The 72089-nt window shown below is 42.5% G+C and overlaps 1 protein-coding gene across 1 annotated transcript; it reads right to left on the reverse strand.

Moving 5' to 3' along the window:
• Positions 1–20839: 20839 nt before the first annotated feature.
• SLCO4C1 (solute carrier organic anion transporter family member 4C1) lies at positions 20840–55922 on the reverse strand. Its single transcript, XM_053408166.1, has 13 exons — positions 54677–55922; positions 49094–49357; positions 40078–40275; positions 39421–39517; positions 38799–38920; positions 36510–36619; positions 35549–35693; positions 32849–33044; positions 29708–29864; positions 27589–27770; positions 24562–24626; positions 22649–22786; positions 20840–21140 (listed from the first exon to the last, which is right to left on the reverse strand). Exons 1-13 carry the CDS (start codon positions 54912–54914, stop codon positions 21016–21018), a joined length of 2037 nt encoding a protein of 678 aa, XP_053264141.1. The 5' UTR covers positions 54915–55922; the 3' UTR covers positions 20840–21015.
• Positions 55923–72089: the final 16167 nt, after the last annotated feature.

Here is a 72089-nt window from a genome sequence, read left to right on the forward strand (position 1 = left end):
TCTTGGAGTGTGCACACAATAGTTTGATTGCACACTTAGAGAGATCATAGGAGTCTGCTCCCTCAAGGGTAAATCACATAGGAAGGCTTCCAGGGTAAATAATTGCAACTCTAAATCCATGTTCTTTGCAGATAGCTAGGCTTGAGAATCCTTTGTTTTGGGGAAACTTGCTCCAGTCGAAGAAGAAAACACAAAAGAAGTTCAATGCAATAAACATTCCCAACCTCACTCCCCACCCACAGACACACAAGTATAAAGAGCATAACCCAGGAAAATGGAGGACAAAATGCATGCAAATGACTCCTGGGCCATGAACATCTGCATCTAGCATATATAGAGACCTATCCTGATTTAGAGCTCAGAAAAATCAGATCCTTGGGTTCTGCAGAACAACCTCCACCCCTGACTCACAACTTAGGGGGCAAATTTCTGTGTCAAATATTTCAGATTTGACTTCAAGAGCTGGATTGCAGTCAGTAAGCCAGAGCTTTCCAAACTGTATCGCGACACGTTAGTGTCGACTGCAGTGTGTAGGTGTGTTACGCGAACGCTCCTCCCAGGGCTGGAAAGGGGTTGGTTTAACCTCCAGTTTGCTAGTAAAACTGAATTACTGTGTCGCAAAATGATGCATGTCTAAAAAGTGTCTCACCAGCATGAAAAGTCTGGAAAGCCTTGCTTGAAAGGCTAAGACTTGGTGAATCTGTCTGAGCTTCCTTGCATGCTCTACACAAGGTTTCCTCCACCCACAAAGCCAAAGCATCTCCCATTATGACATTCACAGCCAGCTGTACCCAAAGCTAATCCTACTCAGAGTAGACCCACTGAAATTAATTGGCATGGCTAACAGGAACAGCATGTGGGCTGGACCTGGGATCAGCCAGTGGATGGGCTGCCTGACAGGAAAATCCTTGTCTCATACCATACCAAAATTGTTATGTCTGTAAGCATTAAAAGAATGGTTTAGGGTATGTTTAGCCTGGAGAGTATTCGCTTATACTCCTCCAAGCTAGATAGCTCAGAAGGATATCATGCAGGGTAGCCCACCAGAGCCATTGATCAGCATCTTCCACTGCCTGACCAATGCATTATTTTTGTGGGAAGCCCTTGGAATTGACTGATTATTGAATGTTAACATTTATATTATTATTGTTTGATTGTTGCTGTTTTCACTTTGCTTTTATGTTGGTGTTAGTTACTTCCTTGTCTTAGAAGACAGGCAGAATATTAAATAAATAAGGTCTAAGGTAGACAAATACCTTTGTGTTGGGTTTTCCCTACATAACTTTTTATTTTTTGAAGTTAGGAAGTGCATATTTTAAGCAGAAGAAACAATTGAATTAAAATGTACAATAAACAGCACTGAATATTTAAGATTTTCTGGAGATTACTTCCTGATTCAATGACCAGCTGGGAGGAGTTGATGGCCTTCAAATGAATCTTGGACTATTCCAGTTATTCAGAGGAATTCTGCCACCAGCAATTGCTGTGTGCAAAGATCAGTTATGATTGTAATAGCAAAAGTTACCGTATTTTTCTTTGTATAAGGCTAGGTTTTTTTCCTAAAAAAATAATGTCAAAAATTTGGGGGCGTCTTATACACAGATACTAAAAATATATACGATTTCTTTCTTAAATTGGAGTCCCCCAAAATAGTGGGCATCTTATACATGGGGCATCTTATAGATGGAAAAATGTAATAATTCATTGAATAACTTCCATATATATATATATATATATATATATATATATATATATATATATTTTCCCCCCCTCAATGGAGCTTGTCCATCTCATGGTATAATGTTCATCTGTCACATTGTGTCTGCTTCTTCTCACATCACCATGCTGGTCAGGACAGAATTACAGAACTGAAAGCTACCTTGGTGGTGGTTGAGTACAACAACTTAGTGCAATGCCTGCAATGTAAGCTACAACTACAACCTCCCGAGCAGACGCCTCTCCAGCCTCTGCTTAAATATCTCCAGCCTGAAATATCTCCAGTCTAATATTTGCAGGACATGAGCCTCCCTGGGCAAAGTATCCCACAGAAAAAGTCCATTGCCCCAAAGGGCTACTCTGGGGACCCATCTGCACTATGCATTTAAAGTAGTATAAGAATAAGAATTTATTTATACCCCGCCCATCTGGCCGGGCCTTTCCAGCCACTCTGGGCGGCTCCCAACAGAATATTTAAAACACGATAAAACATCAAACAGTAAAAACTTCCCTAAACAGGGCTGCCTTCAGATGTCTTCTAAAAGTCAGATAGTTGTTTATTTCCTTGACATCTGATGGGAGGGCGTTCCACAGGGTGGGTGCCACTACCGAGAAGGCCCTCTGCCTGGTTCCCTGTAACCTTGCTTCTCACAGTGAGGGAACCACCAGAAGGCCCTCAGAGCTGGACCTCAGTGTCTGGGCTGAACAATGGATCTAGTATCATACCTAGATTAATTTCTTTTGTAATATAGTATGAAAAGGCTTAATAAAATTTTATTTTTAAAAAGTAGTATCCTACCACTTTAAATAGTCATGCCTTCCCTCAAAGCACTCTGCTGAGAGTTGTTAGGAAACCCTAATTCCCCTCAGAGAGCTACAATTCCCAGAGTTCCTTGGGAAGAGAAATTTATTGTTAAACCACCCTGGGAATTGTAGCTGAGAGGGGCCCGGCTCTATACCAGAGGAGACTGTAACTCTGAAGGTTATATAACTACTTCTGAACACCCAGTTACAACTATATAATCACAACACGTGGTGCCACACAATCCCAACTGCCAATAAATAACCAATCAGCACTGGTAGCAGACACAAATGCCAACCTTGCATTCAAAGTGGCCTTCAAGGCCACAATAAACAGAAACTGTCACAGCCAAACAGTTACATTATCCTTGTTGGGCTGTAAATGAAGATATTCCCAAACAGAACATGTCCACCCATGGGCACACACTCTGTATGTACGTTGGAATCAATAGATAACAGGCACAAGTAAACACCCGGCTGAAATGATGTGGGGGAAACGTTTGGCTCCCCAGATGTTGTTGAACCACAACTCCCATCATCCCTGGCCCTTGACCATGCCTTCTGGGACGAATGGGAATTGTAGTTCAGCAACATTTGGAGGAAAACCAAGGTTCCCTGCACCTGATCTCTGTAGCCATGAGTTCCACAGTATTCTTCTATTAACACTTTTCAGATTCATAGAATGTCACCTTGCTCTTTATTGGATAAAGGAAAGTGGAAGTGCCAGCCTGACCTTCTCAATATTCTTCATGGTTTTATATATCTGTTTAATGGCCTCTCTTATTAGCCTCCATCCAGAGGTCTTCCCATTTTTCTTATTTTTACTCTGTTCCTATGTAGCTCTTCTGTTTCTGTTAGCTGTTTTATGAGATAGACTGGCAAAAAGTGGAGTATTAAGTGCCCTATTGATCCGTTCTTGTAATAAGTTCAGCCTGACGCCATTCTTTATACAGAAACAGAACATTCTAGATTTGTTTTCCATTCTAACTGCCATTTTGGATCATCAGTTGTATTAATTTGTCAAATAGAGTATATTTGCTGATATGTGTCCAGTTTTAAAATGTCAAGGATGAAAGTAGCTACTATGGACATTAAAGGTAAAGGTACCCCTGCCCGTACGGGCCAGTCTTGACAGACTCTGGGGTTGTGCGCCCATCTCACTCAAGAGGCCGGGGGCCAGCACTGTCCGCAGACACTTCCGGGTCAAGTGGCCAGCGTGACATTGCTGCTCTGGCGAGCCAGAGCCGCACACGGAAACGCCGTTTACCTTCCCGCTGGTAAGCGGTCCCTATTTATCTACTTGCACCCGGGGGTGCTTTCGAACTGCTAGGTTGGCAGGCACTGGGACCGAGCAGCGGGAGCGCACCCCACCGCGGGGATTCGAACCGCCGACCTTTTGATCGGCAAGCCCTAGGCGCTGAGGCTTTTACTATGGACATTATGTGGAATTTAATGCTGCATTCCCATGCACATTTACCTAGGAGTAGGGCCCGTTGAACTCAGTGGGGCTTCTTTCTGTTGCTTCATTGTAATTTTCCTTTCTGAAGATGTAATATATTTGAACTAAATGCACTTCATTAACACCACTAATTCCTGATTACATTCTAATTTCTTTTGATTGCCAGTCACCTTCTTAATATGTCTATGGCATTTCAGTACCACTGTTTTCAATGAAATATATTTTGTGATCATTATATTCAGGATTTCACTTGTTTTGCTGCAGTAGTTGTTCAGAGGCATCACAGTAAAAAAGGAGAAGATGCAAAGCAAGAATTTGAAAGGCTCCATTAAATATATCGGGAGCTGTTCGTGGGAAGCTTCTCTCACACATAAAGGTGAACAACCGAACTGTGTAAATTGCATTGCAAGTCACAACTGGTTATTTCGTATGCAATCATGTTATGTATTTTAAAACAGCAGCCGATCATACTATACCAGTTCCAGTTAGCAATGGCACACTGGCAGAAAATAGGAAAAAATAGAGAGCGCAGCTCATTCTACAAGTAATTATATGCTGCTAAAAACAACAACACTTGAACCTCATGGCCTTGCTGTGGTGATTCAGTTTCAGATATATTTTCTCTCGTGGAAATGTATCATTTCTAGAGCTGAGTTTAATGTTTCTTGTTTGCTGGATTTTTATGGTTACCAACGCCCCCCAAATTCTCTATGCACCTAGCTGCAAATCTGAATCAAAAATATAATATTGCCAGACACTCAGGACAAATGTGAGCAATTACCTTTGGGTAGGATGTATGTAGGCAGGCGGCATTCAGAAATCAGAAAGGATGAAGCCCAGTGGTCTGGTGACATGGCAGGAAGACTTGGTAGACTCTTTCAGCTACAAGTTTCCCAGTGTAGGAGGAAGGGAGCAAATCTGGGAGTCTTATAGCAGCCAGCCAGGTCACCAGATTGGTCCTCTTATTTCCCAAGCCAGAAGGATATGGGCTGTGATGTGCAGCTGAAATTATATGTAATTGCGTCCTTTGAGCAACAGTCACAATAGCCAAGGAAGCCAGTATCTGATCCACAGTATTCCCTGGTTTAAGACCACTCATCAGCTGATAAGTGGAGACTTCATTCCTTCTCTCTGCTTCTCCAACATGTTCTCTGTGGTGGCAAAGCAGTACCCAGAATGATTGAACTCTCTACTCATCAGCTGATGAGAAGGGAGTGAAATCCTGCTCCTTTGTCATTGTACCAGCTCCCAGCAGGAACCCAGTGGTGTCAGCTGATTCACAGGTAGGTGTGGCCTTGGGGAAATTGCCTAATTGGCCAAATTGGACCCCCTGGTTGGAAGTCCCATACCCCTGGGGTGGGCAATATTGAACCAGTCAGATGGTTAGTCTGGTACTGAGTACAGCAGCTTTTGCTTATACTCCAATAAATGTCGTCAACGTACCATTAGGGGGCCGGCTAAAATAACACAAGGAATGCGTGACTTAGAAAATTATCTGCTGAAGGCTTTCTTTTTGTGTTAAATGCCTCTTCCTTTATAGCTAATGCCAAAGCCGAATTTCAGGAGTCTGTATACACCACTGAAGGTTTCAAATGCATTGATATTGCAATCAGGATTCACACCTGGGAATATATATATATATATATATATATATATATATATATATATATACACAACTCATTAGATGGAAGAAAAAGTTCATTAAGCTGGCCTTGTCCATCTAGTTTTTGAGTTCTTTAAACAGTGTGAGGAATGAGGGGTGGGACTTGTGTATACCAAATGTAATGTTGCAATCCTTGTATAAAAAGGACATTTCATAGTGACTAGTAGCAATTTCATTACTGAGTGCAACCATGCCATAAGGCAATGAATAAAACTCAATATTCCCTGAAACACTGCAGCAAAAAGATAAAGTGTGAGTTTCATAATTGCACCCGTTATGCATATAATCTGGAATGTATTGCACAGTATATCAACAATTCAAACCACTGTACTCCTAGATTCCACAGATTGCTTCCTAAAACAGTTCTATCTCATTTTCCTAGAATGAATTAGTAATGAGATTTCACTTTTGTTCTCTCACTGGAGTAGGCAGATGTTGTTCAATTCCACCTCCCATCAATCCCTGTCAGCATGGCCAATGGGCGGGGGGTGATGGAAGTTGTCACTCATCAACATCTGGCGAGACACAGGTTCTCCACCCCTGTTTTGTGCTATAGAATAAAAGAAATCCACTTTTTTAAAAAAGATAGAATAAGGCTTTCTCAAAAAGAACAAAACAATTGAATTAATTTGAATCCACAATTTACATAAATTATCCATACAGTTTGTACCTCTCTGCAGTGTAATGTTTCTTTGTTTTGAAAAAGCAAAATCACATCTTAATTTGATTAGTGCATGGATCGTACTTTATCTGCTATCTTAAAGGCTTAGGACATTAACATTTGTATGCTGCTATTCTATACATATTCTACGCTACATACAATTTATCTTGTGCTAGCTATCCACGCACATTTAGTCAGAACAGATTACCTTTGTTCACATTATCATTGAGTAATTATCCACAATATCCTTAAGTAACTTTAGTCCTTGAGAAAGATACCATTTCTCCAATGAAAATAGAGACATCCTAAAGAAAAGCAGGACATTCTGGGATCAAATCAGAAACTGGGACAGCTTCTGTAGATCCAGGACTGTCCCTAAAAAATAGGGACACTTGGAGGGTCTGGAACAGGGTTTGCTCATTTATTATTTTATTTATTAAATTTCTATGCCGCTTTTCATCTGAGGATCACAGGGCAGTTTGCAATATAAAAAACCCAAAAATGCTTAACAGTAACAAACAAAAACAATATCCCCCCAATTAAGTCTGGGGAGTGTGCTGAGGGCCAGATAGAAAGGTTTGGAAGCCATTTTTGGCCCCCAAGCCTGAGGTTTCTTCCCCCTGTTTTAAAGTAGGTGAATGAAAGCAGAAAAGCTAGTCATGGATTTCCAACTGGGTATCTTTATTTGGAACCATAATATGAAACCTTCAGTCCTGCTGAATGCAAAAATAGCTAAGCTCTTTCTTCTTGATCTGAATGCTTCTGTCTTCTGTTTCTTTTGTATTAGGAAGAGATGATATATACTGCAATGGGGGGTCTCCACCTGTCATCAGTTACCTTGCAGGAGAAAGGAGGAGAAACATCAAAGGACCCTTCCATTGGCCAACTTTTAGCAATTTGTATTCTATGCCTGAAGCCTGGATTTTTTTTTCAACATTGAAAAATAAACTTGGAACATAAATATATTTATTTAAAATAGTATAATAAATATCCATCTCTTGGGTACTCTGTAACCTATCCAGAATCACTCCACTTTTCTCCCAAGCTCAGAATATTCTTGTTCTTTGGTGAAACTTGCCAGCTTGACAGTGGTGACAAATAATATATACTGCGAAGAATACATTCTCTCCAATGTGGAATAAATCTTGAAATGACGTCTCAGTATCCAGGGGAAGATTTTATACAACTACCAAATTCCATATTAGACAGTGAAGAACTTGCGCAAGCGTCATCTTGACCATATCTTGCAGAATGCAGAAAAAGACCCTGCAGATAATCGGGTTGAATTCTCACACCTAAAGAGTATATAGGTTGTTTTCTTTTCCTGATGCGTGTCCAGGTTTCTAGAGCCAAGAAAATGTAAGAGGGGATATCCTTTCTAGCAAAAAAAAGCAGGTCACAGATGCTGAAATGCAGCAGATTTCTGGTGAGATATGAAGCAAATTTGTATCCTGCCCTTCCATCGAAATGTTCAAGGTGGGATAGTTATAGGGTTATCTCATTTTATAATTGTAACAAGACTGAACGGAGACTACAAACAAGAGTTGCCACATATCCTTTTCTATTGTGAATGTGAAGGAGAGTCCACACTGTGCGAGATGACCTTCCAATTTGCCTGCCCTAAGACCAAAAAACCAGCAGAAGTCAAGCCTGTTCATGCATTTGCCTGAACATGTGAGCTCTTACTGTGTCCAAGGACGGGGGCAGGGGGTACAAATGCAAGCTCTGTCCCCAATGCAAGCTCTTTGTGCACAATCCCAGACCTTCCTCATGTTGAATGCAGAAGATCTGCACAGGCCGTTACTCATTTTCACTTGATGTGAACCCACAGCGTGATTAGAAAACAATCTTTATCAGGATACCCAACTGTATGAGACACTATTGCATATGAGATTCTGCTCCACTTCTCATTTTTCTCTGACCCCAAAATGGTACAGAATTCAGGACTGATCTTCCAGGCATTTGTAATTCCTACCATCCTCTAGTATCAACAAAGTGTTGCACAATAGCTTGGGGGGTTCTGTGGGCACATCAGATCATCTTTCTTTATGATGCACCATTTGCAACCCAGCTGTGACACTGCCAGAAATTTTTCAATCCGCGAGCGCAGAAGTTGCTTGTTGTAACAATATCAAAGAACCACAAGATGCAACCTGGGTGTGTTGAGCTTCCTGGGATGAACCAGGAACTAATTGCGTGTTGAGTCCCACAATTGCCACCCCCTAAAAAATTCACACTTCACACATCAATTTTTGTTTAAGGTTTTTGGCATAATTTTTGGCCACAACTTTATTCAAATACAAAAAAAAAAAAAAAATGTGAGTGGTTGCTTAGGCATTGGTTATGACTATCTGTCCTTGCCCTCAGGGACAGAGCTGGCCTTCCGGACACCAACGGAAGCCAGCGTGGGAAACAAGTATTGGGTGAGAAAATGAAGCTGGGCATCAGTCCCTCACTTCTCACCCTCATATTCCTGTGGGGCTTGCACGGCCCAAGTCCGGCTCCACGGACAAGGACGAAAAGAATGGCAAGCCCCTGGATTCCTTTAACGGAATTCCCTTTCGCATCATTTGGAGGGGTAGGCACTTACCCCTCCAGGCACCAATTTAACCAATGCCTAACCGCCAACCTTACAAGTTGTGACGATTTGCTACGCAGTAGGCAAAAACCAAATGGCACCAGCCAATCAGCCAAATGGCAAAATTCCTACCAGGCCCCCGCTCCAAGGCGGACGACCCCATGACAGGCATAGCAAGGTCAAGCGAGCAAAAAACCACCCTATGAAAGGGAGGGAGGGCGGGTGATCCGGTGCAAAACGGCCAAGAGGACATCCAGTGCCTGGCCTCTGTATTTAAAGACTCTGACCCCTCCTCCAAATTGGCAACAATCAAAACTCCCCAGCAACCCAGTTTTAACCACTTAAAGGCTTGGGTTCCTCACCAAATCTGCCTAGTCATGGCATGGTGACTTGTTCCCCCAACCGCAACACATGCTCTCTGTTAGGGAGAACACACTTTAAGAGCAACACTCACTTCCTCTGGCTTGAGGCGAGAGGAAGAGATCACAGACTGAGCCCTGCAAAACTTAAATAAAGTTGGTTTGATGCTATAAACAATTCCATATTCATAAAACACTTTACTGTTTTCTGCACTCGTGTTTTCTGAGGCATAAAAGAAAGTTGAAAGAAAAGTCTCCCATTGTCTGTTACAATATAATTAAAGAAGGGGGACAAAAGAAAAGGAATCCCCCTCCAAATATGTAGATGTTGTCTATTGTGGGCAGTGGCATAGCGTGCGTTGCCAGTGCCTGGGGCTGTGCAGAGGGGATGGGGTGAAAGGGAGGGAAATGGATAGAGTACACATCCACATTCAACTGCCTAACGGGCATCTGAATCACCCAGGAGGTTGCAATTGCAGAGCTAAGAAAAGAAGAGTTGTTCCATTGTCTGGAAAGGCCACTTCCTGGTTTGCATGGAGAAGCCATTTTCAATGGAGCCCAGCGATGGAAGCGCACAGCTGTATTGAGGCAGCACCAGGTGTTGAAATTTTGTGCCCTAAAATTGTGCCCGGGGCAACTGCCCCTGTGGGCTCTCTCCATGCTGCACCACTGATTGTGGGCCCAGGTGCAGTACAGCTAAGGGCAGAAGGAAGCTGAAAACAACACAGGTGGGTTTTGTTCATTTATTATTATAAGACACATGGCAGCGTTGGCATCCAATGGATGGAGGATTGTGCCATCAGTGATAAAATGAAACCACTGGTAAGTTACAGCACCTGCTGTGGCTGTACAGACCAATATGGGAGAGACATGTTTTGTTACAGCTGGGGCAGATGAAAGTGTCCACTTTGCACCATGGCAATTCTTCTCTCTGTGCTCCTCCCAGTGATCATTTCTTCTCTGGTCACTGCTGTGGATACACAACCTGACTGTCTGTCTAGGCACTGTGGTCATCTGCAAGGGATTCCCACACAGTGGGATTAATGTTGCCAGCCTTCATGTCATGTTTGCAGGCATCTTTATAATGCCGAGTTGATCCACCAACAGGCCTGGTGCCTAAAACCACATACAGCACATCCTTGGGGATCCTGCCATGACAGCAGTATGGGATTATCCAGCCACAGCTTTATTGATTACAGGTGTTGGCAGGTTTTGTGGTAGGTATTGGGTATGTATCCTGAAATCAACCACCACACTGGAAATAATAAATTAACATAAGAATATGTTCCACATAGGATGAATAATCCACACCTCTCTGCCCATCAAAAATACAAAGCTGTTTACAAACTCAAAATTCCCTGGAATTCCTGTACAAGCGGGGTGGGTAACATTTTGGGGCCTAAGGGCCACTTTCACCATTCACCAACCCTCTGGGGGCCACATGCAGAAATAGGTGTCGCCAGAAGTGGGTGTTGCCACCCAAACTTCAAGCAGAAGGATTGCACCACACAGACACACAGCCCGCTGCTTCTCATCTCTGCAGATCAGCTAAGGAAGAGTGTATCACACTAAGAGCATTCACTCAGTGTTTGCTTTTATGACCTGGGGGGTAGAGAGATTGGCATCTCTATTAGGTCTTTGGGGCTTGGCAAGGTTCAAACCTCTCCAAAACACACTGTGGTCTGTCTGCTTTTAGAAATTGGTTTCCTTTTCCTGTTTCCTGCCAAAATCAGTGGGGTGGAGGTGAGCTAGAAAAAAGCAAAGCTGATTGTGCTCTGAAATCAATGCTGAAGGGAAAAGCGGGGAAAGCACCAAACAAATATACAAATGCAATCAAAAGAACAGGCAAAGCTGCTAAATGGTACTGAAAAGCAAGTCTTTATCAAATAATAACAGCCCTTGTGAAACCATAAAATTCCCAGCACTGTTCAGCTGATGACAACCTTCCTCAGGGATGCAAGATGAAGGTTCTTCTGTCAAAGGAACATCTCATTTCTTTTTCAATACCTGTTCTGAGGCTCTTCTTTTGCTTCCTCTGGAATACATCTGAAGCAAATGTTTTGATCAATTGTCCCAAAAGGTCAGTCTAACAATACAATCTCGTGAGCTACGCGATCATTGTGCATTATCAGCAGAAGTGATGGCAACTGTGAGTTGAGCTCAGCACTCCTCATGCTATACATGGAGAAAACTCCTAAGTACAGAATACAAAATACGATCAGGCAGAATTATGAAATGAAATCCTGGAGATATGGTAAAGCAAACTGCATGCTTGGTGTCACAGGATCTTGGCTACTTGTACTTTGGGACTGAGGAATATGGGAAGGTAGAGCATATGGTAGAGCAGCCCAACCAAGGGCCAGCTCCTAGTTTGGGGCAGCCCTTGGCAAAATGTCACCCCTTGAGGACTTTCTGCTAGCCACCAACTTGGGTGGCTTTTAAAGAAGATAATACAAATTCATAGAAGACAAAGCTACCAATGGCTAATAGCCACAATAGATATGTCCTTCTTCCAGTTTGCACGGAATCACAGGTGGGCAGAGTACTGATGCGCTCAGGCCCTGCGTTTGGGCTTCCCATAGGCATCTGGTTAGCCACTGGTTAGCCACTGGTCCAATCTTTACTCAATTCCTCATGGATCTCTAGGACTTTAAGCAGGACCACATCCCCTAGAACCCCCGAAACAGATTTAAGTGTGTGTGAAAGGAGGACAGGATGGAAAGTCCCATTGCATTTGCAGTAATCCTTGTACTAACAAGACGTTGAATTCACACTACGTTGAATACAACCTACCATGTCTACACAACACCCGTAGAATCACAGTGATGTTGCATGCATCGAAATGGTGAGCGATGCTAAGAGAATATACACAACTCTAAGAACGTAATTGGCTAATTTTTGTGTAAGCTGAATGGAGCAGGCATTCAGTTGGGATCCAGTACAGCCTGGAAGATGGGAGAAAATTAAGAGTGACGAAGAACAATTTGGAGTACTGTGGTTGTCTATAAGCGGTGTCTCAGACTGATAGCAAGGAAATATAACTAACAAACTAGGGGCATGGCAGGAAAATGAGACATGAGCAATTAGGCAAAATACATGATATTAACATAAATTCACATAACACAAACTTACAATGTGAACTTATCTGAATATTAGTTCCGTTTCTTCGGGGATGTCTCTGAAAGGTTGTGATCTGCTGAGGTGGTTGATTTCTGCTGCAATTCCTCCCAACTTTTAAACACTTCCCCAGGAATGGAGTTGAATCTGTGTGCAACCAACTTTGATATGTGCCCATGCTCTTAGAGCATAAAGAACTGACTTACAAAACATTTCAGATGAAGGTCACCCACTTTGACTAGACCGAAACACAATAGTAATGTCCTTTTCTTAATCTTCTTGAAGCCTTTCCTTCCAAGCATTACAGTTTCATCCCTCATTTCTTTTGTCTCATTTCACGTCTCCTCTTATGGCTGCTTTAATATGCTTATTCGCCAATATCTCACTTGAACAGCTCCAATTCACTTACTGTAGGTAATTAGCTCGGAGTTCCTGAGCCCCTGTCATCTGCACTGCGGGCTGCTCTAGCTTGCTGAATTTTTTTAAAAAAAATCCTCCTTGGTTAGAAACAAAAAGAGACTCTGGATAGAGTAATAGGATTATGTGGCCTGATCTTTTTGTCAGTTCCTGTTCAGACTTAAGTCTATGTCTTCTTTTCTTGTGTTTGTTGTATGCCTGTAGGCATGGGGGCCAACTCCTAGGGACCAAGGTCCCTTCAGCTCACCCAATAAAATATTTCAGGGGGCTAGACCCCCCAAAAGTTGATGGACATTGTCATTCAAATGGTTTGTGTGTGCCATATCTTATGATAGATTATGTCCCATCCCCAATATTTTTATTCAAGTTGGCACCCCTGCCTGTAGGCGAAGTGGAGTTCATTTGTGATATGTTGATATGTGTGGCTGTCTTTATGAAATTAAAGGTCCTCGAAATAAAAGATGTTCTATAAATGGAATTCGTGTGGGCTTTTTTTTACTTTTTTACTTTACAGAAAAGGACATTGCTTTTGACAAAGCATACTACAATCTCAAGAGGAATAGCATAAAAAGTGTAAAGTCATGGTCACTGAAGGTATAATGAGAAACAAACCATACACAGAAGATACTGCAGAGGAGTGTTCATACCCACTGGGATTACTAACTTGTACAATGCGGACTACCAGAGCCGTCTTTCGCTTCGGACTTAGTGGTGCATTGCGCCAGGGCGCCAGCCTCTCAGGGGCGCCCCAGTGAGTGGGGGAGCTGCGCGGCTTTGCCGGCGGCCTCCCCTTTCCCTGCACACCTGCGAGCTGTACCCTATCTTTTTTTTTTATTAAATATTTATTAGCATTTTCAAATAACACACAACAAACAAAAACAAAAAATAAACAAAACAAAAAACACAAAAATACATAACATTCAAAACTAAACAAAAAAGAAAAAATAGAAAAAACACATAAAGTTTCTAATACTTATTATTCTTAACCTTATTTCTCAGACTTCCTCACACCTCCCCTTCTTGTATTCCAATTTAAATTGTCAGTTCAGCAAGTCCTTAACTTATTTCTTTACCTTCTTTACCTTAGCTTAAACATTTGTTCTAACATACTATTGCTTTACTTTACTTCTTTTTTCCATTTCTTCAATTTATTTTTAACAGCCTTATTTTCAATTAATTTAAAAAGAAAAGAAACCAATTTTACCTTATTAAAATTACACATCAATACTTATACCTCATTGATTATTCTTAAACCTTTTTCCTAAAGTCGACCAAAATTTCCCTTCCACGATTTACCCAATTTCCTTACCACTAACAAAAAATATAAAAAGCAAATTATCCTTATGTACCCTTTGGATTCCCAACCTCCACCCACCCTTTTCCCGGTTCCAGTCCCCAACCAATATCCATCAGTCTTTATATTATTTAATTAGCCTGGAGATCTCACATCCGAGGCCCTTATATCTCTCTCAGTTCCTTTCTGCCGGTCTCTTTGATAGTCCTTGATGTTAAACCCCAAGTCTCGGAGGGGCTCCGGCCCAACAGAATCCATGTCGCTTCCAGCCAGTCCTCCATACTTAAAGGCAAAGCCTATGGGGTGCTCCAACTCTTGTTTCAAATTTCTTTCAAATCCAGATGTCCCCAAAGCTCCAGCTTTCACCAACAAATTTGTAATCCTCAGGTCTTCAGATCTCCTCCAAAAGGGATCTCTCCATTTTCCAGACTCCCATTCAGACCAGGCTTTCCACATCCAATTTTTATTGTCCTTTTTTATCATCATGTCAGGCCTCATATTGTAACTCTCCTTTGACTCCTGCAAATCTCCTGCTCCTCCTTTATTTTCTTCAAAAACAACATATTGCTCCATCGTATCTACACTTTCAGTTTCATTTATTTGTTCAGTTGAATGGGCTTCCTGTTTCAAGTCCTTATCAGGCTCAAAACTGTTGTTTACTGTCCAGTGTAGTAGTGATACCTTTGTAGACAAAGCATTGTACTCATCTTGCAAGTTTCCCAAGAGAACGAGTGCTCTGTCCAATTCTGCTTGGATTTTACATACTCCAGCCATTTTTGTGATGTAATGTCCCTATTACCCCTCTAGAGGGATTTTAGTTCCTTGTTGTTCCTTTCAGCTCAAAACCAAAAGTCCAGTTATTTTGTATCAGCCCTCCTTATTTTCAACAAGTTATACCAAGTAAACCAGCAAAAACAGCAGAAACAATGTTCTCTTTTTCCAGCTGACAACTAGCTGACTAGCAGCTCACTTGACAGCTGTCAAAATCTTCAATGCAACAGGCTTTCTCATAGGACGTTCCCGGGTCTCGGGGGGGGGTGAAATTTCAGCTCCCAAAATTCTTTTTATCCTCCAGTAAATCTTCTTATAGTATCAAAACCGTGAAGTCAGGATCTTTCATTAAAAAACAAAAACAGATTCTCTCGACCTTAGCTGCCCAGTCCTTTGCTTTAGATTGTTTACAAAGAGGGGGGGGGTGAACTTCCTTTTTAGCCCCTTCCCGCTCGTTCCAAATCCAAAATTAAAAATTTTTAAAGTTCCAATCTCCGTATTACTCACGGGTTTATATTTTAGAGTCCAATCGGTCTTGGAAGAAGTTGGCGCTCTCTGTCAATGGCTTGCGGCTTCACTCCGTAGGCGAGGGAGTACTCTCAGCACCACGCCTCACCCTGCCTCCGTTCCGAAGCCTTTAAAAAGGCTCCGTCGCGGATTGGGGGGGCGCAAATGGTGCCCGCCGAGTCTCTGTGTTCACAGGCATCCGCGCCTGTGATTTTAAGGGTCCCCGCTTCGCCGCAGCGGCCAGACCCAGACGCTACGGAGCCGATTCCTTCCGGAGCTCGGAGGGAATCCGCCATTAAACAATGGCGCCAACCCGGAAGTCCGAGCTGTACCCTATCAACCATATGGCTGGTGGGTGTGCAGCTTCCTTCCCAAGCCTCCGGGGGATTGATCTCCTGCAGCGGCATGGGGGAGAGTTGTACAACCCCCTCCCCATGGCTGGCAGTACACAGCTTCACACACACACACACACACACAATCTGTGGTAAGAGCCAGTGTGGTGTAGCGGTTAAGAGCAACAGACTCGTAATCTGGGGAACTGGGTTTGCATCTCCACTCCTCCACATGCAGCTGCTGGGTGACCTTGGGCCAGTCACACTTCTCTGAAGTCTCTCAGCCCCACTCACCTCACAGAGTTTGTTGTGGGGGATGAAGGGAAAGGAGAATGTTAGCTGCTTTGAGACTCCTTCGGGTAGTGATAAAAGCGGGATATCAAATCCAAACTCTTCTTCTACTAGTACTACTTAAACTCAAATGAAAGCTCAAACGTATACACAAGTGGGGTTTAACTCCAAGAAGATTGCCACTCATTTCCAGTGAACCCACAACAATCTGTTAGAGGAGCTGCCCCAAGATGTGTTCTTAGCACCGTATGTAGTGTCCTCCAAAGGTGGAAACTTTTTGGACTATGATATTGTTAGAGGTGGAAGCCATTACAAAGCAAACCATAGTTATGCTACTGTTTGATGTAACATTATGGACTTTGTTTGATGTGGGCAATGAAGGTCCATAGAGCAGAGGATTGATCAGCCACTTTTCAGTGGCAGCACAAGTAGCAATAGTTCTGACATGGAAAACGCTAGGGGAAGTCTCTGCAGCTAGGTGGCACAGACAGGTGTGGCAAATTGTCCTTTTGGAATGGTTGATCCAAGTTATGAAGGTGTCTAGAGGACAAAGTAAACAGGTCAAAATATGGATGTTTCATTTTATCATGCACAAAAATAATAAGAAACAAGGGTGACCAATACCATTATATATAAACCTTTGGACACCCTAATCGTAAGGCATTTTTACTTCTCTGCTGTTCTTTCTGTTTAGGAGGGAAGTCATTATTAGAAAGACACCTTAACAAAAAAAGTAAGACTAAAAAAACGAGTTAAGAAAATGCAGTGATCTAACTACAGCATAAACCTACAAATCCAACCTTATTTGATTGTGCCTGCTGGAAGAGAAAGGTAAAACCATTAGTTTTTTCAAACAGAAATATTCTATGTGCTTTTATATAGAGAAATCATTTTCTGTCCAATATGAGTTACTATATGAATTGTCAATACTCATAGTTCCATAGTTTAGTTTACTTTAACTGTGAAGTCAAAATATCTTAGGTTTGTTTTCCTTGTATTACGTGCTGTCAAATTTTCAGTAAATATTACAGTATATAAATATTTTAAAGACAATACATATTATCTCTTCCCTATTGCATGTACAGGAAGATGTACAGGAAGAGTCAATGTCTCCAGTCCACCCTCCAAGATTGACTTGTCATTACCCCCATTAGAAGTCAATAATAATAATAATAATAACCACTCCACCCTTTTAAATGGTGGTTGCATTTCGTGTAATAAAGGATTGAATCTGTTGCAGCTTCTTTACTCTGATCTTTTAAAAACTAAGCAAAGCCTAAAAACCTTATTCAGCTTCCGAGAGAGGTGGTGTTGCAAGAAACAACAGCACCATCTGTTGGCGGAATAACGCTAAAAAGTTTGGTCCTCTTTTTCTCATGGCCCAATATGAGCCACTTCTTCACACAACGCAAGCTTTTCATAGATGTAAGCAAAAAGATGTTATATGCACTCATAAAACTGTGGAAGTGGCACTAGTGTGGTTGTTCCAGCAACATGACTCAAAACAGGTAAGTGAACCTAGAAGCTGGGAAATAGCCCTGACAGCAGCTTTAAATTCTTCCTGATAACAGGTTTTGCATAAGTCTTGCCTTATATTTGGAATGCAACATTTGGTTTAAAACTTTTAAGCTAATAAGCAAATGCAACAACATTATTAAATCATTCAGAAAGAAAGCAGAATCCACAACATTAATACATTTGAAATAAAACTTTATTTCAAGTCAAATATTTAAAAATAATCTGTTTGAACAAAATAAAAATTGTAAGGCATTTACCTCTTGGTGTGATGCTCTAAAATAAATACTCTTTCATTCAAAATATTATGTGAAACTGTTCAACACGAGTACAGTCTGTTCAGGATCTTTGCATAGAGTTGTGTGATATGCATATATGTACACACAAATACATTTATTGATACAACAAAATAGTGCAATTATCTGGCACTCAGTGGCAATATAAAAGAGCATTCTGTTAGCTTGCAAACAGCAAAATCATAATGTTCACAGAGCCTGAGCATACCTAACTCTGTTAGATGGTTTCCATTGGAAAATACTATTTGACACTAAAAAAAACCAAAAACAAATCTTGATAAGGTCTTCGCACTGTAATTGAAAGAGAATTTATATACAATCCTGCACCCAAATAGTAGTATGTATAGAAAGGCATCTGAAAGAAAGCACAGTGATTTCTGCAGGAAAATTACACATAAATGGGTCCAGGACCATAGCCTACTCGCCAAAATTTAGAGAAATGTGTTTGCCAATGTTATGTAAGTAGCTCTGTGCAAGCAACTTCATTTTGTCTAAATGCAATAAAGTACTCCCCACAATTCACAAGGGGGAGCTGCAAAAAGCAACCTGACAGAACCAGATTTCTATGGAGGAAAAGAAAAGAAAATCTTTCCATTGCCTTGATCACCCACATTTTGGATTGTGGCTGAACTCTTTAAGGCATTTGGTTTAAGAAAACTTCTGGCAGTCATAATAAGGCTGGCTTAAAATGGCAGAAAGTTAATTGGTTCGCCCCAACTATTTCTTTCGAAATGCATTTTAATGCTTCTAAAATGATCAGCCCTTTAACATAATAATACAACATACACATAAAACCAAAGGTGTTTTCTAACCCTATGGATGTATTTGCATTATATAAAAAAAGACACAAACAGTACTGTTGAAAACTTTGTCCAGATCACTGCAAGATTATGATTCACATTGCTTGTGAATCAAAATACTGAGACAAAACTTTTTTAAAATGTAGAACTGAAAAAGCTTGAAAAGCAGGAAGAGTAAAGTATATTACTTGCTTGTGCTGCGGAGATCCTAACTTGTGCAGGCTTCTTCTTCTTTTTTTGGTGATCTATTACAGAACCATTTTGCTGTCAATGATCCCAAGGACCACTTTTCTGATACCCTTATGAAAACAGACAAGTCATGTTGTGAATCACTGAAGCTGCACCATTCTCTCTGCTCCATACTCAAATGGCAATATTTTTATGACTGCTGGGGGCATAAGATGCTGTAAATGCATCCTAAATTACCCCTCCTCGCCATTATTTTGGAATTAATGGGAAAACATGTGATAGAAAATAAGGTGGGAAATGATAACATCCCCACATATCCTAGCGTTTATGAAGACGTTTAAGATTCAACGCACTCCATTTTATGGCACTAATATTGAGAACGCATGAGAATGTTTAACTTGACGTAGGAATGACAAGAATCACAAATTAATTTTATGAATGTCTAAATATAGGCATATTGTTTCTGCACTTCTCAGATACACTTCAGTGAAATTTGTGTATCTGAGTGCTCAGACATACAAAAAAAAATTCATCTGAGATTTCCACTATTCATAAATGAATGGTGACATACACCTAATGGCACTGTAAGGTACATAAAAATGTGTAAGGTTATTGGTTTAACTAGTTTTCAGGTTTAAATAGTAGATAAAATACAAATGATTCTCTTGACTAAAATTAGTCTGTTTATAAACAGGCATAGCCCAAAGATTCAAGTAGTTACATCAAATGGGTTTGGAGACATGGCAGCAACCATTTTTCTTGAACATAAAGAGCTTAAAATAACCTTCTTGAATTGAGGGTTTTTTTTGAGTTAGTATTCCTATGGTTACACACACACACACACACACACACACAAACACACAATTAAACAATGGTACAATGGTACAATGGTACAATGGTCCTGCATGTGAAAATCTTTCTAGCAATTTTCTTGAATTCTTTTGTTGAGCCACACAAAGACAAAATGCTCCGGCAAATGCCTCTGTTGTATAACATTGTATATGCTTTCATATATATAAAAGCATATGTATAATTTCATATATATATGAACAACAGAGGCATTTGCCAGAGCATTTTGTCTTTGTGTAGCTTTGTAGGAAATCACTAGAAAGATTTTCACATCATGTACCGTTTCTGTCAAGTCAAAGCCTACAAGTCAAAGAAAGCCTACAAAACAGGCACTCGGTTTTGTCAACCTGGCAAGCTATGTAAACAATCCACATTTATCCTTTGAGAAACAGAGGTGCAAATAAATTTAAAGCACTTTGCATCTATGGTCAACTAGCCAACAGTATTGTTGCATAGTGTGCCTGGTTTGTGGAAAACATTACAAGAGCTTTAAACAAGTAAAATTAGCTCTTAGGTGGCTAATTCTCTGTAGTGCATCAAAGTTCACTTGACAGGTCAGGTCAGACGCTCAGGACTATACGGGCAACTGCTGGGCTTGTGGAGATGCCAACTTCATGAATAAGTGGGGTCTATGCATGTGGCTGTCATTATTTGCAAAACAGCAGTAGTTACATGTATCCGCTATTTCATACAGAAAGTGCTTCTGTGGGGTTCAGCAGTGTCATAAATCTGCTGGTGGCCCACAAGCTCCTAAAGCCAATTGCACATATAGCTGCTGATGACTGGAAAGAAACAACATAAAATTTAAATGTGCCTCTGATCTCTTCGACATAAGATTAAAACAAAGTGCTATTTTATATTCAGCAACATTCTAGGGGGTTGGATCCAGATTTGCCTTTTCTGTTTGCAGAACAGATTCCGATCCAGTGGTACCTCCCACTGGGGTTTATTTCAGGAGGCAATTTTTGTTGTTTTCCTCTTTCCTCTGCAACCCCCAACCCCTCTTCCTCCCAGGCTGATGCAAATTTGGGAGGTTGTCAGAGGAGGTTGAGGAAGGAATTGGGAAATCAGTACATACTTCCTCTTCTCCCCATCTTCTCATCTAGTGGAAGAATACTCTTAATGGAATTGCATTTCTGGAAAGTCTGGATCCAACCTCATGGCATTTTTCCTGAATGAAACATTGTTTGAGGTGACTGAAATAAACCTGACAGGCTGTGTTTATTTTATTTTTTATTTTTTTAAAAAAAAAACTTGAAACAGTTGCTCAAGATGTGCTCCAGTGCTGGCATGATTCATATTTAGCAGAGCCAGCTGCTATGACACATTCTTAGAAAGCCATCGCTTCAGTCTTAGTTTTTGCGTGAGAGTTTCTATGAAAAATTTAGGGGTTTGCTGTGTTAAAGTTGTACAGAAGTCACTGCTTCTTCTTTCTTCTCTGAAGACTCCAGTTGCTCTGGTGGAGGGTTATATATGAAAACTGCTGTAACAGTAAAAACGATGGAGATGACTTTGGCGATGACACCTGCGAAAGGGAAAGAAGGAAGATTTGCAGCATTTTATCAATTTCCCTTTTGCTAATTTAGCAATTAGTGATAGCTTTCGGTTTATCGTGTTGTAGATTTATTTCACAGCTCTTTGGAGATCTCAGCAACATAACCTATATTGAAGCTTTGATATTCCACACATTGATTGATTTATTGATAAGTTAAAAGGCAGCCAATTAAGATGCAGCCTACAAATGGCATTGGGACAGCTGAGGGTGCTATAGAAAGAGGCAGAAATAGAGCTCTGTGTAGAGGGAGGCCTGCCAGACTGCCATGTGGAAGACTGCAAGGCCAGTGGCAAAGCATATGCCCGCGCTGCCCAGGGCGGGCGTGTTCCTGAGGGGCACAGAGGGTTCCCTCCCAGGCGCGGGACAGTCGTGTCCACCAATCCCACTTCCTTCCTCTCTCCTTCCCACTTGCCTGCCTCCTTCCCATCATCTCCCCTGCCTACCTGTCTCCTCCAGCCAGGAGCATGGGGCAACGGCGCACTGCCCACAACAGCACACCGCCCGCCCATGACTCCCGGCTGGAGGAGAGGGCCGGAAAGAGGCAGGCGAGCTGGAAGAGGAGAGGAAGTAATCAGCAAAGCAGCGCAGCAGCACCCCCCGCCCCTTCCTCCAACGGCTCACGGTAGGCGTGGGAGTCCGGGTCTTGGGTGGGCGGAGCACCGAATGTCACCCCTGCTTAGGAATGACACCCGGAGCGCCCCCCTGCACCCAACTTCCTCCCCCAGTGTGCAAGGCTGAGGCTGTGTGACCATACCAACCAGGGCAGCTGATTGATTCCAACAGTGTGCCCACAAAGTGCGAGTCTCACCATTGGGTAGCCACCCGCCCCCCCATCTTGGTAAGCAGCAGTGACACCTCTGCTGGGAGGCTATTGCTGCAGCTCCACCCAACGAGGTGAGTCCGTCCTGACCAGGGATAACTTCCAGTTTCCTCTTTCATGTCTGTTGTCAGCCATTTATGGTCTCATCACTGCATTTGAAGGAAACTCACATCTGTCCATGTCTGTCACAATAACTTCCAGCAAGCATCAGGGCACGTTAGGTCGCCCCTCGCAAGCAATAAAAATCAGAAACTGCTGATCCTCAGACCATGTACAGTGGTACCTCGGGTTACATACGCTTCAGGTTACATACGCTTCAGATAACAGACTCTGCTTACCCAGAAATAGTACCTCGGGTTAAGAACTTTGCTTCAGGATGAGAACACAAATCGTGCTCCTGCGGCACGGCGGCAGCAGGAGGCCCCATTAGCTAAAGTGGTGCTTCAGGTTAAGAACAGTTTTAGGTTAAGAACGGACCTCTGGAATGAATTAAGTACGTAACCAGAGGTACCACTGTATTCAGTTTGCTTAGCATACCAGACAAATGAGAAATAAAACAGTTAATTCTAACTACGAGGTGCCTCCCCCATCCTATATCTTCACTGGAATTGTTCAGACTCAGACTATTTGGAGCACAAGGCTTTGGAGAGATACTTACTTATGCCCACTAGCATATAGGCCATTCTGTGGTTGTTATAGGTCCAACATGATCCTTTACGTCCACACTTATCTATATCCCAAAGTGTACAGGTACTGTCTATTGAAACACCAAAGAGGATTGGCCCAGGTATGCTGCCTGTAGAAAATGGAATGGTGAAAAACAACAACTGAAAATGCAAACTCAGATGCCGAAACCATGCTGTAAAATAGAGGTGTTGTGCCAATAGTGGACTTCTATAACCAATAAAGAAGGCTCTTCAAGCATTCCAGAATAATATAAATATATTTTTGCCTTTAACAAAATACATGATTGCAAGACTTGAAGACGTAGTTTATATGTCTAAAACTATGGAAAATGGAAAATGTTAAAATATTTCATATTTTAAGATTCAGATTATGATCCAGGTCCTCCTGTTCTCTGTTACCTCTGCAATGTGCTCTCTCAAACAAGAACATTTCTCTGTGCATTCATGCCTCCAGATCATGCCCTCTGAATGTACAGACTAGCCAGTGTCACCATATTGATGCTTTTCCTCAATCTCTAATAAGTTTTCGCTTGATAAATCATCAAAATGGAAATGAAACGTAGAACCTGGTAAAGTTCTTAACACAGAACTATCAGATAAATTTGGAACTGTTGAAGCAAGAGAGGGCAAATCCCCACACACACCAATTTTCAGTGACGGGAGACACTCTGAGGGACCCAATCCACTGGTCAGATTTGGCTGATAAGCAGTAGCGGAGTACAGATGGAAAGCCCTGGAAAAACCCAGAAAAAATGCGGGGGCACTTTCCCCCCCAGGTTGTTGTTGTTGTTGTTTTGCAAAGCTGTTCCCCCCCCCCAGAAAAAAATGGGGGAGGAGTCTGTGGAATATTCAAACTATATCAAACTGTTTTTTCATTTTTTCCAGAAAAAAAGGCTTTGGAAATAAAATGGGGGGGGGAGTATGGGAAAAACGGGGGGGTGGAAAAAAACCTGGGTTTTTCCCCAAGTTTTCCAGGTTTTATCCAGGCCTTCCCATCTCTATATGGGAGATAAGGATCTGTCTCACTAGTCTGTTCCATGTCTCCAACCCTGCTCCAGAGCTACAACAGAGTAACAAAGTGTGCTTCACAGCAAAACTCCATGAGTTATTATAAGGAATCAGGGAAATATGGCAAGATTGTACTGCTTGGAGCACTATATGTGGCAGTTTATATAGACGAGTTATGGGATGTAGAAGAATATTGCTTATTTAGAAATCAACAATATTCCAGAAGCCTATTCATTTACAAGTTATTTATTACTAAGTTTTGCTCAAAAGAAACCGTGGCTAGCAACATAGAATTTAATGAATTCTAAAAATATTCAATGAAATGAGCCTTTCAGGTGTATTTTAAATAAAAAATAAACACAAATCAGCAGCAATAAATTATCAGTAGTATCTCCTCCAGAGTCAATATCAACTTAAGAAAGATATGTTTTAAACTTCAGCCTGAATGGAGCTAATGATTGCGTACATCAGCCATGATCCAGTCACCTGTTACCTACATTTGTCCTGATCCTTCCTTTTCCATAGATACCGTATTTTTTGCTCTATAAGACTCACTTTTTCCCTCCTAAAAAGTAAGGGGAAATGTGTGTGTGTGTTATGGAGCGAATGCAGGCTGCGCAGCTATCACAGAAGCCAGAACAGCAAGAGGGATTGCTGCTTTCACTGCGCAGTGATCCCTCTTGCTGTTCTGGCTTCTGAGATTCAGAATATTTTTTTCTTGTTTTCCTCCTCCCAAAACTAGGTGCATCTTGTGGTCTGGTGCGTCTTATAGAGCGAAAAATACGGTAACTATGGAGCCTCAGGGCACTTGTGATTCTTAGAACTGTGACCATTGTTCCTAGTTCCTACTTAAGTATAGAGGTTTTAGAAAACATACCCAAAATTCGTAGAAAGAGCATGTGAACCCCCATAGCAAATGATCGGTGCCTTTCTGGTACACACCTGTAAACCAAAGTTTGATTTATTGTTTAATAGTGATTTATACCATCCTTCAGCAGAAATTATGAGGATGGTTGACAGTATAAAACATGCATAGCTATCTTAAAAAATACAAATGTTAAAATAGCAGTGGCAGTGAGGGAGAGCACCAAAATTGGTATGAAAACCTCATCCAATTTTAAAATACATTAAGATTTGAAGTTTAAGGAAATGGCAGCAGTGTAACTTTCAAATCTACTGCTTCTTCTGTTCATCTATATTTTCAAATCATGCTTCCATTTGTTACTTCTCATTTGGAAGTATGAAAACAGTTTTTGTTTTCATTCTGTAATTTTGTAGATACAATGCCTACTTAAAAAAAATGCAGTCTTTAAGAATAAACAAGAGAAAAAACATGATAAACAAGAAAATCAAATTCAACAATATATCTGTAAATTGTTCCATGCTGGCGTCTAGTTTTTAAGGAAAGGAAAGGCAAAATTATTATGTGATTCTACAACATCAAAGAACAGTTTTTGCATGTATGAGAATTCCAAAACACACATACAGCAAGGGATACTGTTATCCACAAAGAAGATGTTGTTATGCAATACATTGCCTACAAAATATCTTAACTGTTTTGGCTATCCTGGCTGCTGGTGTGAATTCTGGAATAGGCAAAAAAATTGACACCATAAGCTCCAACCAATACTGATTAGTGTCCGGCCTGATATCAGCACCCAGAATCATTGGACAGCTGCCAGGGCTCTGGAAAACCCACAGTGCCTACCACTGGTGCCTAACTTGGGTCCCTGTTAAATAAATGTCCTTTTCCCAGCACTGAGCTATAGTGCAGGAAATTAAAATGTTAGCTTCCAGTGGAGACCAAATGACTTCAAACTTGAGTCCTGTTGCTGCCCATGGATGAATAAATCAACTGTGGGGGAGTCCTAGTTTAGGCAAGGGCCCACCTATTCGCCAAGGGCCCTTCAAACCTGGGGAAAAGCCCTGCTTAAGTATACATTTTATATTCAGGTTACTATAGATTTTTTATTATTATTATTATTATTATTATTATTATTATTATTATTATTATTAGTCAGCCTCTCCGTCCCTCTATACATTCAAGCACAGATGGACAAATCAGTCAACTTTCTGTTATCTCTAATTTTTCCTATCTTAAATTTAACAGCAATTTGCATTGGGAAAACCTTACGAAAATGTGTCAGCCTTTTAGTGCAAGTTTCTTTTAATACATAATATGCAGTTTTGAAAATATATGCATGTTTGCAAGCAATTTTCCCTAGTAAATGCATTTCACATGCAATGTCCACTAATATATGCATTTATATACGCCCTTTACCCTAATACAGTCGTACCTTGGTTCTCGGATGTAACCCGTTCCGGGAGTCCGTTCAACTTCCGAAAAAGTTTGAAAATCAAGGCATGGCTTCCGATTGGCTGCAGGAGCTTCCTGCACTCATTCGGAAGCCGCAGCCACTCACAAACCACATACACTCACAAACCAAGGTACGACTGTATGTGCATTTTTGTACACATTGCTTGGCTAGAGAACAGCACTGCAAAATTTAGAAAATTGTGTATTTCAGGGGATGGCTGTATTTCAGTTCCCACCTTGTTTCAGAAAGTATGGGTTTGGGAAGTTTGACTTTAAATGCAAACTGAATTGGATTTCTCCCCTATAAGATTTTCCCCACCCATATTCAGCTTGCTTGTGTTATTGAACTTACAGGCAACTTTCAACTTAAGTAGGGGTTATGTTCCAGAGATAATGCCTAAAGCCAGAATCATATGTGGTCAGAACACGTTAGGTTTAATGGCAGGTAGAATAGCTAAAGTCTTTTTTTTTTCAGACACCCACGCCATTTCCACCCCCATTTACCGTGTGTGTGTGTGTGTGTGTGTGTGTAAAAGGTAAAGGACCCCTGGGCAACTATGGGGTTGTGGTGCTCATCTCACTTTCAGGCCAACCGTGACGGAAAACACAGAAACACCGTTTACCTTCCCGCCACAGTGGTACCTATTTATATACTTGCACTTGGCACACTTTCAAACTGCTAGGTTGGCAGGAACTGTGAAAGAGCAACAGGAGCACACTCCATTGCGGGGATTCGAACCACCAACCTTCTGATCAGCAAGCCCAAGAGGCTCAGTGGTTTAGACCACAGCGCCACCCGCGTCCCTTTTACCACACACACACACACACACACACACACACACACACACATATATATATATATATATATATATATATATATATATATATATATTCATAAATCTAAATCCACATAAGTTGCGTGTTACCTGTACTTCATCATCTATAGACATCAACTATACTGCTAGTTATATTCATAAACAATTTTACAGATGACCACTCCACTAAAACATCCATTAGTCATGTAATGTATGACACTTCCTCCCTCTTAACATCATTTAAAAGGAAGTTAAATAAAGTTACAACACAGTCAATATCCTTCACCTCTACCCAGAATATCTCTGGATTGTATCCAAAGTTAGTCATGCTCAGAGTAGACTTATTAGCACAGAGTAGCACTTTGTGCAAGTGGAAGTAATTCCACTTACACAACCAGGATTCCCCCCCCCCCAATGTTCTGGGGGGTTTCCCCAATGCTTCAGAATGGGTTTGTGGAGAATAGGAAGCACACATGAGAAGGAGAGCAGGGAAAGTCCCATTGGACAAGCAGAAGTCATTCTGTTCACACATTTATTCAGCTGAATACTGCCCATTGAAATGAATGGGCATGTCTAACCTAGCTGTGTTGATTCCAATGTGTCTACTCTAAGTATAACTTAGTTGGATGTAACCCTCTGTTACTTTCTGAATTGTGCTAGAGAAGGAGGACAGAGAGGGGTAAAAAGAATGAGTTATTTAAAAAATTTAGAGAGGAAATTTATAGCATTTTGCAGTGATCAGTAAGTAGGATAGAAACAAAATGAAAACTACCTTAGAATGGCCACTGTTGTTGGTGTCACTGCCATGAACGTAAAAACAATAGTGAAGAAGAAGAAGCCAAGGAACAGAGCCAGGGATGAACAGTTTGATGCACATTTCCCAGGGGTAGCCCCATAGATGATATTCTCAATGGTAGATTTGGGATTCACAACACAGTCACAGTTGGTGAAGACCTGTAACAGTGCATAAATACAAATACGAGCACACCAAATGAAGTAATCACTATTTCCAATATCAGCAATATTGAATAACAAAGTGCTTAACCAATTACAGCAGAAACAGAGAAGATGTTTCTATGGAACTGCCTTTATTTCAACAGGAAAGGGAGGACCATAAAGTTGATCCACACCTTCTGCAATGCGCCTGGAGCACTACCCTGGACTTAGGGCTGGTGCAGGAGGAAATCAGGCTTAGAACCTAAGAATGTCCATGTAAGGAAGCTCACAGGAAGGAAAGTTCCCGGGTCTCCAGCATCCCTCCATGCCCAACCCAACATTGTTCAAGATGGCTTCTCACTCTTTAGGGGGTGGGGACATAGCTAGCAGTAGGGGAGATGAGGGGGGTGGCAAACTTTCCTTCTACAAACTTCCTTAAGCTAACTTGCCTTATGATCCAAGTAATGCAGTGCTACTTAGGGTTACGAGCAGTCTTGCTTACGAATGCTTCAGGTTATGAACTCCACAAACCCGGAAGTAGGTGTCTCTGGTTGCGAATTTTACCCCAGGGTACAAATGCAATCTGCTTCCAGGGCCATGGGAGGCCTATGTAGGGAATGTGTGCCTCAGGTTAAGAATGCTTCGGGTTAAGAACAGACTTCCGGAACGAATTAAGTTCGTAACCCGAGGTACCACTGTAATGAAAACTATCTTGCTGTGTGGAGGAGCAGATCCCTGCTTTAGTTGAAAACTATCACCATATTACACACATGAGGCATGGAGAAGCATTCATGAGCGGACTAGCCCCACATCCCATCCTGCCATGCCATCATATGAAAATATTTTATGTAGTGATGAGCATGGAAGAATCAAGATCTATCTGAACTGAAGAGTTCAGATTATCAGACCAACCCCCAAAACATGCTTTAATAAATTTGTCTTGAGAAAATAACTTCTCTTGTATGCTATTCATACAAGTGTTGTACAAATGCTAATAATAATTAAGAAAATTAATGAATTAATATGCATTTGAAAAGGACACGTTTACTAAATACAGTGATACCTCGGGTTACAAACACCTTGGGTTACAAACACTTCGGGTTACAGACTCCGCTAACCCGGAAGTAGTACCTTGGGTTAAGAACTTTACCTCAGGATGAGAACAGAAATCGTGCGGCGGCGGGAGGCCCCATCAGCTAAAGTGGTACCACAGGTTAAGAATGGTTTCAGGTTAAGAACGAACCTCCGGAACGAATTAAGTTCGTAACCAGGGGTACCACTGTAAGCACTTTTAGCACCCAGAACTCAGAGGCAGACCACTGGGCCGAATTTTGTCTGAGAAGCTGTTTTTGACAAACCACACTCACCTGCACCACACAAATGTCATATGTGGCATTTGTGGGGTAGACAAAGGCATGGCTGCAGTGGAACAACTGGAAGCTTAAAGTATGCTCCTGATTGTACCTTGGAAAGCAGGGCTCGCTTAGCAGCACTAGTCAGCTGACTGGTATTGACAGTGCACATTCAAAGTGGCTCAGCATAGCATCCAATCAGCTGATCTGCAGTGACAGTGAGCCCCAGGTTTTTCACTTGCAAATGTGGTTTGAATGCAGACTATGCCTCCAAATAGTCTTTAACCAGTGTTATCAGGTGATCAGCAGCTACAATGGAGTCCCTTTGAATATGTGTCTTCATTGCCAATCAGCTGACAGTGCACCTTCAAAGGGGCTCATTCTTAGTTCCCTATCAGAGCAAGCCCCTTTGAAGCTGTCAGGCATTATCAGGTGACTGGCAGATTTGTCAGGTGATTGGCAGGTGGCATCAGGTGATTGACAGGTCTGTCCCGCAGGGGGTGGGGAAAATAAGGATCCTGCCTGCCAGCCAAATTCATTTCGCTACCCTTTAGACCTAAGGTAAATTCTGCATTCTCAACCCACGATATAAAATGGCAATACCTTTGAACCATCTTGAATAGTAACAGCAGAGGTACATCCTGCATAACATGCAGAAAAATACTGGACTCCATCTGTGCCACAGACTGGTAAATAGTTTGAACGCAAGCATCTACAGTGGGAGTTGCAAGGCGCAGTTAAGTTTGATAATGTGCCTGTCCTGAAACAGAGAGATAAAAGTCAAATGAGCTAAGCATATGCAGCTTTTGGTATCTCCTAAGAACATATTCTGAACAATTAAAGAGTAAGAACATAAGATCTCTACGGGATCAGACCAAAATCTAATCTAGTCTAGCATTGTGTTTCCCACTGTGGCCAGCCAAGTGCTGTCAGGAATCCTGCACGCAGACATGATATTTATCAAAATATTTATATGCCTGGTTTGAAACAAAATATCAGAGCGGTTTCCGAAAGTTAAACCTAAAATCTATATAACAAAAACCATGCAAACAGTTATAACATCTGAAATAAAGGAAAGGTGTAAGTTCTTTTAAAATTAGATATACCAGAGAATGAACCTGGATGTTCTCCAAACAAAATGGTGGACCTTTCACTCCAAACCCTCTGAGGACTTAAAGAGCAAAGAGGAGAAGGTGGGACCTTGTGGGATTACACAGCACATAGCATGGAGATGAAGTCCCCCCAGGATACTTATTTATTTACAATTTTATCTGGGAAATTTATAAACTGCTTGCTCAAAAAAAGAAAAAGAAAATCTCCAAATGGTGCACAGGTCAAATTATATATAAAACATGGCTAAAAGACACAAACCAGTTTAAAATAAATATACATAAAACCACCATTAAGAACAAAGATAAAATAATTAATATAATTAAAACAAATGCTAACTAAATCATCTGCCTGGGGAGAGAGGTTTTCAGTAGGTGTCTAAACAGTGCAGTGAACCAACCCTCTAAGTAGGAGGGTTCCCAACGCACAGCCGTGGTCCAGTAAGATACCATGGTTGACAGCTTCAAAAGCCACCGAGAAGCGAAATCAGTAGGGTCACATTCCTTCCGCCTCTCTTCTAACAAAAGTCATCCATCAGAACCAAGGCTGTTTCAATGCTAGACCATGGTGTTGACTGAAATGGGTCCAGAAAGTCCATTTCATCTGACTATACTTGGAGTAAGACTACCACCACTTTCTATTATTCCTTGTCCCAAAAGGAGATATTTGTCAATAGTTAATAGTTATCACAATCTTCAGTCGAGAAGCCAGAATCATATCAAAATCCATTGCTCCAATCTAGAGAACATGAACAGAAAGCTGCCTTTGTGTTGCTATATTGGATAAGCCCCCAATATGTACTGACTAATAGATGATAAGCTCCGTCAAATGTGACAGGACTAATGAACTGCTCATGAATCCCACTGTGTGTTGTGACAGCCCCGATTAGCTATCAAGTGATACATGCATAATTAGGCTCAGAACACCTAACCCTCAAGAACTAGCTGCATTGGATTTTTGTTCTCATAGCAGTCTTCTTCTTTGGCGATCACTCATAGCCGAGTAAGATTGTCTTCCATAAACACGGTTTTAACAATGACTGTAAGTGACTGTGGAGGCCAATTCTGGATCCCACACATCCTTCCACAGTGGGGACATAGGTTTCCGGGTGGGAGTTGATTACGGTGTGGATTTGCCAAGTGTGCCTTCCTCTTAGCACGTTTCATAGAATCATAGAATCATAGAGTTGGAAGAGACCACAAGGGCCATCGAGTCCAACCCCCTGCCAAGCAGGAAACACCATCAGAGCACTCCTGACATATGGTTGTCAAGCCTCTGCTTAAAGACCTCCAAAGAAGGAGACTCCACCACACTCCTTGGCAGCAAATTCCACTGTCGAACAGCTCTTACTGTCAGGAAGTTCTTCCTAATGTTTAGGTGGAATCTTCTTTCTTGTAGTTTGGATCCATTGCTCCGTGTCTGCTTCTCTGGAGCAGCAGAAAACAACCTTTCTCCCTCCTCTATGTGACATCCTTTTATATATTTGAACATGGCTATCATATCACCCCTTAACCTCCTCTTCTCCAGGCTAAACATGCCCAGCTCCCTTAGCCGTTCCTCATAAGGCATCGTTTCCAGGCCTTTGACCATTTTGGTTGCCCTCCTCTGGACACGTCCTTCTTGAACTGTGGTGCCCAGAACTGGACACAGTACTCCAGGTGAGGTCTGACCAGAGCAGAATACAGTGGCACTATTACTTCCCTTGATCTAGATGCTATACTCCTATTGATGCAGCCCAGAATTGCATTGGCTTTTTTAGCTGCCGTGCTCCCATGCGTTCTGAGTTCAAGTGTCTTCAAAGCCCATGACACCTTTGGTAAAGGCTGTTCTTCAACTGGAGCGCTTGCAGGCAAGTGTCTCCCAATTGTTGGTGTTCATACTACATTTTTTAAGATTTGCCTTGAGACAGTCTTTAAACCTCTTTTGTTGACCACCAGCATTACGCTTTCCATTTTTAAGTTCGTAATAGAGTAGTTGCTTTAGAAGATGATAAGGCACCCACACAACATGACCAGTGCAACGAAGTTGATGTTGACGAATCATTGCTTCAACACTGGTGATCTTTGCTTCTTCCAGTATTAGTTCACCTGTCTTCCCAAGTGATGTGAAATTTTTTTCAGAGAAACCATTGATCAAATCTCTCAAGGAGTAGGAGAAGGCATTTATAAGTGGTCCATGTTTCACAAGCATACAGTAAGGCTGGTAGTACAATAGCTTTGTAAACAAGCATTTTGGTTTTCCTTTGAATGTCCTGGTCCTCAAACACTCTGCACTTCAATCGGAAGAAAGCCGCCCTCGCAGAGCTCAGGCAATGCTGGATTTTGGCATAAATGTCGGCCCTTGTGTAAAGATAACTGCCCAATTAGAAGTGATGGGCATTTTCTAACATTACACCATTGAGTTGGATTTGTGGCACTGCAGAGGGGTTATTTTGTACTTGTTGGTGCAGCACTTTGGTTGTTTGGATGTTGAGCAATAGGCCAAACTTTTTGTAAGCTTCTGCAAATATATTTAAGATGGTTTGGAGGTCATCCTCTGAGCATTGTCATCAGCAGGATACACACAGTATACACTCATAGCAGTATACACACAGTCAGGCCCATCTCATTGTTATTCTTTTGAACAAATACTTACCCGTTATAATCTTCTGAGACACCCGCAAATGGCGTATTCCCACATATAGCAATTAAAAAGACCATATTGAATCCAAGCGCCACTGAACAAGTAAGGACGATGAACTTGAGTATGCTTTTGCAATTTAGTTTGAGCTTGGAAACTAAGATACCACTTATGATTTGACCTATTGCTGCTCCTGGAACCAGTACAAGTCCTGTGAGAAAACAAGGTGACAACAGAGATTGAATTAACATTTATTGTTAATAACAGCAGTCATCAATAGTTCCAGAAAATATAAAACAGTGAACATATAGAAATGGTACATGCACATAAAACTTTCACAGATAGAAGCAAAAGTGGGTTATAATGCTAATCCTACCCCAACATGACGCACAGCTACCAAAATCAAGGAGGCAGGACTTGTGAAGTGCATCATGTTGAGGCAAGGCTAGGCCCCATTTCCCTTTCTACCCATGAAAGACCTACATGACTATAACACACAAAAAGGGCTTAAGAATATATTGAATGCTAAATAATATCTAAAACAACAGTTAAATCAGTTTATTTATTATTACAATATTTATATCCCAACTTTTCCTTCAAGGAACTCAAGGTAGTGTGCATGATCTTCCCCCTTCCCCATATTGTCACAGCCAGTGGCGTAGCGTGGGTTGTCAGCACCCGGGGCAAGGCAAGTAATTTGCGCCCCCTAACCCGTGGATTTGCGCCCCCTAACCCTACAAATCTATGCCTATGAATGATGGTCCCTCTCTCTCTCTCTCTTTCTCATATTCCAATTGATTCCCATTTCCGCCGATCGATCCCCGAAGCTCTCACCCAGCGAAATTCGTGCGTAATTACGCTTCGCCATCCCTAATCCTGCCGCTTCCACCGGGAAATCATGACGGTGCATTTCTCCTCTCCAAACTTTCCCCGGCCCTTTGCCGGCCGGCGCAGCCCTTTTGGCTACGAGCTCCCCTCCTTCTCTGCCCGCTTCCGACCCCACCTCCCCGTCCAGGCTCCCTACCTCCTGAAAAAAGGCGCCGGCGCCGAGCAGGACACCCCCCGCGGCCATCGGAGAGAGGCGGGGCCGAGGGAGGCGAGCCAATGGGCGAGGCCTGGCAGGGTAGGTGGCCATGGGGGCAGGCGCTGCCGCAGTCCTCGGGTGGGCAAGGTAGGGGCAGGCGGAGGCTGGCCGGCCGCTCTGACAATAGGGGCGGGCCAAGGGCACGATGTGGCTGGGCCCTCTGGACTCACGCCCCCCCCGCAGATGTTGCGCCCGGCACCCCTGGCACTCCCCACGCTACGCCACTGGTCAAAGCAACCCTGTGGGGTAGGTTCGACCGAGAAGCAGAAGGTCACCAAATGAGTTTCACAGTTGAGTGGTGATTTGAGCATGTGTCTCTCCTAGGTCCTAGTTCAGCACTCTAACCACTGCACCACCCTAGCCTGCCCCTCCAAAATCCATCTTACCACATGCTTCAAACCATTTTGATTTTGTACCCATGTGGCTTGCCAGTCAACTTTTGCTGCACATCACAGGGCCAGTGAACCTAACTTCACTGTTATGCATGAATCTAACACCACACACAAAGAGCCAAAGGTTATATATCTTTGATCTCAACTGCACTTTCTTTTCTGGCTCTGGCTAGCATGCTCTCTCAGTGCCAGACTACATGTTACGCTACGTAGGCTCCCTTTTTAAAAAACATGCCAACTCCAGCTGTGTCTCCAGTAAAGCCTCTTTATGGTACAGCCTCATCCTAAGAGCCACACAAACATATTCTGGAAAGGTGTCGTCACATTAGGGGCAGGGGATAGAATCCTGGTCACACACATGGAAAGTGGAAAAAAGATGACTTCTTAAAAGCTGCTGCTACTACCAATTTGTTACCAGCCTAAAATGTTCAGAAAAACTTTCCTACACCAGCACAAAAAGATGGTATGCCCCCTTTCCAATTCACTGTTTCTGTGTGGGGAAGCAAATCTGAGGAGGACATTTTTCCCTCAGTTTAGAAATACCTGAAATAACCACCTAGTCAAGACCAGTGTCTGACATACCCAGGGCTAATGCAGAAGCAATTAAATAAAGATCTAGCCAACAGGAGTTTCATACTGCTTAAGAATATAAGAACATTCTTCCCTGATCAGGCCAAAGGCTGTCAAATTCTAGCATCTTGTTTTCCAGGTGGCCAAGTCCATGCCCAGGTGAGCCTGTAGGCATTCTTCCCAATCGTGATTCCCAGCAATCAACATTCAGAAATACTGTCTCTGACATATAGGTATAAACAGTCATTGGGGCTAGTTTGCCTGATTCCTCTCAAAGGGATCAGTGTGCAGGCCAAGAGACATCAGCTCAGTTCCTAGCTAATTCTTACATCCCCCTCCAACATTTCTCCAATGAAAATAGGGACATCCTATTCAGGAAAAGCAGGACCTTTTGGGGTCAAATCAGAAACTGGGATGCCTTCTGTAATTCTGGGACCGTTCCTAGAAAATAGGGACACTTGGAGGGTATGTTCTTAGCCATGCACTAGGAAAACATATTTGCACAGAAATAAGCCTCACAGGGTTTAGTGGACCATATTCCCCAGTAAACCTGTTTAGAACTGCAGACTGTGTATTACTAATCCAGTTTTACTTTGCTCTTGTTATTAAACTCAAGCAGTAAACAGGTTAAGAGCATATTCTGTAAAATAGATAAGAGAAATACATTACCCCCTAAGGTGGCTGAATAGCTAGATGTATATCCAAACTGGTTTTCTATAAATTTGGGCAAGAAAGTTGCAAAGCCAGTGGCAACACAGGCTTCCATTGAGGCAGCGAGTACAAGACACATCAGCACTGGGTTCCTCAGAAGCATCTAGGGGGAAAAGGGGAGGAATTATTTTGTGACTTCTGACATTTTCTTATATTTTCGCAATTAACAAGTTTGATAATGCAAATATTGGAACTGATATGGATTTTTGTCACAAAACTATTATTAGGAATGGATGGATAAGTCTAATTCTGGTTTGCAGCACTTTTGTAATGTGTTCATTTTTTAAAGTCAGTTCTGTCTCCTTCTTACATTATTTGGGGAGGGATTAAAAATAATGTCACTTTGAGATGGTCTAAGCCTGGGGTGCCACTGGCCTAAACGCAGGCTTCCCTTCTGTTGCAAATGGCAGTTTCCAAGCAGGGATTTCTGTTCAGACCATGGCAGGGAGAGAATGGTTAAACTCTCAGCTTGCAACCCCCCTGAAGCTACTATTTACATTTTTCAAACTGTGCGTGTTAATTGCATTCATGTTGTGTGTAACCTGGGCTTAGGGGAAGAGGTGGACACAAAGCAATTCTGAGAGATAATGATCAGTGACTGTGCATTGACAAGCAGATTTACTTGTGGGTGCTGTTGCTTTAAAAAAATATGTATGTGTTGATAAACTGTATGTTCCTAGTTAAATCATTTGTCCTTTGCTTTGGGGTTATAATTCTGTTTTTTACTTTGTCCCATTTACCAAAAGTTATGAATTAAATAACTGTGATCAGGCAGCCAATCTTACCTAGCACCCAACCAGAAATGAAACATGAGAACAGGGCCATGTTGTCTATGGAAGTGTTATTTGCACTTCAAGCACACAGATAGGCAATGACATGAATCTGAGGAAACTGTTCTAGATTCCTTGCTTATAATTACCCAGAGTGTCAGCAGAAAGTCTCTGAGACTCCTCCCACCATATTCAGACTGAACGTCAGCTCCACCATGATGTGCTTCAGAAATCTTTTCGGCTCGTATTTTGTGCGTACCTGAGGCGGTGGAGGAGAAAGCTCATCAAGCATATATTTATATATAGTAACAGAAAGGCATGATTAACAGCTGTACCTGGCACTAGAGAACAGAAATCACAAGGAAATAAGTTGCTGTTTTTAATGTTTGACAAATTAACTTCGCAAAACTCCATATCTAGGACCATTTGGAGTCAGCTAATTTGCTTGGATGTGCGCATGTGTGTATGTGATTCCTTTGTGAACTGGAGTCTGTGTCCCTCCTCCCCCACACTGTTGAACATGTGCTATTAAGTATAAACAGTTACAAGGAGTCCGACACTCTTATCCATCTCTGGTGTGAAAAACTCAGCACATTTACCGGTAATTTCTTTTTCAACATCTCTAATTGACTCACACAAGCCTTCCTTTCTGACAACTGTGGCTGATAGGGATTGGCTTATATTCGGTCTGGTTTGTCTATTTAAAAAGCACAGCCAGGACATTTAAAAGACAGCTCTGCTTTTTAAAAGAAGAAAAGAAGAAAATCTCTTGCGGGCCAAGTCACAAAGCCATCCCCACTCCCCGCCTGCCGACAGTGAGATAACCTGTGGCAGAACAGGCTCGGGCAGACAACTAATTGGGTTGAAAATGGCCACAACTTTATTGATTACAGATGTAGGTGGATCATTGGCTCAGGCATTGGCTGTATATCCATTTCAGCTTCCTGCGGGAGGGCTGAAACCACTGCAGGGTCGTTCCAAGGTTATGGCCACCCCAAGATGCCAATCTACGGAGGTGGCCATCCTAAGGCCACTGCTGGAAACTCTATGGCCCATCTGCCCCACACTTGGCTTACGGACAGAGACTTCCACCAAGCCCTTCTACCCTGAATTTGCCGCGGCATCAGAACTGGGTGATGCATCACTTCAGCCAAGTTTGAGGATGAGGATTCCACCCATGCTTGAAAAAAGAAAATCTCTTTATGTGTCAGAGGGAACTTCCCCAGTGGCCTAGCCAGGAAACTGGGTAAAGGATTACAACCTTGGATCAAAATAGGAAAAGCCAGTCCCATGCTGCATTGGGGGACTGCTGCCTCATTCTGCTAAGTGGGGCCCTGGACTTCCGCCTCAAAGTCTTACCCTGTCACCGCAACTGCAGGGATTCACGAGGGAACTTGGTATTTTGTCTGAGAGACATAAGCTTGTGGCCATTTTCTGAGATAAGTTAGAGTAAGATGACCGTTTTCCTGCAAACAAGGTCTTGGGGTCCAGCTGGCCAAAATCATTATAGCCCAGGTGTTTGAGAAAGGTTTCTTCCTTTATACCCTTTTACCTTTCTAAAGGTAAAATCTGATCCCTAAAACAGATTCAGTTTTATAGTTCATCTGCACCTGGCCTCCACACCTTCTTAGCCAATGTGCAAGGAAGAGTTATGTTTTTCTCATAATTATGAGTTTTTAAAATTATTTTATAAGACATCCAAGTGATTTCTAAATATTGGGCATTCTAGCTACCAGTAACTAAAAATGCTAGATTGTGGCAGTTCTTGTTTGTTTTACACATGCATACAAATATATGAATGAATCCAAATCCCCAACGGATGATTAAAGTAGAGCAGTGCAGGTAAACGATACTGAAGTCTCAGATTTATATCTGTCTCTATCAAAAAATGAAAAATGGTGGCTTCATGATTCTGCTGGAATCCCTGCTTTCATATGTGTGTGCGTGTGCATGCTGCTTTCAATACTTCAGTAATATTACTTGTCAGATAAGCCTAGGGGGAAGCAACATAGTATGAGCTAGAACAATGGGACTTCTTTGTCCTCCTCTCCACCTTCAGCCCACAAAGGACTGCCACATCTACTCTGGAGGATAAGGGAATATTCTGGAGCAGATTTGAGGGGGCAAGGCATTGGAAGGCAGAAGAAAAAACCCATTGCACTAGTGGAATCTCTCCTGTGCAAGTGGGCAGACATACCGGTAACTGTGATCTCTCCGTTGATGGCTACAAGGGCTAAAACAACCAACGCAAATGATTCTCCAGCACCTCACAAAATCTAGGTCACCATAAAACAGGAACACTGAAGCCATGTTTAGGCAGAGGCAGGGTATATATTCCAAGCCCCTTTTATACTAGAACCTTAGAGTTTCCAACTAGATATTCGAGGCCCTAACCACTCGGGATGGCACTTCTCTCCTGCTTCAGAAAATGTGTTTACCTGGCAATTGCTTTGGGAAATATGAAAACGGTGCCACCAAAAGGCACGTAGAGAAACTGCATGCAACAAACGCTACCCACCAAGCTCCAACCCAACGTGGATCTTCTGGAGTGATGTCATGTCTAGAAAGATAGTAATTTAGCAAACACATTTTTAATACAGACATGATTAGCTGAGTCACTTTCCAGTACATTCTGCCAGGCTATTCTGCAAGATAAATTATAAACCTCTGGCTTATTCATCACATACTGAGCCCTTTATGATCCAACGTAATAACAATTATATAAACAATGGTACTGCTGCCTCACCAGCTGGGGAAATTACTATCTTTTACAGTTCTGGTTCACTAACTAAGTTTTATTTTTCTACTTCATTGATCAAGAGCAAATAAACAGTAAGTTAACTAAAGAAAATTCCTCTTAACTCTGTGGCTGTTCTGACATCCTAACGCAAGTTCCCCCAAGCCCAGTTCCACATCCAGTGGGTATATTTTTTATCTGTTTGGCATAAGGCTAAAATGCAAAGTTTAGTAACATTGTTGTTGGGGGGGGGAGTGGTAATGGAATTCTAGGGTAACCCTATGGAAGTAAAAGGAAAAAAGAAGAAGAAGAAACCTCCTTGCCTCGGTTGACGATGGAAATCAACATAAATGTTAAGCAGCTGTCCTCCTAATACATAACCGATAGCTGGACCCATCAATGACATGGCATAACCAATTCCTGCAGAGTAGAAAGATAATAGGTTGCATTGCAAGGATCCCAAATGCATTTAGCCTAGATGCCAAAACAGGCTGATCACTTTTAGATTCCACAGAAGCCCACTGAAAGCATGCAGAGTAAATATGCAGGAGACTGGAGCTGATCCCAGGGGTGAGCCCCACATATATTCAACTTATTTATTTGTATCCATTATGACATTTGCACGCCATCTTTCCTCCCAGGAGCTCAAGGTGGTATACCTGGTTCTCCCTCCTCCCCATTTTATCCTCGCAGAAGGGCATCTAAATGAGCTTCATGGCCAAGTGGGAATTTGAATCCAGGTCCAAGTCCAGCATTCTAATCACTATGCCATTTTTTTTTTAGTGTGTGTTCAACCTCTTGCAGTTCTGCACACACTGGACTCCCACTGGACTCAGCGGGGCTTTCGTCTCTTGTAGGTATGTATACAATTGTAAGTAAACAAACAGAAGGCACAAGAGGTACTATGGACATTCTTCCAAATATTGATGGATAACCAATTTAAATGGACATTTCTTGAAATAAATTTCACCTGAGCTTACCTATGTAGACTGAAGACTTGTGCTTGGGGACACTGTCGTCGATGAAAGCTGTTCCCAATGTGTAAAGAGGAGTCCCACCTGCTCCCATGATCAGCTGTCCCAGCAGGAAAACATAAAAGTAGTGGGAGAGTTCAGTCTTTTTTAAGCCAGGCTTGCATGTGGCATTCTTAATTGCAGCCAGGTTTACTGGACAGGTATCTGGAAGTGAAAGTTTATTACATCAGTAAAATTTATTTGCTTTCAGATGAATTATCATAGTTCTTTGGTTGTCCACAGTACCACTGAACCCAACAATTGGTGCACAATGCTGAAGAAATGTCAGGATGCTGTCAGTGGCTCCCGGCTGGTTGCCCAGGAAAGTATAAAGACAAGGAAAAGTTTCTTACCGTCCTTTTTTATTTCAATCTTTACAGAGATAGGAGGAGGAGGAGTGTGGATTTGATATCCCGCCTTTCACTCCCTTTAAGGAGTCTCAAAGTGGCTAACATTCTCCTTTCCCTTCCTCCCCCACAACAAGCACTCTGTGAGGTGAGTGAGGCTGAGAGACTTCAGAGAAGTGTGACTAGCCCACGGTCACCCAGCAGCTGCATGTGGAGGAGCAGGGAAGCAAACCCAGTTCACCAGATTATGAGGCTACTGCTCTTAACCACTACACCACCAGCCTCTTGGATAACGGCATTGTCCCAAGTGAATCTCCACACCCCCCCTTCTCTCCCACTTCCTCATTCGTCATTCTCATTTTCTCTTCTACGGGTGCTGCTACATGCCTTCTGTCTTTGAGCTCTTTGCTCTCGTACTGTTAAGACTCGCTGGGTTCTGGGAGATGGAGGCTCTGGAATGCTTTCTAATGACAACGTCCAGTGTTGTTCCAGCTCTCCCATGATTTACCAGCTTTCCCCCTCATCTGCCTCTGAGCTGATACCTCCCTCCAACCCCTGTTGTAAATCTATATTGTCTTCCTCTTCCCCCTCCCTGGAAGGGTCAGGACAGGGAGCTGGTCTCCACCATTCCTCCTCTGCCCAGTCCCTGAGAAGTAACAAAGCAGCTTTTAAGCTGACATGGGGAGAAGATGCAGGCTATTCAGGATAACATTCAATGGTTGTTCAAAAATAATAATAATATTGGGTAGCCCATGTGAAGACTACAACTCCCATCAACCCTGATGATTGGCTATGCTGGCTGGGGCTGATGGGAGTTGTAGGCCAGCAACATCTGGAGGGCATCGTGTTGGATAGCCCTGGAACAGAGGGTGACACTGGAAGCGAGTGAGAATGAATCACAACAACGAAAAGTTAAATGTTACAATGAAACTACCTTCCAGCTTCTGTGCTTCGCCTACCTGCAATTTATATAATATCACCATTAGAGATAATATCACTATTGCAGAGTGGTGGGTAAGGATTACAAAAATAATAATATCTTATGTACTTTGAACACCTTCTCACACACACAAAAGTGCTATACGGATGTTGCTGTTGTTATTATTATATACAATTATATAGTGCATTTTTACCCATCATCATAAATAACACGACATACATGTATGAAATACCTTTCACAGAACTGCAAAATATTCACTGTGCATAATGTCAGCACTGCTCCGTGAAGGTCACTGACTTTTCTTGTGGGGATATTTTAACTTTGCTCAATTGAATTGATATAGCTTGGATATTTGTATTTGGATATTTGTATTGATATAGCTTGGATATTCATATCGCATAACCAGTGCAGGTAAGACTACATTTTTATTGACCCAATGTATATGAAAATATTTTGAATTATGGTGTTGGAGGAGACTCTTGAGAGTCCCATGGACTGCAAGAAGATCAAACCTATCCATTCTTAAGGAAATCAGCCCTGAGTGCTCACTGGAAGGACAGATCGTGACGCTGAGGCTCCAATACTTTGGCCATCTCATGAGAAGAGAAGACTCCCTGGAAAAGACCCTGATGTTGGGAAAGTTGGAGGGCACAAGGAGAAGGGGACGGCAGAGGACGAGATGGTTGGACAGTGTTCTCGAAGCTACCAGCATGAGTTTGACCAAACTGCAGGAGGCAGTGGAGGACAGAGGTGCCTGGCTTGCTCTTGTCCATGGGGTCACGAAGAGTCGGACACGACTAAACGACTAAACAACAACAACAACAAATATGAAAATATGGAAGGCAAGCTTTCAGATGTCACATAGTTCTTCCTTGAAGAAGGGTCATAGCTCAGTGGTAGGACATCTGCTTTGCATGCAGAATGTCCCAGGTTGCAGTTATCCTGCTCAGAATCACGGAGAGCCATTGCCAGTCATTATAGACAATACTGAACTAGCTGGACCAGCACTCTGCATAAGGAAGCTTCCAATGTTGCTATGTTTTTCAAAGAATTATTATGGGTGCACATTAGTAGCATAGCAAGTGGAATCTGCAACAAAATTTTGCTGTGTATCCTCCTATCTAAAATAGTATTTTTCAGTCCAGCTATTCCCTCTAAGCAGGATGTCCCATTTTGTCATGTCATTTTGTGGCTATTGATATTGCTCAGTTTTTATTGAGCTGCTGTTGAGGGAGGGGAACTTATAAAGTTCTTTTTTTCTGCATTCTTTCAGAATCCCTCAAGCCTGCTGCTGCTTCCCTCTTGTTTCATAATGGCCCATTTTGACTACAATCCTGGTGGTGTTTGCCATTCGCGTTCACTAGCAAAAGGAGGAATAATAATAAGTGCCACTAGAGGGAGCTCCCATTTAATAAATCTGAAGTATGAGGATCATCTTCTATCAAAACAGTGTTCACCTGAAGAAATGCAGGATTTTTAAAAAGAGAGAGAGAGAATACATAATTGCTTGAGACATTTTTTTTTTCAAATGAAGTCACAAACTGCTGGTATCATTCATTATGTTTATTCCAATCCAAGTAACTTTATTGTACTAGCCATTGGCCATGACAAATCTGAATAAAAAATAAATACAAGCAAAAGGGGTGTCACACCACAAATAATGCTCTCTATTTAGATTTCCCTTACAGTTCACTGCTATATTGTCCAGGGTCTATTTTCTGATCTTTTTGGCCCCCAAGGGAAAAAAGGGCAACTTTGTGAGCCACTGAAGTGTTTACATTGCTAAGAATGGATGCCTATCATCATAACAAGCAAGAGGTAGAAAGAAAGGCCTCATATTTTAAGGGTTCCAGAGTGGAAAGGTGGGGGGGGGGTGGAACAGCTCTCATTGTAAGTCTAAGGCAGACCAGCCTGTGTCAAAGATGCGAAACAGTCTTTGCCAATTGTCTGCATGTCCCCGCCGCCAAATAACTATGGTAACTAACTAACTAACTTTTCTGGGAAAGAAACCCACCAAATAAGCCAAGTGGAGAAAAGGGTGGGCTGTGTTAACTTGCATAGTTAAAGGTTAAACTATCATTTTTATTTTGAAAAATTCCCAAGTGCCTTATTATGATCAATCAAATTGTCACAAAATAGCGAGCAAAGTTTTGAGTCCACCAAAACTCTTCATCAAGATGGATATGTTAAGCAAAGGGGAGGGAGATGAGAAAAACATACCTAGTTCAATATTGAATCCATAATGTCCGCTTTGATTAACAATTCATTTTGTTATATAGCTTTAGAGGGCTGTTGGCAGTCAAGTTTGTTGATGATACAAAAATAAAATAAAATAGGGTGGCTAAAATCACATGGGGTTTTAAGGAACTCCAAAAGGATCCCTCTAAACTGAGTGAATGGGAAGTAAAATGGCAAGCACAATTCAATGTAAGCAAGAGATGCACACTGGGGTAAAAATAAAATAATAAAAAATCCTAATTTCTCATGTATGTTTATCAGATCTGAACTGGGAAAAAACCTTGGGGTCACAGTGGATAGCTTGAAGAAGATGTTGACCCAGTGTGCAGCAGCTGTGAAAAGGGTGAATTTCATCCTAAGGATCATGAGGGGAAAGATTGAAAATAAAACTGCCAAAATTGTAATGACATAACACAAATCTAGAGTGCAACCACACTTGGAATACTGTACATAGTTCCAGCCACTGCATCTCAAGAAGTATATGATGGTGCCGAAACAAGGTGCAAGAACAAGTCCCCTATAAGGAAAGGTTACACTGTTCTTTTTTGAGGGGGGGTTAGTTTGGATAAAATCTAAGTGGGAAAATTATAACGATGTATATAATTTTGCATGGTATGGAGAAAGTGTAAAGCAAATTTATCTCCATCTCTCATGATACTAGGAGTCACGGCCATCCATTGAAGTTGGATGCTGGAAGATTCAGAATCTGGACAATCTGGCCCATCTAGTCCTGCATCCTGTTCTCAAAGTGGTTAGCCTATGGGAAGCCCACAAAGGGGTTATGAGCGCAACAGCACTGGTGCCCAGAACTGGACACAGTACTCCAGGTGAGGTATTCTGCTCTGGTCAGACCTCACCTGGAGTACTGTGTCCAGTTCTGGGTACCACAGTTCAAGAAGGACACTGCCAAACTGGAACGTGTCCAGAGGATGGCAACCAAAATGGTCAAAGGCCTGGAAACGATGCCTTATGAGGAACGGCTAAGGGAGCTGGGCATGTTTAGCCTGGAGAAGAGGAGGTTAAGGGGTGATATGATAGCCATGTTCAAATATATAAAAGGATGTCACATAGAGGAGGGAGAAAGGTTGTTTTCTGCTGCTCCAGAGAAGCGGACACGGAGCAATGGATCCAAACTACAAGAAAGAAGATTCCACCTAAGCATTAGGAAGAACTTCCTGACAGTAAGAGCTGTTCGGCAGTGGAATTTGCTGCCAAGGAGTGTGGTGGAGTCTCCTTCTTTGGAGGTCTTTAAGCAGAGGCTTGACAACCATATGTCAGGAGTGCTCTGATGGTGTTTCCTGCTTGGCAGGGGGTTGGACTTGATGGCCCTTGTGGTCTCTTCCAACTCTATGATTCTATGATTCTATGATTCACTCTCCACAAAAGGTAGTGATGGGCACCAACTTGGAATGCTTTTAAAAAGGAACAGACAAATTCATGGAGGATGAGGCTATCAGCGGCTGCTGACCACAATGGCTGTGGTCTACCTCTGCTGCTAGATATTTAGTTGATAGAGCAGAGTCATCTGCCTCTAAGTTGCTGAGAATCCCACCTGTGGCATTCACTCTTGTGCTCAGGTCCTGCTTGCAGGCTTCTGCTTGGCATCTGCTTGGCCATGATGAGAGCAGAATGCTGGATGAGATCAGCCTTAGTCTGATCCAGCAGAGCTCTCCTTAGGTCCTTAGTGGGGTTGTCTTGAAGAGTGCCTGAACTCTAACCCGGCTCTGCTAACCTCAATTATGTGGCAATTTATCCTCCTAAAAACCTTGTCAATTTGAATGTATAATGGGAGAAAGCGAGTCTGTGTCATCCCATATGAACGAAGATGAAACGTGCTTGACCACTGGGCTAAAAGATGGTGCCTCAAATAGACATATTAATTTGACTCTTCCCCATCTGAAAGTCTACTAAAGCCCCGTTCTACTGCACTTCATTTGTTTGGGGCGGCAGGTTTTCCTCAGTGACTGAAATGTATGAAACCCTATTGATATCTACCATTCCAACTGCCTAGCACTAGCTAAGGAGCTATAACAAACTTACACTGTGTACACACTACACCTTTAAAGCACATTTGAAGCACATTCTTTCCCTTGAAGAATTGTGGGCACTGTGGTTTGTTAAGGGTTGTTGGGAATTGCAACTCTGCGAGGAGTAAACTGCACTTAGCGTAACTCTTTGAGGGAAAGAGTGTGTTTTGAATATGATTTAAAGGTATGGTGTGTACACAGCCCACAGACCAGAATCTTGAATGCCAGCCATTAGATGTAGTATTTATAATTTCTTTTAGTTCAGTTCAAGTATTTTTCCCCGCACTCTTCAGCCAACGAGCCTCTCAGTGGGGTAACCTGTTCTGAAACTCAACGTGGCCTCCTTCCAAGCAGCCGGTTGACTGCAGAGCTGTGTTTGCAATGCTCTCTGTCAGGCACCTATTCAAAGACGTTGGATCCTTCCCTACTAGGCAACCTTTCCCAGCACTCATTAACTCCACTTATGATAAAGAGTAATGGGATTATGTTTTCTTCTGCCAGATTCTCACAGAATAAGAAGATTACAGAATTTCACGACAATCCACTTGTAAAAAGAACCAACAAGAAAATAAAGGAGAGCTAAAGGGGAGCAGCAGGAAACACCCTTATGGAGACCCATTGCAACTGTGGGAGATTAACTTTCATTTACATCAACAGCTTTGGTTTGCTGGTAGGCAGCCGAAGACATAATGGTCTCTAAACTGCAAGAAGTGAAATGCTTAGATTGAAGGGGCCTGTTCCAACCGCTTGGGTTCCCTTTTTCTCCTCTGTTATGGGATAGAGAGGCTCCATAGCCTTGGTTAAAATGGCGGTGCTAATAATGCAATGCAATAGTACAATTATGCCATTTATATGTTCTAACACTGGGACATAGCTGTCAACCTTCCCCTTTTTTTTGCGGGAAATTCCCTTATTCCAGTGCCGTTTCCCGTTGCTTCCCGCTGCTATCCCAGATTAGATATCCCGTAGACTGTTCCCGGGACAGATGAGGCTGCTGGTCCCTTATTTTCAAATCTGAAAGTTGACAGCTATGCACTGGGAGCATCTTAAAACATAACATTAAGAATTAACTGAGACACCTTTCGTGTCAGGGCTAGCCTAGGATGTTTTGCCACCTTAGGCAAAGTTAAGAATGCTGCCGCACACATTCACACCGCCTGAGGCGGCCTGGCAAGTAAAGGGAGGTGGGTGGTAGTGGTGGCATTCAGGTGGGTGGGTGGGCAGACAGCGAGTGGATCCACCACCAGTGGATGGATCTGCCACTTGAGGCAACGGGTGGGCCATCCCTGCTTTGTGTTGTCTTCTGCTCTTCATGTAGAAACTCACTACAACTCAGCTAATGGCAGAAGACCATTTTTATTTTTGATGAGGCTTGGAAGCCCTCACAGATTAGGTATTTAGCTTCTTCACCCAGGCATTATCTCTCTGAGCTGGCCTCCTGGGTCATAGCTGTTTCTCTTAAAGGTAGAAAAGAAAAGTGGTCTCTTAAAGGACCACCATGCTATATATTTAGGTGATAATGCATACATTACATACACCCTGAAGAATCAGAAATACATAAAAGGTTATCAAACTTCTAATTAAAAAAACAATTCAGCAAGTTCAAACACTGCAGGCAACACACTTAAAAAACAAATCTGCACCCATTTCTTCCAGCAGCTCTCCCTAGTCTGGGCTGCAAACTGCTTTTAGTTTTAAAAGTGGGTTTGATGAAAGGAATTACAAAAGCCAACAGGCCAGAAAGGGGGGGGGGATTTAAGAGGAACAAAGAAAAGAAGGGAGAAAGCCACTAAGACAAAACCAGGCAGGTAGACAATTCAAGGGAACTCTAAGTAATAGGAGCGGATGGAGTTCACTGGAGTTAGACAAAGGTGCGCATTCAGAGTCTCTCAGGCCTGTCTCTGGTTACAAAGTCCTGGGATGCAGACTCCCTGGCAGGAGAGCCTGTGGTTAATAAATACTGCTGTGTGAGAGCAGGAAACAGTGGAGTGGGTGTCATGTGTGCTCTCAACCCTGCTGTCATGCCCTCACCACCCCCACCGCGTGCCAAATTATAATCTGTTTACTTCATCATGAATAACTCAGAGTAGAAAGCAGTCCAAATCTCCAGAGCCTCACCCCTTCCTCTGCATAGCCCCAGCTTAGGTTCACATTATTGATTATGGTAGCATCATGCTATGTATTAACGTATCAATCTATTCAAATACTGCTATATCCTAAAAACAACAACAAAGTGGTTCATGACTATGATACTGATATACAGTGAAAACCACACAGGTTTAATCTAAATTGCCTGCGTAAAGCTAGGCAGCATAGACAATTTATCAGCAGGCATTTAAAGGTTGAAACAGAAGGCACCTGCTGAATCTCTACTGACAGAGCATTCAATGGGTCTTATTTTATGAGCATGGTGGAATCCATCTATTGGCTTTTACATAAAGGTAAATTGCACACTGGGGACGTGGGTGGCGCTGTGGGTTAAACCACAGAGCCTAGGACTTGCTGATCAGAAGGTCGGCGGTTCGAATCCCTGTGACGGGGTGAGCTCCTGTTGCTCGGTCCCTGCTCCTGCCAACCTAGCAGTTCGAAAGCACATCAAAGTGCAAGTAGATAAATAGGTACCGCTCCGGCGGGAAGGTAAATGGCATTTCTGTGTGCTGCTCTGGTTCACCAGAAGCAGCTTAGTCATGCTGGCCACCTGACCCGGAAGCTGTACGCTGGCTCCCTTGGCCAATAAAGCGAGATGAGAGCCGCAACCCCAGAGTCGGCCACGACTGGACCTAATGGTCAGGGGTCCCTTTACCTTTACCTTTACCTTTACTAAATTGCACGCTAAGCAAAACAAGAAAACCCCATAGATAAATGTTGTCAATCTCAGGTATAATAAGGAGGATGTGGGAAACCATTCGAAAACCAACGGACGGCTTCTGAAAATCGTTCGAAAACTGGAACACTCACTTCCGAGTTTCAATCGTTTGGGAGCCAATTTGTTCGCGAGCCAAGGCTTTTGAGATCCAAGGTATGTCTGTATACGAAATGTATAAATTCAACTTGTGTTTCGATCAGGGTTAGGCAACCTAAGGCCCGTGGGCTGGATGTGGCCCAATCGCCTTCTCAATCTGGCCTGTGGACGGTCTAGGAATCAGCGTGTTTTTACATTAGTAGAATGTGTCCTTTTATTTAAAATGCATCTCTGGGTTATTTGTGGGGTATAGGAATTTGTTCATTCCCCCCCCCCAAAAAAAATAGTCTGGCCCACCACATGGTCTGAGGGATGGTGGACCGGCCCACAGCTGAAAAAGGTTGCTGACCCCTGGTTTAGATGATAAATGATAGAGAGATAGACATAGACACACACAGACACACAGTATATCCAGGAACCATAACTTCAAAATGACAATGAAATAATCATTTAAAGCATAAGAACTTACCTTCTACTTTTTCCCCGTATATATATGGTCCAGCAGTAAAATGTGGCAAGCAAAAAACAAGTGCTCCTAGTGCTATCAAGAAAGATGCAAAGGCCAGCCATCTTGGTTTGTGCCCTCTTTCTCCGTAGAAGGATATAAAAAGGCAGAGCAAACAGAAGGAAATGTCATAGCCAGAGGAGATTATACCAGTGAGGGAGCTGTTCAAATCATAACGCTTCTCAATGGTGGAAATGCTCACGTTGACCAGTCCGTTTACCACAATGCCTAAAAGAAAAGAGAAATAAAATCAGATAATCGAAGGATACATCGATTTTTTTTAATATAATAATAGCACCTTTCTACATGGGCTCCCTTGTCTCACAAGACAGACAGATGCCAACAACAACAACATGGGCTGGGTAACGTTCTGCTCTTTATACGTCAGTATTGTCCCCCCAAAGTATTTAAGCGAATGATTAAGCAGTATATAAATGCCAGGGGGGAGGTGAATCAAGATAAATTGTTTTTGTTAAGTACTGCCGTTCACTACAATAGGGCACATTCACCCATATTAGTTGCCACCAATGCATTTTCGAAGCAGCACATTCCAGTACTGCCACCTCTTCTCTCCTCTGCACTACACCTTTGCCTGCCGCCACTGCTGCCGCTCACTGCAGACAGTTATTCAACCCAATGGTCTGAGTCAATTTCCTATGAAAGCTGCCTATTGTCAATTTTGCCATTTGCTGTGGTTGTCCTGTCACTTTAAGAGTTGCGTACACCCCGTATACTTAAAGAACATCACAAACACGCACCAAGAAAACAATATTGGGAGCAGTGATTTCTTAAAGAGTCCTGGGACCTATAGCTCTGTGAGGCATAAACTATAGCTCCCAAGATTCTTTAATATTTAAATGTATGGTATGTACACAGAGCTGTCTTCAAAAACGCTGCTGTCCAACTGTCCAACACCTTGGTGGATTAAAAGAAAGTTCGGACTATGACTTCGAAGCTTGCAAGCAAGAATTCTCAAATTGCATTATTCATTTGTTAAACAAATTGCTTGTGCAATTAGCTCTTCATGGGCAACTACTCTATTATTTTGTATAATCAGGGTTCCCACTAAAGAATAATGAATAATCTTTAAAATTAGCAAGTTTTATTCCCTCCAAAGCCCCATAAGACCAACATGCTTTCATGCCATCTGTTCTGGAATGCAATACAGTGGTACCTCGGGTTACAAACGCTTCGGGTTATAAACTCTGCTAACCTGGAAGTAGTACCTCGGGTTACGAACTTTGCCCCACGATGAGAACAGAAATTGTGCACCAGCAGTGCAGCATCAGCAGGAGGGCCTATTAGCAAAAGCGCGCCTCAGGTTAAGAACAGTTTCATGTTAAGAACGGACCTCCGGAATGAATTAAGTTCATAACCTGAGCTACCGCTGTACTGCGATGTCAGTTCAATAGCATGGAAGTTTTCTCAAAAGTCCAATTGAGCTCCTAATTAATTATATTACTTTTAAATGATTTTGTAAGATATATGAATATAACCATCTAACTTTGAGCCCAAAAGATCACAAAGACTGGTCTGTAATACAACTCAGTTAAGCAGCTCTAGTATTGCAACTTTTCTGGTCATGCAGCTGCCCAGTTTTAAATTGTCTCTTTTGAAGTTACAGATGTAGATTTGTAACTGAATTGCAATCTCTAAAAACTGCTTAGGCCAATAGGCAGAACTTGTTTTTCAGGCCCTCTGCCCACTGATGTGACACATCATGCCTTGTAGAAAGTCTTTGGCTATGTATGATTCCTGAAGGAACAAAAACATGCCTATGTGTTGTTCGCTTTCCTAACATTTAATCTAATGTGTGGGACAAAGCTCATCCATACCCACAAGAAAGAGAAGCAAGAGTTGGGTTCAGTGCCCTTAAAAGCAGGAAAGAAGGTGGGAGGGTCAGGGTTAAGAAATGAACCCATCCCTCAGCACAACCTCAACTCAATATGAGAGAAGGATGGGAGACTCCAATTCACTTCTGCTTCAAGTAACACAAGGTCCCATCATCTCCGGTGTGGGTGACACTGCCTTATGGCTCCATCCCACACTGTTTCTGCCATGTCTTGCATATAGGAAATTGTGTGTAACAGACTGATGGAAGGAACTTTATCTTCAATCAATCCACCTCATCTGATTTTCTGCAAACAAATGTTACCAGAGCGATATGGGACAGAGCCACAAGGAAGTGCAACAAAGGTGCCATTGTAACGTAAGAACTGTCCTTGTGAAATTCGATCTCTTAGCAAGAGACAGTCAGTTGCTGGTGTATACCCAATATCGCATTACTACCACCTTGGAAGACTAATAAAAAATGCCAGCCATATCTGTAAACATAGTGAGGATTCAAATCCAAAGTTGTGGCTATAAAACCAGGGAGGTGGTTCTGCTGAACCCTATAGCTTTGAGTGTCCCTGAGCTCAGAGAGTCAACCGTCCTCCTGCACCTTGAACCATTGTTTTCAGCAGGTCATTCCAGGACTTGGCAGGGGAAAGTTGCGCCTGTGAAAAGTACCTTCATCTCCACAACTGTGAAAGGACACCAGAGCACTTCCTGAACTGTTAGCCAAATTAACACATAGCACAGGAGGGTGGTAACAGGCTGGCACCATCAGCAGGCTTGGCATGGGCCTCAGGAAAACATGGTGGCACCAACACCCGAATGACTCCCACTGCTTCTGGAAGAATCTCCCTCCAGTGGGTGTATGGGTGATGCCAGAAGGGGGGGACAGGGGACAAGCAGCTCACCCTCAAACTTGCCCTCCCATTGCTGGACCTCCATTAAAATATACTGTTGTTTTACTTTATGTTAACTTCTGGGACACAACTTGCCCACCTAGAAATATGCTTTGCCATTTCTGTGCCCCCCCAAAAAATATATTTCTTGGTGCCACGATTGAGTGTGTGGGTTGCATCTTCCACTGCGTTGTGTTTGTGTCTTTGCCCCAGGCAGTGGGAGCTGCCTTGTTTTTTCTCCTTCACACTTAAACAAGGCAAGCGAGTGGAAGTTGCAAGTGTTGGCCCTTTGCCCAGCCTCCCACAGGGTGTCAGTAAAGGAGTAAGAGATAGTTGGTTCACTGGCAGGTAGGGAAGTCAGTGGTGGTGGTGGTAAGGAGAAGTTATGGCCTTCTCATTAAGAGCTTTGTCCCACAGATTTCTAGTATATTTCATATGAAGAGGTATATTCTCAGATAAAGGCCTTTTTCATTTTGTTGGTTTTAAATAGGCATGCAGCCTATTTTAAATAGGACTGCAGCCTCATTTTATTTTACAGATCACAGATGTTAAAGCCTGGATGGATTGCTGGTTAGAGTGTTGAACCAGGACCTGGGAGACGCAGGTTCAAATCCCCACTTAGCCATTAACTGAACAGGGTAATTTTTCGCCAGTCACGATCTCTCGGCGTAAACTACCTTGTAGGGGTTCTGTGAGGACAAATGGTGAGGGGAGAGAACGATGTACAATGCCATGAGTTCATTGGAGGAAAGGTGGGACAGAAATGAAACAAATACATAAAGATAATGCATACATTGTCCATCCATGCATTTCACAGAATTGTAGAGTTTGGGAGGGACTCTGAGGTTCATCTAGTCCAACTCTCTGCAGTGCAGGAATATACAGCCATCCCATGTGGGGATCAAACTTGCCATCTTGGCATTTTCAGTACCTTTCTCTAACCAACCGAGCTATCCAGGATGAGGGTAACAGAGAGCTCCACCACTGGGGGCTGAGCAAGCAGCGGCCACAGCCACAAGGAGCAGTTGCAGCCACCCCTCACCTGCCCACTTCCTCTGAACAGAGGACTATAAAGAGCAGTGGCTGAGCTGCTCACTCACATTGCTGCTGCAGCAGGGACAAATTGGAGCCAACTTAGCTTAGTGGGAGAAGACAAAAGATCCTAGTTTCAATCTCCACATATGGAAAGAAATAAATCACTCTGAAACATTAGAGTTAGTGTAGGCTGGGGCAGGGGGCTAACCCACTGCCCTCCAGATATGGTTGGACCACACCTCTCATCATCCCTGACAAAAGCTAGTGTGGAGTATTGGTTAGAGTGTCAGACCAGGGGCTGAGAGACCAGGGTTGAAATCTTCACTCAGCCACGTACCTCACTTGAGCCAATCGCTGCCTCTCCGCCTAACCTACCCCACAGTGCTGTTATGCGGATTAAATGAGATGGGAGGGAGATCCCCATTTGCCACCTCTGGTTCCTTGGAGAAAAAAAGGTGAGGTATAAATGCAATGAAGGGACACGGGTGGCATTGTGGGTTAAACCACAGAGCCTAGGACTTGCTGATCAGAAGGTCGGCGGTTCGAATCCCTGCGATGGGGTGAGCTCCCGTTGCTCAGTCCCTGCTCCTGCCAACCTAGCAGTTTGAAAGCACATCAAAGTGCAAGTAGATAAATAGGTACCGCTCCGGCAGGAAGGTAAATGGCGTTTCCGTGCGCTGCTCTGGTTCGCCAGAAGCAGCTTAGTCATGCTGGCCACATGACCCGGAAGCTGTACGCCGGCTCCCTCGGCCAATAAAGCGAGATGAGCGCCGCAACCCCAGAGTCGGCCACGACTGGACCTAATGGTCAGGGGTCCCTTTACCTTTACCTTTATAAATGCGATAAAAATAATAAAATAAATGGTCCGTGATGTCAGGGTTGGTAGGAGCTGAGAGCCCAGCAACATCTGGGTTGTTCAGTTGATTAGAGTGTGGTGGTGATAAAGCCAAAGTTGAAGGTTGAATTCCAATATGGGATGGCTGCATATTCCTGCATTGCAGGAGTTTAGGTTAGATTATCTCTTCCAGCTCTACAAATCTAGGTTGGCCACTCCTGGCGTAGGTCACACTAAGCCTACCAGAAGGACCAGTGGCCTGATTCAGCTTGTGGTGCCCCCAAACCCTGAACCAGTAATGTGCATATAATTATAGAATCATCGAGTTGGAAGGGACCCCAAAAGTCATCTAGTGAATTTTAGTCCAATCACGTGCATTGCCAAAATCTTGCCCACAGTGAAATACGAGAGATCCCTTCAATGCACAACCTTGAAGGACACCCGTGATTTGGGGGCAGGGGTGCCAACTTAAATATGGGGGGCAGGTAAACCCCACTCCGCATCATAGATCACAAGACATGGTGCACACATACCATTTGAATGGCAATGCCGATCAATAAATATTCGAGGGGTCTGGGTCCCCCAAGGAGTTGGCACCTATGTTTGGGGAGGTGGCCAGGATGCAGGTGGAAGAGGAACATAGTTTCATCAAACCATCGAATTGTACAGTTGGAAGAGACCGTGGGGCTCGAACCCTGAGGTATAGAGTTTCATTCTCTACCAGCTGAGCTATCCCAGGCGTTTGATCTGAATCCTCTCCCCCCCGCCCACTAACCCTCTACTTGCACTTTTTTTCCCATCCGCCTTCCTCCACACCACCGCAACCCATGCGCCACAAGGGCGCACTTGACCACGCACGCCTTGGAAGCCTTGCGGGGGGGAAATCTCCGTCTCCTGAGAGTGGGGGGGGGGGGAGAAAACCCCTCTGCCTTCTTTTCTCCTCACCTTGGAAGATGGAGAGGAGACTGTAGAAGAGCAAGTAGCCCTTGGGGTTGTTGCAGACCTGCAGCGCGGCGGGCGCGAACCTGCCGATGCCGCAGAGGTGCTCGTCCGGGTCCAAACTGCACGACGCGCCCAACGCCGGATGGCCGAGGCGGCCTGGGGAGAGCGCCGCCCGCTTGCGCTCGGCGCCCTCCGGGCTGGAAGGCTCGAAAGCCGGGTTGTCCACGCCATCTTCGTTCATGGCGCGCAGCCCAGGAAGGACCTGAAGCACCTGCCACCGACTTCCCCACCCACCACCGTCTCCGGAGACTCGAGGCCGCCGGGTCCCGGCAGCAGCAGCAGCCTCGGCGGCTCCGAGATCGGAGCGCGCGCGGAGAGAAATGGAAAGAGAACAGCAGGCGGTGTGGCAAGGAGACCGTCCCGGTTTAAGGAACCGGGAGGAGCTGCAGAAACCCGAGGATGAAACTCCCCGGGAGGTGGGGACCTCTTGGGGAGAGATGGCGAGCGAGCGTGGCTCTGCTGGAATGACCAGTTTTGTGTGTGCGCGCGTTTCCCCCGCTCACACGGCCAAGGCGACGGTTGTCCTCGTTCGGCTCACCTGCGCGTGAGGAAAAGGCGCGCAGGGCGCAGCCTGAGGAGCAAAAGGCCACAAATAAGAACAACAGAACCACTTTCTTCCTGGTGGACGTCCCTCTTTCTCTCTGTCTCTCTGTCACACACACACTGATTTCCAATAGTTTCAGATTCTTCAAGGAATAAAAGTAATAAAGAACAGGGAACCTGTAGGTGTCACCAACGTCCACGCTAAATTTTGCAACTCCAAAAGTGTTTTTGTTTTTGTTTAGAACTGCCACTCAGCTCCCCAGATTTCTTTCCTCATGAAACTCACAGTCCTTGCCATGTTGCCACATCCCTAAGCAGGTGAAGCGCATGTGAAAATGTTGCAAACGGGTATGCGAGTATAGGCATGCCTAAGAAATATTTGTTTATTTAGCACTTATGGAATCAATGAGCCAGGGGAAAACGTAATCCAGCTTTATAAATGAATAAATAAAGCTGCCACAAATGGCAAGCGGAATGGGTTAAAAAAAGAAGTAGTTAACTATTGCAGCAGGAGGAGCCCTTCTGGAATGTCGCAGGCAGCCTGCTTGGTGACAGTTAAGAGTGGCAGTTGGTCAGGGACGCCATGACAACCAGGCTGATTTGGACCAGGAGTGAGGCTGAGGGCACATTTGATGCTTGAAACACAGTGAGGTTGTTTCCCTGCCCCTGCTGGTTTCAAGTCACTTTCTTGCCTTGTTCAACACACCAGAGAGATGAAGAGGGTGTCTTCATCTGGTTGCCCAATACTTGATTTGTTTCCTCTTGCCATTTGTGCACGTGTTGTCATCTGCGCATGCGCAACAGCTGCCTGAAATGTACTCACCTCGGCTCAACAGCTTCTTTGAGGGAAAGTACCCGAGTATTTCTCAAGAAGCCACAGGATATAGATGGATTGTGGCTAACACCATGTGCATACAGCTGCAGACGCCAGTGGCAGGAGCACAATGGAGCCAGAGTGAACAGTAATGTTCACACAACCCAAGGCATGACATATGGGGAGCCTTTGGCGCTCAGGTGTTGCTGAACTGCAAGTGCCATCATCCCCTGGCATTGGACATGTTTGCTAGGGCTGACAGGAGTTGTAGCTCAGAAATACCTGAAGGGTCAGAGGTTCTCGACTGCTGCAATTCACATTCCTTCTGAATATGATCATGAGATATCAATGCTATATCACCTCTAACCTTTGGGAAGAAAGGGAGTCCAGGTTTACAATATGGCTACTTCCACTGATTTCATGTGGAATTACTGGCAGAAGCAAGGAATACTGAAGCTTGCTATGCTTTAATAAATGTATGTGTTTCTCTCCCCCCTCCTTGTTATCAGATGTGTTGGATATCCACATTGATCTAAGTGTTGGCAAGACTCAAAATTTTAAACAAATTGTATCTGATCCTTCAAGTAACTAGCTCAGCTCAGTTACTAGCATGAGACTTAATCTCAGGTGGGTTCAAGCCCCGCGTTGAGCAAAAAACTTCTCCATTGCAGGGGGTTGGACTAGATGACCCTCTTGGTCCCTTCCAACTCAACAATTCTATGTTTCCAAACATGGAAAATAGGCATAATTTGCTTGTATCACTGGTGGATGCGAGCAAAGTCTCTTGTGAGGGCTTTTTCCCTGTGGATTTTTCTTTTCTGTCTTTTGCTGTTGGTTGTTGACTTAAAATATACGCATTGTATTTTTAATGGTGTTGTGCTTGTAAGCCTCCCAGAGGATAATTGTTGATTGGCAGCTGTTAATTTGTGGCCCGCTGTGACCCTTCTTGGGTTGCTTGTTAAACTGGAAAATTAAGTCCCCTACTTAGAAATGACAGACAGGTATGATCACAGTTAATGTTTAGCTTCCTATTGTTAGATCAGGAAGGGACAAGCTCTTCAGATAGGTTATCACCTCTCAACCCAGTTATATAGACACCCTGAGTTTGATAAAACAGGAAACCAACTTTTTTTTAGTCTTTGCTTTCATTTTAATCATTAAACACTCATAAAATCAGTTGCTTTCTGCCATAACAACTAGGAATGTTTTCAATCTGAAAACAGACTTTCTTTCCAATACAAGAACTCTTCTCAGGACCTCCATCCTTCTCCTCTTCTCTTTCACTCTCTGTCGCTGAAGAGGAACCCACCTACATCAAATGCAAAACTCACAGAAATATGAACAAATATTGCACGCACTCTCACTGACAGGTCAACACCCCACTCTCTTTCCTCTTCTCCTACATTCTTCTTTCAAGCCCAATCACATGCCCCTTTCTCGGGGTGATCTACTCTCTTTCTCCTGTTCTAGCAATCTCCCTTTCTTTTCCTAAAGCAAGTGGTTCAAGTCAATGTCCATTTTCTTTCTGAGAACACCTTCACCCATTCAGCCACAGGCTCCCCTCTCCTTCCTGTCAACATCTCTGTCGCCCCGCCCCCTCCATCTTTCCCTGGGCAATTTCACAGCACCCTTCTTTCTCCGTGGATGCTGATAGCTTCACTCCTTTGAAACGTAGCCTGTTTGGTCATGTATCACTTATCATAGAATCAAAGAAACATGGAATTCTAGAGTTGGAAGGGACGCCAAGGGTCATCCAGTCCAACCCCCTGCAATGCAGGGGCCTTTTGCCCAATATGGGGCTTGAATTTATAATCCTGAGATTCAGTGTCTCATGCTCTACCAACTGAGCTACTTGTTAAGAATGTCTGTGTTAACTGATTCTGTCTTACATCATTTAAATAAATATGCTGATTCACTTTTATTACAGTAAATTGCTTGAATTATTAATTGGTGGTATTCTTTGACTTCATAAATCTTTAAACTTTCTGTTTCTGGACATGCCCTGGTCTCAATGTCATAAGATCCTAAAATGGGTGCCATACGGTTACATAGGAGAACTGCAGGCTTGCATGCAAACTACACATATAACCTTTTATTAATCGGAAGCAAGGGAAGTGAATATATATATATGCAGGGCCAGATTTAAGTTTGATGAGGCCCTAAACTACAGAAGGTAATGGTACCCTTCATATGTCCAGCTATCCTTTGTCAACAACAAATTGTCACTGTTTTTTGTGTTGAATATATGCTATAGGGTAAGTCATGGACCTAATAGGTATCTAAAGCCATTTGCACATAACAAAATATGTATTTTATCAAAGTAATTGTTAAACTGAAATACAATTAAGAAGAAGTATATTAATAGTGAAATTGGGGGGGGCAAGAGACTGGGGCCCTAAACGATAGCTTGTTTAGTTTATATGTAAATCCAGCACTGTATAATATATGTTTGGTTTTTGCACCTGCAAACACATACACATATATCTAGGAAGGGCTGGGGAAGGTAGTAGGTAGGTGAGGGTTGTTTTCCCTTCTCTGTCCAGCCCTCTTCAGCTGTCTCTTGCTCATCCATCCCCATCTGCATAAAGTAGGATTAGTTCCTCTGCTGCCCAGTCCCACTCCAGAGCCTGGGGAAAGAGAAAGGGAGGCCGGGAAGGAAGAGAATGGGTTGGTTAGGACAGTGTTAACTCCTTCCCCACTGTGGCCATCCGTGGCTCCTGAAGTCTCATGTGATAAGCCAGGTCTGTATGTTCCAAGTTTTTCCTCGGCAGCTGTGGCTGTCCTGCACCTGAGGCAATATGACACAAAGGGAGGGAAAGTGGCCATGCCTAGCCCTTCCCCAAAAGCCAGATTCGTGTGGCTTAGTGGGCCTAATTTGGCCTGCAGGTTGAAGGCTTCCCTCTGCTGATTAGGAATATCATAGCTGTCCTCCACGATTATGGATTTGTCCAATCTTGTATAAAAGTGATCTGAGGACTGAAGAACGCATCACATGGAAATATGTGTGACAAACACCTGACATTTCATTTCTGTGAGGGAAAAGCAGCATCAGGAGGGGTGTGTTTGGTGTTTTGTTTTGTTTTGTTTTGCTTGCTTGGATGATCTCTCAGGATCCCTTCCAATTCTCGATTCTGAGAGTTATTGAGCCTGAAATTAGCCATGCAGGTCTGGCCCAGGTACATCATTTGTTTGAGGCACATTGTTTGCCAAATGTTTGGCCAAGCAAGGGCTGCCACTGAAAATGAATATTGGCTGGTGGTTTGAATGTTCCAGTAAGGTGCCTCCCTCCCCGTTAAGGAATGTTGTGATTCAAATGCCTGCAATCTGGGGAGAGGCTCAAGAGAGACACACAGAACTCAGTTCTTTTCTGCAAGAACCTGGTGCCAGCTGCTTCCCTGAAGGTCTGATGTTGGAGCAGCAGGGCTTTTCTCTGTGGGGGGGGGGGGCGTGTTTAATGCTGTAAATAAACATCACTTTTGCAAAATGCCAATATGGCTCCTGTGACCTTTTCCAATGGAAACCAAATCGAGGTAAGCACTGTTAAGAGAATTGAGGTGTGCACAGTGCTATTTTCTAGAAAAAGAGGTGTCGGAACTCTTGTTCTCTTAGAATGGCAATAGCACCCACCTGAGAGGTGCCAGAGCTGAGCTTCTGTGAGCTCTGGCTGGGGGGGGGGGACCCCTGGATGTGCATAACTTACCCAGACCCTGTGATCATCATCTTCATGTGCCACCTCGATGAGAGGGCTGGGCCTTTTCTGCAGTGGCTCCCTGTTCGAGGAATGCTCTCTCCAGGGAAACTTAACTCTTCAGCCAGGCTTCTGGCTGACTAACATCCTATATTGTTTCTGCCTGGTTTGTTTTTGTTCTTATTATGTATTTTGTGTTTTTATCTTGTATTTTTATGCTGTAAACTACCCTGAGATCTACGGAGGAAGGTTGATATGCAAATTTAATAAATAACAACCACAACAATACATGCACAGAAGACGAGGTGAATGCCCTTCTCTAATGGATGGGAGTAAACATTTAACCTTATCTCTGTTTTTGTGTTTTTTTAATCTACCAGTCAGGAATGTTGTAAGGAGCAGTTCACTGCATGCATGTTTTGAACTTTGCTTTATTATCTCCGCTCCTAATCTTAAAAGCACTTTGTTATGGTTCATCCTCAGATCAGTACACAACTCCTCCAGATGCTCAGAATCGATGAGACACCCATGGTGATAAATATGCCTGCTAAATAATGTTATGCTCCACCAAAAAAAGTATATAAACAGTTAGTGCTCATCCGCACTTCAGCTTGCCCCATGCCTAGAAACCATGGGTCCAAGCAGTTTTCCATTTGACCCACTCCTTTCCCAGGGAAAACCTGCTCTTTAATGCTAAATCAGAGCAACTATCAATCTGGAGAAAACCTGAATTGCCACTTGTGCCAACTGAGCACTAAAGAGCGGTTTTCCCTGGGAGAAAGCAACAGGGCAAGAGGAAGTATGGATAAGCCCTTAGAAACCAGGATCCAGCATTTTGATAGCAATACACTACCAAAACAGGTACTGCATACCTTAAAAGAAAAAGAAAGCTAGCAGATTTCATACGTCTCAGCTGCATAGTTTTGTGCACCCAACATATGTAATAATTGACACTGGAAATTATAAATAAATTTAGTTAGAAACTGAACTATTGACCTCAGCTGTTGGCCCTCATCCAGCTAAAATACTCAGGCAATTCAAAGAACATTTTCTCAGGGGTAAATCCCACTGAATTCATCAAGTGGAAGGAACTGCTGAAGTGGTCAAACCAGTTTCTTCGTTACAGTAATGGGCCTAGCCAAGTCTGTTAGGCACCCATTTCTATTTCTAAAGAGGTGCTCAAGTACATATGCATTGCCATAGGAACAGCTGGCTGGTTAGGCTCTTTCAGGAGGGAGTAGGCCTGCTTCACACACACACACACACACACACACACACACACGCCCCCAGCTGGAAGCTACATAGTCTTTTAGGTAGGAAAACAATTGCCCAGGAACTAGCCTTTTGTTTTAGTCCTGTCAGGACTTGGCCGTTTCCCAGGGTGTCTGAAGCTGGAGGCTAGAAAGACCCAGAGAGGTGTAAGCTGCTGTCTGTGCTGAGTCCAGGGCTATGGCTTTGGGGACAGCAGCCCCATCCCTGGAAGCTTAATGGGGAAGCATGATCATCTTGAGGGCTAATTCTGTGAGTCCTGTGCTCAGTACGTATGCGCTTATACATTTGTGTAAATAAAACGATATGTGTTAAAGACACCGTTGTTCATGTGATGGCCACTTTAAATGATAAGATCCATTGAGTGAGGTGAATATTAGGAGTGCAGATTCAATCACTGATGCTAAAAACCTAAGCATACTTACTAGGTGAGTAAGCTCCCAAGTGAACACAGTGGGACTTACTTCTAAGAAAACTTCCATGGGATTGCATTACACAGGGTATATAAGATCCAGTAAATGAAACAGTTAAAGCTGTCCTTAAGGTATTCCTCCCCACACTTTTAGGCATTTTTCCAAGCACAGGCTTATGCCAATGTTTACATGGTGCAACTCATAACTCTTCATCAATAATACTGGCTGCACCTGCTTTACTGCAAATGAATACCTCCTCCTCCCTGCTTTTTCTCATTCTCCGCCTGCTTTCTTCTCTCCTCCTTTTAGCACTCTTGCATGCATTCTCTTTCTTCTTACCGCCGTCTCTGCCTTTTCTATCTTCTCCATACTTCCCATACAGATCTAACAGGAGAGATAAAAAGAGTAAAGGCACACATATCTTGAATTTCAGTTTCAAAAAGCTTCTTTATCTCTCTCTCTCTCTCTCTCTCTCTCTCACACACACACACACACACACACACACACACACACCCTGCGTGGGCAGCTCAGAGTCAATGGGGAGGGGAGAAAAAAAAGAGGGGAAGCAGGGAGAGAAAAGGACACACCACTCACATCTATCCTGACCACAGCTAGCTGGCAGGGCTTCAGATGTGGAAATTGCTTCTCCATCCGCTCTCCCACCACCATTACCATAAGATCGTTCCTGCCGTTTTTTGGGCAAAGATGTTATATAACTGTGCAAATTCCAAGCAAGTCAGTGGAAAACTTAGCAAACTGAAAGTAAAATTAGCTAGACAGCATTACATCTGCCAGTACAAATAATTCTGCAAAGCTGCTGTGTTGAAAGAGGGTGAGAGGAGAAAACAGAAAAATTATTCCACAGATCAGTCTGATACAGAAATAGAGCTAGGGAATTTCCCTGGAATTTATATTATTTTATATTATTTTTGAAGGGCAGAGGACAGCACGAATGGTCACTCAAACGTTTTAACATGTCACTGAGAGGTGACAAGAAGTTACAATATCTAGGAATATTTATTAGGTCTGAAATGAAGCACGCAAACATTCTCTATGATTCCAAGGTCTGGTTTTCACACACACACACACACACACACACACACACACACACATACGTCCAAAGGCTAGTAAATATTGTACAGTGGCAGCACCCATGGAAACTTAATGGGGAAGCACAATCTGTTGGAATGTTAATTATGTGAGTCCTGTGTTCAATATATATGTGCCTGTACATATGTGTAAAGAAATATATGCATAAATAAAATCACATATGTTAAAGACACCACTGTCGTTAGTAACTTTCATTCCAAGGAAACCAAACCCTGGGTGAGTGCTGGGACCCCTGAAGTCTCTTGCCACTCAGACATTGGCCTGTGTGTAACAATATAATGGAACTAGATAGTATACCAAATTTGCAGTGCAAGCATAGGTACATTTACTCAAAATGTCTGCTTTCAGTGGGACCTGCTCTAGTAAGCATGCTTACAATTGCAGCCTTAAGTTCCATTCCATTCAGCATGTCTTAGTTTTGACAACTGATATCTGCTGCATCAGAATGGAGGCCAAAAGTTAGGAAGGCAATGCATCCCAGCTGAAAACAGTGGGGCATAAGGACACATAAGCTTCACGGTGGATTACGGCACGACAAATTTGCTGCTATCTTTAAAGAGTTGAAGAAAATATGTTTCCCCTTCAGTCAACTCTACTTGAACATTCTTTCACAAATGAGAGGGTTCTTTGCTTAGTATGTTCAAGCAATCAAAAAAGTTCATCTGCAACTCTAATACAAGTTTAATAAGGTCAATGTAGTTCAATGACTTTTTAACAGCAATGCTGCTGGGACCATCTGGGTGTTTTAGAGGGATTTTCCCCATATTGCTTACTTTGTGACTAAAGGGTGTTACCCTCTCAACTTTACAGCATTTTCTGGCCAAAAACAGGTTAGGGAGTGTTTCCCCAGCAAATGGTGAGTTACTGCACAGCTCAGATGAAGGTCAGTAGCCACAGTTTCAACATCTGGTCTGGCCGACATCCAGTTAGTTAGCAGTCTGCTTCAGGTAAGTTGGTTTCCTCTGTGGTGACTTGCATTATAACAACCTGTCGCGGAGATATTACTCAAATGCGGCTGGCTCAGAAAAGTCTCTTTCTCTGTGCAATCAACTTCCTAATAGCTGCTTCTGCAGACTCAGTATATGCATTTCACAAAATGGACCCCAACTTCTCCGTTTTAAAGAGTTGCCTGTGGATTTCTAGCACATTCCATCCTTTTATGTGAGGACAGTATGGGCTCATGCACACTTCTGTTTGCCTTGTGATTTCTAGGTACGGGAAAACTCACTGTTTACTGTTGAATTGGAACAAGCATCAATCCATGGAAAACCCAATTGACATTTGTTCCGATTCAGAAGTAAACAGTGGGTTTTCCCAGGGAAAGCAGCAGGACTAAAGAAAAACCTCGTGGACCCATGCCTAGAAATTACAGGACACTTGGAATAAATTACAGCACAAAAAGAGCTATGGTTGAGCCCTGCCTTATGTTGATTGTTCACTTAACATGCCCATTGGCCTGGAAGAAAAGGGTAGGTTATATAGGTTTGTAAATTGCAATCTGTTTAGTGATAGAGAGCCTGTTCATTTAACACAGAAGTACAGTGGTACCTTGCTTCTCAAACTTAATCCGTTCCGGAAGTCCATTCCAAAAAAAAGCATTCCAAAACCAAGTCGTGCTTTCCCATAGAAAGTAATGCAAAATGGATTAACCCATTCCAGACTTTTAAAAACAACCCCCAAACAGCAATTTAACATGAATTTTACTATCTAAAGAGACCATTGATCCATAAAATGAAAGCAATAATCAATGTACTGTACTATAAAATAAATATTGTATTGTAGATGATAAAAATAATTTTTTTTTCCTTACCTGTACTAATGAAAGTCATTGTTTGGACAGGGGGCTTTTATCCATTTCTGCAGTCACACAATCAATCAATCAATCAGTAGCTGAACTGGAATCCACACAAGTCACAAAAACAAATTAACTGAAAAAGCCTCAAAACAAAAAACGCAAAATAAATAGCAAAAACAAAACCATCAAATATAAGCTCCAAATATCACCTCAGAACATTGCAATCGAAAATAGAAGGCTTGAATTACAATAGGGGGGGCGCAAATTAGCAGCGCAACAGGAAACACTGGGGACTCAAAACGAAGCACGTTCGGCCTCTGAAAAAAGTTCGAAAACCAGAACACCTACCTCCGGTTTTGCAGTGTTCAGGTTCCAAGTTGTTTGTGAACTAAGCTGTTCGAAAACTGAGGTACCACTGTAGCCATTGTCGGCTATTCCTGTGTAACAGATGCATAACAAGTAGAATTTCATCAGGCATTGAAAGGGGGAAAGCTGTACCTGTGAAACATGCCACACTGCGTATTCTGCCAATCTCACAGCTTTTGAAGGGATATCATATTTATTGAGAAAGAAAGATAGGTCAGGAGACAATGAAATATGGAAACCTATGCATGGGGAAATTGAAAGTTAATATATTTCTACTGAAAACCAACTTTTGGATGGGTTCCAAAATATAACTACTTTGAGAAAACAAAAACAAAAAATAGGTAGGTTGTGAACAGGTTGTGTATAATTCCTTTGTCATATGCTCAACTATCTGAGAAACGAAAATCAGTCATCAGAAAAACAGGCTCAAAAAGAAGCACCCCAACATTTTAAATAGAATAACCTACTTCCAAAAAGAGAAAGACTATGATCATAATCATATAGTACTGTGTCTCATGCAAGGAGACCTTTCAAACTGTTGCATTTATGCTTGTGTTCTGTAGGCACCTAACACTAAACTATAGTGAGCATCTGGCTTTATGTCTTAACCACATGACTGGGTGACTAGGGCATGAATTATTTTCTTTTCTTTTAATGTGCTAAAGCAGAAAGTGTTCAGCTAAATGGAGACATGATCAGCAATCAAACACTAACAGAATCAGTTTTCATTGTAGCGGGCAGGTGAGGTGGTTAGGGCATCTTAAAAACAAAAATCAAATAGCTTCTTTTCAATATTTGAAGTGACAGAAATTTCCAGCAGACCGTCCAAAGGATAAACTTATTGAAGCTGACAAATTTCACAGCAAATCTGAGAGGACATAACGTTAATACATGTTTTCTAGTCATGCATTATTGGGGTAACACTGTTATTTTTAACAGATACATATTTTCCACAGTACACCATACTAACACTTTGAATGCACAAATAAAAAAAACATTTAAAGTCTACAAATATATATTGATGCATGCCATGCACCATATGATATATGGTTTATTTACACATATATACAACCTGAGCCTACGGTGGAGGAGTTCACAGCACCAACACCACAAGAGAGTATTGCTTCCCCCATTAGCTGCAGCCTTGGATTCAGACAGAAATCAATCAATGCACGCTTTCTCTCAACTCCCCCCAACTTGCTGCTTTGCATCTTGCTCACATCACTCCAAAACTCTCAGCTCTGAATCCTGCCTTTATCCTTCTAACCAACGTGAGTTGATGGAGGGCCCCCAACCACTTGCTATCTTGCACAGAGCCCCTGTCTTTGTTCTTTTAATGGCCCATCACCCAGGCCCAGGAAACTAGACTGTCTATTCCAAGAATTAGAAAGGGATCCAGGCATTCAGCCTAACCCCCTAAAATATGAAAATTAAATATATATATTTAAGAAGTTACATTTATGTAACCTGAAGGAGCATCTCCACCCCCATCATAGAACCCAGACACTGAGTTCCAGCTCTGAGGGCCTTCTGGCAGTTCCCTCCCTGCGAAAAGCGAAATTACAGGGAACGAGGCAGAGGGCCTTCTTGGTAGTGGCGCCTGCCCTGTGGAACACCCTCCAATCAGATGTCAAAGAAATTAACAACTATCTGACGTTTAGAAGACATCTGAAGGCAGCCCTCTTTAGGGAAGTTTTTAATGACTGATGTTTTAATGTATTTTTAATCTTTTGTTGGAAGCCACCCAGAGTGGCTGGGGAAACCCAGCCAGATGGGCGGGGTAGAAATAATAAATTATTATTATTAGTAGTAGTAGTAGTAGTATTTTTTTAAAAAACACCCAAATTATAGATAAAGTCCATGAAAGAACAATGCTTTCAAAGAACACTTGAATTGGGCTAGTATCTTTCTTTATATTGTGCATATGACAGAGAAGACTTCTCAGAAGCACTGTTTGTGACAAGGTGGGAGAAAAGTGGTTCGAGAAAGAAGAAGACAGCTAATAAAGTAGAGAAGTGGCAGATGGGAGATGGGGGGGAGGGAACAGTGGATATAGTCAGTTTCTGACCCCTGCCCTTTCCTCCAAGGACATGGAGTCTTGAAAAGAGTTGAAAATGGGCAGCCTGTAAAGTATGCTACACATTAGCCAATTCCCTCTTGCCTCTGTTTGTTCTCTGTTTGTCACTTAAGAACAGATACTATTATCTTTTTTTTTTTATAAATTTTTTTATTGCTTTTTTCCAGAATCTAAATCCATCATCAATAACACAACAAAAGCGGTTTTACAGAAAGAAAAAGAAATTAAACAAGAAAAAATTCATTTTTCGAAGTCTTTTTTTTTTTTTTTTTTCATCATCCACTGGACTTCCCCATCTCCTCCATCCCTGCATTCTTTATAATAAATATAAACAGCAAATTAATACCTTGTTTCCTGTGTTTTTGTATTTTCATCTAATTATTCACTCTGAAATTAAAACTTTTCTCAATCATTAACTTTGTTTCTATCAACTCCGAATTTCAATACTGAAGCATATTTACCTCAAACCTTAGCAAATTTTTAACATTCATATATCTTATAATGTTTTTGTAAATAGTCCTTAAATTTTTTCCAATCCTCTTCCGCAGCCTCTTCTCCCAGGTCTCGGATTCTGCCAGTCATTTCGGCTAGTTGCATATAGTCCATCAGTTGTGTGTGCCATTCTTCCAGTGTGGGTAGCTCCTGTGCCTTCCAGTATTTAGCTATGAGAATTCTTGCTGCAGTCGTTGCATATAGAAAGAAGGTTCTGTCTTTCTTAGGTATCCTCTGGCCCACAATGCCCAAGAGGAAGGCCTCTGGTTTCTTCTGAAAGGTATACTTAAATACCTTTTTCAACTCGTTATAAATCATTTCCCAGAAGGCCTTCACCCTCGGGCATGTCCACCAGAGGTGGTAAAAAGTTCCTTCAGCCTCCTTACATTTCCAACATTTATTATCAGACAAATGGTATATCTTTGCAAGTTTGACTGGGGTCATGTACCACCTATACATCATTTTCATAATATTTTCCTTTAAGGCACTACATGCCGTAAATTTCATACCGGTGGTCCATAACCTTTCCCAGTCCTCAAACATAATGTTGTATCCAATATCTTGTGCCCATTTTATCATGGCTGATTTGACTGTCTCATCTTGAGTATTCCATTTAAGCAGCAAGTTGTACATTCTTGAAAGCACTTTCGTCTTAGGTTCAAGTAATTCTAGTTCTAATTTTGATTTTTCCACCTGGAAACCAATTTTTTTATCTTTTTTAAAGATCTCTAAAATTTGGGCATAGTGAAACCAGTCTCGCACCTTCCCTTTCAATTTTTCAAAGCTCTGCAACCTCCAAGTGTCACCCACTCTTTCTATTATTTCACAGTATTTTGCCCAGCCACCCCCCATATTAAGTATTTTTGTGGCTTTAGCCTCCATCGGTGATAACCACCTCGGAGTCTTGTTTTCAAATAAGTCCTTGTATTTAGTCCAGACAGAAAACAGAGATTTCCTTACAATATGGTTTTTAAACAACTTATGAGACTTTACCTTGTCGTACCACAAATATGCATGCCACCCAAAAGCATTGTTGAACCCTTCCAGATCTAGGACATCAGTGTTTTCTAGCAAAAACCAATCTTTCAGCCAGCAGAGGGATGCAGCTTCATAATACAACCTTAAGTCCGGCAGGGCAAAACCCCCTCTTTCCTTTGCATCTGTTAATATTTTAAATTTTATTCGGGGCTTTTTGCCCTGCCAGACAAACTTCATAATGTCCCTCTGCCACTTTCCAAAACATTCCACTCTGTCCACGATCTGTAGGGTCTGGAACAGAAACAGCATTTTTGGCAATACATTCATCTTTACTGCTACAATTCTTCCCAACAAGGAAAGTTTCAATCTTGACCAAATTTCTAGATCCTTTTTAATTTCAGACCAACATTTTTCATAATTATCTTTAAACAGATTCAAATTTTTCCCAGTCAAGTTGACCCCCAGGTATTTCACTTTATTAACAACGTTTAGTTCTGTTTCCTTCTGAAACCCATCTATTTCTAAAGGTGTCAAGTTTTTTACCAAAACCTTAGTTTTTTGTTTGTTTAACTTGAATCCCGCCACCCGACCAAACTCAGAAATTAATTCCAATACTCTTTTTGTGCTGGACACCGGCTCCTGTAATGTCAAAACCAAGTCATCTGCAAAGGCCTTCAGTTTATATTGTTTTCCTCCGACCTGTATTCCTTCCACCTGCTGATCCTTCCTGATCAAATTTAGCAAAACCTCAAGGACAGAAATAAATAGCAAGGGTGATAGGGGGCACCCCTGTCGTGTTCCTTTTTCAATTTTAAACTCTTCTGTCACCACATTGTTTACTATCAATTTAGCCTTTTGTTCTGAATATATTGCATCTATGCCATTTTGGAACGCCCTTCCAACTCCCATCCCTTCCAAATTCTTCTTCATAAATTTCCAAGATATATTGTCAAAGGCCTTCTCCGCGTCTATAAATATCAAAGCTGCTTTTGTATTCAAATTTGTCTGTAGAAGTTCCAGAACGTCAACAATGTTCCTAGTATTATCTGACAAATGCCTGCCAGGGAGAAAGCCTGCTTGGTCTTTATGAATAACTCCATTTAAGACTTTTTTCAATCTATTTGCCAAAATGTCAGCAAAAATCTTGTAATCCACGTTTAGGAGTGAGATGGGACGGTAGTTCTTAAGTTGAGTCTTTTCAGATTCCAATTTTGGTATCAAAGTGATGAATGCCTCTTTCCACGATTCTGGTGCCCCCTTCCCTTCCATAATTTGATTACATACCTCCATCAATGGCTGAGTCAGGTATTCCTTCAATATCTTATAGTATTTGGAGGTAAGTCCATCTGGGCCCGGGGATTTGCCTAATTGCATGTTCTGAATGGCATTTTCGATTTCCTGTTGGGTTATTTTATAATTCAGGTCAGTTTGTTTGTCTTGTGTTAGTTTTTGTAGGCCATAGCTTTTTAAAAATTTATTTATTTCAGTCTCCACTTGGGGTCCTTGGGAAAACAATTTTTTAAAATATCTCTGGAAACACTTTCTAATTTCCTCTGGTTTCTGAATACATTCTCCTTCAACCTCTAGATTGGTAACAAAGTTCAGTTTTTGTCTCTTTTTCAGCTGCCATGATAGCAGCTTCCCACATTTATTTGCCGATTCAAATGATCTTTGTTTCATCTGTTTGATTTTCCATTCAACTTCTTGATTTATCAGTTTTGCATATTGTGCTTGATGGAATTTTATTTCTCTCAAAACTTCTTTTGATTTTGGATTTAGTCTCAACTTTTTCTCTCCGTCTTTTATCCTTTCCAAGATCTTGTCCTTTTTACCGTTCCAGAGTTTTTTCTTAATAGAATTCTGCTGTATCAGAAACCCTCTCATAACAGCTTTGCTTGCGTCCCAGATTGTTTTTTTTTCCACCGAAGTGTTCAAATTTAGTTCAAAGTAGTCTTTCATCGTCTTTTGGGCCTTCTTCACTATCTCCTGGTCTCTAAACAATGCATCATTCATTCTCCATCTGAAGGATCCAGCTGGTGTAAGTCTCAAGTCCATTTTCAAGGGGTTATGGTCGGAGCAAGTTTTAGGGCAGATCTCTACTTTTTTGGTCTTGGGTGCCAGTCCTCTAGATATCCAGATTTGGTCGATTCTTGTCCAGGATAGGTGGGCCTCAGAAAAGAATGTTCCCTCTCTACCTAGGGGGTTCTTTGTCCTCCAGATATCAATCAAGTCCATATTGTCTGTGAGTTCAAAAAAAGTCTTTGGTAGTCTGCCATCTTTAGTCACATTTTGATTTTGTGACTTATCCATGTGTGTGGAGACAACCCCATTCATATCTCCCATCAGAATGATGTTATTATAGTCCATATGGTCCAGCATTGTCTCATGCAGCTTCCCATAAAATTCAGATTTCCCCTCATTTGGTGCATAAATTCCAATTATCAAAAATTTTTCTCCTTGTGATTGTATTTCGATCGCCAAAATTCTTCCTTGTTCATCTTTGAACACAAATTTTGGTGCTAGGCTCTCCTTTGCATATATCACGACTCCCCTTTTCTTTTCTTTAGCTGATGAAATAAATTCTTGGCCTAGTCGCTTGTTTATTAGCACTCTTCTGTGGAGCCTAGTCACATGGGTTTCCTGGAGACAAATGACGTCTAGTTGTTCTTTCCTCAAAATGTGAAAAATCCTTTTCCTTTTTTCAGGGGAATTTGCCCCATGGATATTCCAACTAAAAAGCTGCAGAGACATCCTGGATCAGCTTGTTAGCCGATGGGGTTGTCTCCCTTCTCGTCTATGTCTGGAGGTGGATCTTTTGTACCAGGCGTGGGGGGTGGCCAGGTACCTGCTGTCCCTTTTCGAAGGTCCTCCCCGTGATCGTTTAGGAATTTTTCTTGCTCTTCTGCTGTTCTGATTCTCACCTTCTTCCCTTTCAAATTAAAAGATAATCCTTGGGGGAATTCCCACCTGTAAGGGATTGTGTTGTTTCTTAATAATCTTGCCAGATCCTTGTATGTAGTTCTTAAGTCCAACAATTGTTTTGGTATGTCTCTGAAGATTTCTGCTGTCTTTCCCTGTATCACCAATGGGTTTTTAAAATGTAGGCCAAGTATGTTGTCTTTTTCTTGCTTGTATCTCAATATGATCAAGCAATCCCTTGGTTTATCTTTCTTGGCCACTCTTCCCAATCTAAAAGCGGTGACGATTTTGAAGTCTTTCTCTTCTGCCAAACCCCAGAACTTGGATATTTCTGCAGTCAAAAAGCCAGCCAAATCTTCCTTTTCTAGTTCTGGAATATTTCTAATCCTAAGATTACTTTCCCGGTTTTTCAGCTCCGCCATAGACAGATAGGCCTGTTGTTCAGTGACCTGTCTACTCAGTGGTCTTACTTCCCCTCTTAATTCCTCAATCCTTTTTTTGTTTTGGTCTGCTTTCGTGTTTGCGTCCTCAGCTAATTTTCGGTTCTCTGATATAGTCTTTTCAAAATTTCCTATCGCCTGTGTGTTTTGAGCAACTTGGTCTGTCAACTTATTAATCGTTGCTGTAACCTGGTCAAATTTAGCCGCTTGTTCATCAGCTTTCTTATTTAATGCTGCCAGTTGATCCAATATTTCTTTAGAAATAGGGTCTAATCCTCCTGCAGCCATATCCTCCAAAACTGGCTGTTTAAATTGTCCTTCTTGCAGACCTGTCACAATTGGAACAGATGATCTACGTGGCTGCACAGGCAAAGTTGATTGCAATAGTTCAGTTTGTTTTGCTTTCTTGGCAGCCCTTGTTTTTCCTGCCACACTCATTCCACAACTGTCTA

The sequence above is a fragment of the Podarcis raffonei genome, chromosome 11 (genome assembly GCF_027172205.1).
Source record: "Podarcis raffonei isolate rPodRaf1 chromosome 11, rPodRaf1.pri, whole genome shotgun sequence".
Classification (NCBI taxonomy): Eukaryota; Metazoa; Chordata; class Lepidosauria; order Squamata; family Lacertidae; genus Podarcis; species Podarcis raffonei.

Excerpts from the sequence above, each read along its gene's own strand:
- SLCO4C1 (XM_053408166.1), bottom strand. The coding sequence starts at position 54,914 with ATGAACGAAGATGGCGTGGACAACCCGGCTTTCGAGCCTTCCAGCCCG. Across the intron at positions 27,771-29,707 it reads CTATTCAAGATGGTTCAAAG|GTCTTCACCAACTGTGACTG; the intron begins GTATTGCCATTT and ends GCACTGTTACAG. Across the intron at positions 21,141-22,648 it reads CTATATGCTAGTGGGCATAA|GTGTCATCGCCAAAGTCATC; the intron begins GTAAGTATCTCT and ends TCCCTTTCGCAG.